This window comes from Chenopodium quinoa, unplaced genomic scaffold (assembly GCF_001683475.1).
Source record: "Chenopodium quinoa cultivar QQ74 unplaced genomic scaffold, ASM168347v1, whole genome shotgun sequence".
Classification (NCBI taxonomy): Eukaryota; Viridiplantae; Streptophyta; class Magnoliopsida; order Caryophyllales; family Amaranthaceae; genus Chenopodium; species Chenopodium quinoa.
The window spans coordinates 1,945,494-2,017,582 of NW_018743262.1; the positions used below are offsets into that span (position 1 = coordinate 1,945,494).

Below are 72,089 nucleotides of genomic sequence, written 5' to 3' on the forward strand. Positions count from 1 at the left end.
TTGATGGCCACCGTGGTTGGCTAGCCGAGGCTAGCCACGGTGGCTGGCTGCTTTGCAGCAGCAACTGCCGCAAGGCAGCACCAGAGGCAGCCACGGCAGCAGCGTGCAACGCTTGCACAGCTGCTGCATTAGCCACCATGACCACCGCCCACCCCTTCTCCTCACTCTTGGACCACCATCTGGTCGGCAGCCGTCGTGGCTGCGCCACCCAACCGCGGTTGCCGATCTTAAAATTGTTTTTTATTGTGGTTTAATTTAATTAAAATAAAGTTTATTAAAATTAAATTAGTCTAAAAATTAAAATTAAATCAACATTCAATCTTTAAATTAGGGTTCATCATAAAAAATATTTACGCATAACTAAATTCGATTAAAATTTGTGAATTATAAAATAAATCGAGTTAAATCAAAATGAAGCATAAAAATCATATATTAGGGCCATAAATTTCAAAAAATTCGAAAAAATTAGAGTTAAGGGGTTCAAAAATTTCAAACATATTAGGGCTAAATTCGGTCATCTTCATGCCTATTTGAGCATAATTAAATCACATTTAATCTATTCTAAAAGTTTAATCACATTAAAATAATAATTTAACCATAATTAAATTAATTTCTCCCTCTTAATTTATTATAAAATGAACATGGACATCAAATAATCGTATTATTATGATCTAGCGCGTTCATGGAAGAGGCTAACTGATACCTTTGAAAGAGTTTATAGGTACTACGCAAAGGAAATAATATGAATCATATTCATTAAGCACCTGAACCAAGAATCGCATGCACACCACACAAGACACAGAATCATACCTTTGACACGTGAATTCAACGAAACTATTCTAGAGGAAAATCAGGGAGAGAATAGAGCCCCAAACATTGCTCCTCTACTTAGTCCACGAGATTCAAACGAGCCGTCCACCCATACTAGATTGGTCGAGTGATTGAGGAAAATTGTGATCACCACCTTTTCGGACAAGTACGTGCTGGGATCAACCCATAATGAGCCCCTAGGAATCGCGATGATATAATTTACGCTTTCTAAGAGCCTCCTGGATGACATGTTTTTGTGAAGAAACATGTAGACTTATTTATTTGAAGCAACATCAATGAAGAAACAAATTATTATGGCTAACTTATGTATACTTGTAGTTATCGATATGTTTGACGCCCTTTGGGACGGCCAAGCCCCTTAGGGGGGGGGGGGCGATATGTGTTTTGTACCCATTCGGGCTAAAAAGCTCCTTGGATTGTCGATGATGTGCCTAACGTCCATTAGGGGTAATGAGCCCCTTTGATGGGCGATGATTTGTCTCACGCCCCTTAGAGCTAATGAGCCCCTTGGATGGGCAATGATTTGTCTGACACCCATTTAGGGCTAAAGAGCCCCTTGGATGGGAGATGATGTGCCTGACGCCCCATAGGGCTAATGAGCCCCTTGGATGGGCGATGATGTGTCTCACGCCCTTAAGGGCTAATGAGCCCTTGGATGGGCGATGATGTGTCTCACGCCCCTAAGGGATAATGAGCCCTTTGTATGGGCGATGATGTGTCTGACACCCCTTAGGGTTAATGACCCCTTTAATGGGCGATGATGTGTATGACACCCCTTAGAGCTAATGTGCCCCTTGGATGGGCGATGACGTGCCTAACACCCCTTAGGGTTAATGAATCCCTTCTAGATAGGCGATCATGGTAAACATTGACACACTCGGCCCACCAAATTGCAAAATAAGGCCTCTAGCATGGTGAAAATGCCATTTTTCTGATTACATTCTTATGTTTAAGCATGTCTTAGAACGGTACGTGCTTGGATCATCCGATATTGAGTTATAGGATGCACGATGATAAAATTTAAGCTTTCTAAGAGCCTCATAGGTGACAAGTGTCTGTGAAGAAACATGTAGACTTATGTACTTGAAGGAACATCAATGAAGAAACTAATTGTTATGGCTAACTTACGTATACTTGTATTAACCGTTGTGTTTGACGCCTTTTGGGGCGGCCGAGCCCCTTAGGGGGGGGGATATATGTTTGGTACCCATTCAGGCTAAAGAGCCCCTTAGATTGGCGATGATGTGTATGACACCCCATAGGGCTACTGAGCCCCTCACATGGGCAATGATTTTTCTGACAACCCTTAGGGTTAATAAGCCCCTTCTAGATAGGCGATCATGGATAACTTTGATGCATTCGGCCCACCAAAATTGCGAATACAGGACTCAAGCATGGTGAAAATGCCATTTTTCTTATTACAGTTTCATTTTTAAACATGTCTTGGAACAGTACGTGCTCGGATCACCCTATAATGAGCCACTAGGATGGGCAATGATATAATTAACGCTTTCTAAGAGCCTTCTAGGTAAAAAGGTTATATGAAGAAACATGTAGACTTATGTATTTAAAACAACATCAATGAAGAAAGAAATTGTTATGGCTAAGTTATGTGTACTTGTATTTATTATTATGTTTGACACCCTTCGGGGCGGCCATGCCCCATGGAGGGGGGTGATATATGTTTATTGCCCGTCCGGGCTAATGAGCCCCTTGGATGGGCGATTTTGTGCTTGGATCCACTTAGGGATAATAAGACCCTTGGATGGGCGATGTTGTGTCCCATGCACCTCAGGGCTAATGAGCCCTTTGGATGGGAAATGATGTGTATGACGCCCCTTAGGGCTAATGAGCCCCTTCGATGGGCGATGATGTGTCTGACACCCCTTAGTGCTAATGAGGCCCTTGGATGGGCGATGATGTGTTTGGCACCCCTTAGGGTTAATGAGCCCCTTCTAGACAGGCGATAATAGAAAACTTTGATGCATTCGACCCACCAAAAATTGTAAAAAACGGTAGCATTTTTAGGCATGTCTTGGAATGGTACGTGCTCGGATCACCCTATAATGAGCCTCTAGGATGGGCAATTATATAATTCACTCTTTCTAAGAGCCTCCTGTGTGACAAGTGTCTGTGAAGAAACATGTAGACTTTTGTATTTGAAGCAACATTAGTGAAGAAACTAATTGTTATGGCTAACTTATGTATACTTGTGATTATTGTTATGTTTGACGCCCTTTGGGACGGCCTAGCCCCATGGGGGGGGGGGGGGGAAGGCGATATATGTTTGGTGAGCCTTCGTGAAAATGAGCCCATGGGATGGTCTATGATGTGGCTGACGCCCCTTAAGGCTAATGAGCCCATTTGATTGGCGATTATGTGTCTCACTCCCCTTAGGGCTAATGAGCCCCTTGGATGGGCGATGGTGTGTTTGACACCCCTTAGGGCTAATGAGCCCCTTGGATGGGCGATCATGTGTCTAACACCCCTTAGGGTTAATGAGCCCCTTCTAGATAGGTGATCATGGAAAACTTTGATGCATTCAGCCAACCGAAATTGCGAAAAAGGCCTCTAGCATGGTGAAAATGCCATTTATTTACGGTCTTGTTTTTAGGCATGTCTTTGAACGGTATGTGATCGGATCACCCCATAATGAGCCCTATGATGGGCGATGATATAATTGACGCTTTCTAAGAGCCTCCTGGATGAAAAGTGTTTGTGATGAAAACTGTAGACTTATGTATTTGAAGCAACACCAATGAAGAAACAAATTGTTTTGGCTCACTTATGTATACTTGTATTTATTGTTATATTTGACGCCGTTTCGCCGATGATATGACTCTGTCTCATGGCGACACTCCTGTCGCCAGGCGACGACCTTTATTCGCTTGTGCCAAGTTCTTCCAACACCGAGCCAAAAATATGAGTTCTAATTTTGACCTATTTTTAGCACTGTTTGCTCGATTCTACTTCCTGATTGAGTTTTTCTCAATTTTTGAAACCCATATGTGTTCTACATATGGACATAACCCTATGGGAATTCATGCTCCATCTACCGGATTGAACGCTCTGTGCAACTAAGGGTACATCGAAGAATGTTGAATTCACCAAACCATGGAAGCGAGTTTTTTAACTCGCGTTGTCCCATCCACTCGCGCCAACCCTTTAAAAGGTAAGGCTTCCGCACGGTGCATGCGGACAAGTAACCATGGACCCTCTTTGACTAACACATATCCCGAACTTTAGAGAACTAGAACCATGGTTAGGTTGCAAACTCATTGCATCATATTGTGCCTACTTGACTAATTGCGCATTAATTGTTGTGCATACTCTATGTGTTTTTCCTAACCATTTATTTGACTTTTGTTTTAGTCTAAATAAACCGACTAATGACTAAAAGAACTTTTCCTAATTAATTAATTAATTTATTTGAGTAATTAAAGTCTAATAATTTAATAAGAATTGACTTAGTACGACTTTAGGCATGTCCCGTAGAGTTAAAATACTGAAAGCAGTCCCAGATTAACACTCTAGTAATGACGCCACGATTTGGGCTACAGCGCCACACGCTGCTCACATCTCTGTCGTATAGCGCTGCACTGTAGTGTGCGGTGACAACCACTTTGTTTTTACGACAATTCAGCATTTTACTCGAGTCATCACGACGAGTCTAATTCCACAGTTCGCTAATTAGTTCGATTATTTTGTTAATAACATTACCTTTTTTATGTCCTTCATTCAGTCTAGTCACATATTCTAGCCACGTGTTCTTACACAAGAGTCTTAACATATCACCTACACTCACTAGTCTTAGCACGCATTTTGTATATCTCACCCTAACCTTGTCTTAGGTTCATGCACGAGTCGGTTTTTTTTCCGTCATTTGAGTTGGGGGTACATTCTATTTCTAATTTTTGTCATATCTCTCCATCTACATCATCTTTCCATTTTCTACATGCTTTCCCCATATCACAATACTCATTCTTCCAACCTCTTTGCATCTATTGCATGTTGAATAGAGTTTGAGTCAAATAAATAATAGTGAATGTCCCTAATTTCCCTTTCCACAGTACTTGGTCAAGGTTAGAAGGGCGATTAATCAAGGACAACACCTTTATTCAAGTTCAAGTTTTTGATAAACCAATCGCTCGAAAAAGGAAAGCCAAGAAAATAATGGCAAGTCAAGAAGAAATCAATGAACTTAAGAAGCAAATGGCTGACGTGACTGGACTGTTAAATATTTTAACCCTCCAAATTAATGATCATGTGAAGCAACAACAAATGGATCTTATGCAAGAAAGCTTGAGCAAACTATCTAGTGATTACAAGTTTCATGGTATTATTTCACAAGGGGTCTCGGTGGACAAGGAGCTTCTTCCGCAGAAGTTCAATGCCAACGACATCCCAAAATTCAAGGCAATTGATAACCCTTATTTTCATTTAAGAGCTTTTGAAACTATAATGAACATTAAGGGGACTGATAGGGAAGTCTTTCATTCCTTGTTTTCTGTATCTCTTGAAACCGTTTGTCAAAAATGGTTCTTTTCTCCTGCTAAAGAGAAAACTTCTACTTGGGATGCTATTGTAAACGCTTTCATTCATAGATATAAGTGTAATATTCAAGTCGAAACCAATTATAGACAACTTGAGATGCTGAGAAAATAAGAGAATGAAGGCTTTACTTCTTTATTTAATAAGTGGAGTGAAACTTCCGCTATGATCATTGAGGTGCCCTCTGAAAAATAATCTGTAAGGATGTTTATGAAGAATCTCCAAGAGAAGTATTTGAAGCATTTAAAATATCAGCATAATTTAAAATACTTTCAATAGTAACCACAGTAGTTGGAAAGGAACGAAGAACTACAATCCTTCTTCTTCTGAAAACGCCAACTTTAGTAACAATGTTAGTACCTTTAACCATAACGATGTCTTAGCAATGGATAATCAAGGATATAAAAAGAAACCCATGAGAGACTTCACACCCATTAGAATGACCTACGATGTTTCTTTCGATCGTCTCTATAATCGAGGATTAATCAAACGTATTGGCCCTACCGAGGATCCAACGCCAGAAAAGCGATTTTCAAGATGGGATCCCAATTCCTATTATAAGTACAAATAAGGAAATGGTCATACTACAGATGAATGGTACAGGTTTCAAAATCTCATTCAAGATCTCATAGAAGCAAATAAGATCCCATTGCCTCTAGTTAGCGAGAAGACTGGGTGATGATGAAGAAAACGACACACAAGAGGCGAGCTTCAACGACAAGAAGGCAACATCAATGAAGCAAACAAATTGTTATGGCTAACTTATGTATAATTGTATTTATTGTTATGTTTAACGCCCTTTGGGGCGGCCGAGCCCCTTGGGGAGGGTAGGCGATATATGTTTGGTCCCCTGATGAGTGGCATTTATGCCACTCTTTTATCCTCTTTCTGTAAGGATTCTCCCCTCATTTGCACTTGTTTGGCCCTTTTTCTAAGAATTTTTACTTATTTTTGCTTCCTCTTTTCTTTCTCCTTTATCTTCCCTTTTCTTAGTCTTCTCGCTTTGTTTTTTTTTGTGATTTTCATGCTCATGCTTTGTAGGAACCATCGGGATTTTCAAGAGGAGGAAGCTAAGCTCAAGGGGAGCTGGAGGAAGTATGATTCAGAAGAGGTTTGGCCGAACCTCCTGAAGGTGTGGCCGAACCAAGGTGTGGCCGAACCTGCTCAGTGGTTCGGCCGAACGTCGAGGCAGGGACAAGATGCAATTTGGCGATTTTGCAGGAGTGGCCGAACCACATAAGTTCGACCAGACTAGGATCAGGGAGGTTCGACTGAACCTACCCATGGTTCGGCCGAACCTACCCTGTAGTCCGGCCGAACCTACCCTGTAGTTCGGCCGAACCTTCCCATTGTTCGGTCGGACCTATCCTTTTCTCAGCTGGCTCTGTACGGACTATATAAGTCCCATCTTAGAACGTTTTGAGGGATTAGATTAACTTAGTTTTAATTTTCTACATTTTAGCTTAATCTAGAGAGAAAAACACTATTAGTCTTCATTGGTAGAGAGAGAAAGTGTGGTTTTCTTCATTGATCAACTTGGATTTTGAAGATGGAGTTTGTTCAATCCTTTGTAGACCTTCATCTTCAATTAATGAGAAATCTCTTACTCTTTCTCTTTACCTTTTTTTTTATTTTGCTTATTTGCTTTGATTTTTCTACTTTGCTTATTAATCATGTTGATGCTTCTTGATTTGATGATTGATATTGTTTTCAATATGATTTGTGAGTAGTCACCTAGCGAAGGGTGTGGGGATGGTGTAGTTGCTAATTGATCATGCTTTTAATGTTGGGGTTATGTTAATGGTGATTAAAGTCTTTGCATGCTTGATATTCTTTGATCTTCTTGCAAGTGCACATTGTTAGTTGATCAAAGATGAGTCTTTGCTAACAAGTAACGGAAGTTGACTTAGTTGAGATTCATTACTATCGATAATTCTTTGTTTGCACCTTCTAATATAAGGTTCTAGTGTGAAAACATAGAGGCTATATTAGGAGAAACCGATTAACCCCAGAAGGTGGATAGATTGGGCCTTACTTCGGTACTCAAGCATGTTTAGTTTACCATTGATTTGCTACTTTGTTATTGCATGATCATGCGTCATCTTCACCTACCCATTCCCCTAGGTGCCTAGTTATATTAATTTTAATCCATTTCGTTCTTAGTTTAATCTCTTAGTTATTCACACTTCTTGTTCCGAAATAGATTATACCCTAGGTAATGAATACGGTGCTTAAGCAATTCTCCCTGTGGTTCGACCCCTATGCTTGCCTCATACTCGTATTAGGTTTGTTTAGGTTATACATTGTATTTGATCTAGGGATAGACAATTGACGACGCGTTTATTCCCTTGTCAAATTGGCGCCGTTGCCGGGGAGACGGCTTCCATTTGCTATTTCATTTCTTGTTTGAGACTACCTCATCTTCTTAGCTTTGTTGTATGAATAGAGGACGAACCCGCCCAAGATCTTTGGTTCCTATCGATCTAGAACTAGAGAGATCTTTGTCCCTACTTCGAAGAGAAGCAAGAGCAAGGAGTAGAAATTCCCACACTCCAACGAGACAAGTAAGAGAATTAGAAGATACTCCACCCTCAAGTGAAGAATTAGATAGCCCTAACTCATCTTCGATTTCGGATATCAACCCTTTCTCAACCTATAAGTTCGAGAGTGAAGAAGGTTCTAAAATGGGAGAGAATACGCCTTTGAGTCGTCTTGGGGCCCCGAAGCTTTTAGAGCGCAAAGTGGGATCCTAACTCCTACTACTCAAGCCAACAATTTCGAGATCAAGCCTAATTTGATTGCTTTGATTGAGAGGAAACAATTCTCGGGTGGAAAGTTTGAGAGTCCTCATGAGCACCTAAAAGAGTTCGAGAAATATTGTGACACAATAAAGGCCAATGGAGTGACTCAAGAATATATTCGCCTCAAAATGTTTCCATTTTCGCTAATTGGGAGAGGTCTAGAATGGCTAGAGAAGGAGGTGCCCCCTAATTCTCTCACAACATGGGACCGAATGACTACGACTTTCTTGAGGAGGTTTTATAACCATAGGAAGACCGCCGAGGCTCGGTCTTTGATTCAAGGTTTTCGCCAAAAGAGTGGTGAGTCTCTAAGAGCGGCATGGGGACGATACAAAGAGCTTCAACGTCAATGCCCACACCATGGGATACCCAAGTATCAACTCATTCACACTTTCTATGGAGGTCTCACACCTCAAGGAAGAACAAGCCTAGACGCCGCGGCCGGCGGTCCAATCATGAACAAAGGAGAGCATGAAGTGGAGTGTATTATAGAGGAGGCCGCAAAGCACTATGATTATTGGTACGAAGGAGAAAGGGATGCTACTTCTAGTAAGGTTGTTTATGCATTGGAGCAAGCCAACGCAATCAACAACCTTTCTACCCAAATCTCCAAAATGACCAAGCAAATGGATGAATTGATGAAAGAAAGGTCCAACCCTCATGGTAATACCTCCCCTTTAACCAAGGGAGGCAATGGTACATATACTTCCTCCTCCTCTTCTTACAATACAATGCTCCAAGGATGCATTTTTTGCTCTAATTGTGAAACCTATGATCATGATACCTCTCATTGTGTATATGCATGTGAAGTTCAACCCTCTTCCCATGAACATTATGATAATATGGAAAATGTCAATGCTATGAATTTTTCTCCTAGAATGGGAAATGTAGGAAACTTGAGGCCAAACTCCAATCAAATGGAGAATTGGAATCAAGGTGGAAACCGTGGTTGGAACCAAAGTGGTGGTGGTTATGATAACCAATACCATGGTGGGGGAGGCCCTTCCAATTTTAATGGAAGAGGCTACTCTAACCAAAGGGGGTATGGTAATCAAAACCAACAACCTTATTCCCGATACCATGACCATCAAAATCAAAATTTTGGTGACCAAGGTAACATGGGAAATAATCAACAAAGGAATGTTCCTAACCAAAGCACCGGAGGCAGTAGGGGCCAATTTGTTTCTAACTATGCCCAAATTAATAGGCCTCCGGGTTTCCATCAACCCCAACTTCCTCCACCTCAACAACCTCTTCAACTTGAAGCCCCTCCAATTGATCCCATGATGGCTAAATTAGATGCTCTTTTGAAAATGCGTGAGGAGGATCAAAAGAAACATGAAGAGGCCCAAAAATGAACCGATGCTCATATGAAAATGCTTGAGACCCAAATTGCTCAACTTGCATCTAATTCATCCCCTTCTTCTTCTTCTTCTTCTCACATCCCAAGTCAAGGATTCAACCCAAAACCTTTGTATGCCGTGATAACTAGGAGTGGGAAGGTAGTAGGGAGTGACCCTTTTAATTGAGGAAGAACCCCAAGAAGAGGTGGAGTTAGAGAATGAGGGTGAAAAACCCAATGATCCATTGAGTGTTGAAAAGAAAAAAAATGTTGAGGTGCCAAAGGAAAAAGAAGCCACCCCCTTGCCCCTAAATCGCCAACCTAGAGAGGAGAAGCTACCCTTTCCACAACGATTTGTGAGAGCTTAACTTGATGCTCAATTTGGGAAGTTTTTGGAAGTCATTAAGAATTTGCATATTTCCGTCCCTTTTGTTGATGCTATGAAGAAAATGCCCCACTATTCCAAATTTTTTAAAGACCTTTTGAGTGGGAGAAGGGAGTGTGAGACGGTGAGTTTGACCGCCAATTGTAGTGCAATTCTTTCCAACAAACTTCCTACCAAATTGAAAGATACGAGTAACTTTTCCATCCCTTGTTCTATCAATGGCATTGAATTTGATAAAGCATTGTGTGATTTAGGAGCAAGTGTGAGTCTCATGCCCTACTCTGTCTACCAAAAGCTTAGTGTAGGAACCCTCTCCCCCACTAACATTACTCTCCAACTAGCGGACAATTCCGTTAAGTTCCCCATGGGAAAAGTTGAGGACATTCCCCTTGGGGTAGGAAAGTTCACATTCCCTGTGGATTTCTATGTGCTAGAGATGGATGAGGATGAGAGGATTCCTATAATTTTGGGTAGGCCATTTCTAGCTACTTCTAGAGCTATCATCGATGTGAAGGAGGGGAAGATATCCTTGAAGATTGACAATGATTCTATTGAGTTTGATTTGAATAATGTCACGCAATAACCCTCCTCAAGTGGTGAATGCTTTAGGGTAGATGTTCTTGATACCGTTCTTAATGAATTTTCTCCCTCCCACTTTTATGCTACTAATGATCTTCTTGAAAGTGTGTTGTTGAATGAATCAAAGATAGGTACTCACAAAGAAGACATACAATTCTATGAGGATTTGCTTGAGGAAAGCAAGAAGGAGTGCAAGGGCGCACGCATGGAAGAAGAGGCTCCTTACATTCATGACCTTTTTCAAGTTGAAGAAAGAGAAGAGAGCCCCAATGGTAAGGGAGCACCAAAGGTAGACTTGAAACCTCTACCTTTGGGCTTGAGGTATGCATTTCTTGGTCCCGATGAGTCTTTCCCCGTGATTGTAAATTCTAACCTAACGGAGGAGCAAACCTCCCTCTTGATCAATGTTTTGAGAAAACACAAGAAAGCTTTGGATTATACCATTGATGATATCAAAGGTATTAGTCCATCTTTATTTATGCAAAAAATTGATCTAGAGGGAGATGCCAAATCCGTCAGGCAAAGGCAAAGAAAGCTTAACCCTTCCATGCAAGAGGTTGTGCGGAAGGAAGTGGCTAAGCTTCTTGATGCGGGAATTATTTACCCAATTGCTCATAGTGATTGGGTATCTGCCGTGCAAGTTGTGCCTAAGAAAGGGGACATGACGGTAGTGAAAAATGATCATGATCAACTAGTTCCCACTAGACTTGTTACCTGTTGGCGCATGTGTATTGACTATCGCCAACTTAACACAAGTACATGGAAAGATCATTTTCCACTACCATTCATTGACCAAATGTTGGAAAGGCTTACAAAGCATTCCTTCTATTTTTTCCTTGATGGTTACTCGGGTTTTTTCCAAATCCCGATTGACCCAAAGGATCATGAGAAGACAACTTTCACATGCCCCTACGGTACTTATGCGTATCGTAGGATGCCTTTCGGGCTTTATAATGCCCTGCAACATTCCAACGTTGCATGATGTCCATTTTTAGTGATATGATTGAGGATGAGATAGAAATCTTCATGGATGACTACTCCGTTGGAGGAGCCACCTATGAAGATTGTCTATCTAATTTATCTCGTTGCTTAGAAAGGTGTGAGAGGGCTAACCTCTTGTTGAATTGGGAACCACTTTATGGTGGAAAGTGGAATTGTTCTAGGGCACAAAATTTCCCATGCCGGCATTGAGGTTGATAGAGCCAAGGTTGAGGTCATCGAAAACTTCCTCCCCCACCAACGTCAGGGAAGTGAGGTCTTTTCTTGGCTATGCCGGGTTCTATCGGCGCTTTATAAAAGATTTTTCAATGATCTCTAAGCCTCTCACATCCCTATTACAACATGATAAGGAGTTTGTGTTTGATGATGCTTGTCATAAGTCCTTTTGTAGGTTGAAAGAAGCCCTTTGCACCGCTCCTATTGTCCAAGGTCCGGATTGGTCTCTTCCATTTGAGTTCATGTGCGATGCAAGCGACGAGGCCATTGGATCTGTTCTTGGACAACAAAAGGATGGGAAACTTCATGTCATACATTATTTGTCTAAAACTCTCAATGATGCCCAACGAAACTACACAACTACCGAGAAGGAGTTCCTAGCGGTTATCCATTCATTCGAGAAGTTTAGAACCTACCTCATTGGTTCTAAGACAATTGTGTATACCAACCACTCGGCTCTCAAATATTTGATCGGGAAGAAGGAAGCTAAACCTAGGTTGTTGAGATGGGTTTTAGTCCTCCAAGACTTCGATTATGAGATGAGAGACAAGAGGGGAGCCGAGAATGTGGTGGCGGTGCAAGGTTTGAAGATGATGGCTTGCCAATAGAGGACGCTCTACGAGATGATGTTCTATATGTCCTTGAAGTGAAATCAGAGCCGTGATATGTGGATATTGTGAATTACTTAGCTTGTAATGCATACCGCCGGATTTCACATCGCAACAACGTCAAAAACTCAAGCACAAGGCCAAGAGATACATTTGGGATGATCCCATTTTATTCAAGAGAGGGGTCGATGATTTGTTGAGGAGATGCGTCCCAACGACAAGGTTCAAAGTGTTCTCCATATGTGCCACTCTTCTCCTTGTGGTAGGCATATGAGTGCTCAAAAGACCGCCTCAAAGGTCCTTCAATCTATGCTCTTTTGGCCTTCTGTATTCAAGGATGCTTGTGATAGATGTCAACGGATGGGGAATATTTCTAGAAGAGAAGAAATGCCCTCTTCCTCCTTTAAAGTCGTTTGGTCACGATCTCGGGAGCTAAATACCAACACAAAGATTAAGACATGCATAGTTAAGAATCCAAAACGCTGCTCACAAGAATGATGAAGGAAATAACAAATGACGGTCACACGGGATAAAAATAAGCAAATACTAACCAAGGGAATCCTATTCACTACGGAGAGTAACACCATCTTACCACTTTCCCATGAACTAGTTGGTTTAAACGTCCTCAAAAGTCCTAAACAAGGGCTACCTTAGCTTATAATATGTCTAATTCAACCCTTAAGCATTCTTAAACCGTGGAAACCCTCATCAACTAGGAAGGTAAGCATTTAAAGTCATGTCATCAAAAAGGCACACAAATTCTCGAATCCAAATGAATGAGAAAATCCACATCAAAAATATTTCAACTTGCCATAGTCATGCTTGTTACAGAAAAGAGAAAAAGAAAAACACACAAAAAGAGGAAGAAATTAAAAAGGTTCATAATCGAGGAATGTAAATCAAATAAATCCCAATCGACATACAAGTGATCGTTGATATCAACATCAACGATCCCAGGTTCCTTGGAACCAAAATCAATCAACCTCAAACCATTCAACTCTTCCTAAACTAGACCTAAACTAAGCACTCAAAGAAAAAGAAAAAGAAAGAGAGGAAAGGTCTCACCGAATGCCGCTTGAAATATAAGACAAGGTAATATATCCAATCTCACCAAGGTAGCTATTGTTGCTCTTTAACGTCCTTCATCTCTGCTTCAAGCTTCAATAAAGGTGAGCCAAACAAAAGAAACTACAACAAAACAAGAAAAGGTTAGAAAACAAAGATAAAGACTAAAGAAATAAACAAAAAGAAGAAAAAATAAATAAAAAGCTATCTACAAAGTTTGGATTAAAAGGATTTTGATTTTTGGGAATTGTGGATTTTTCTCTTGGGAGCATCTCCACCTACAAAAACTCAGGAATCATCAAAGAAAATCATCAAAAATCAACAAAAATAATCATAAAACATCATCATCATCACCATCACATCACCACATCAATATCATCACAACATCACCGTCTCATCATATCACCATCACAACATCACCACCATCACAACACCACATCAATACCACAAGGCCACTATCCTCACTATCCTAACTATCCTCCTTATGTGCAAGCAACTACCCTACCACTCTAGCTTTCTATGTACACTTCAACCAACCAAAAGGACACGAGCAAAAGAATAGTGTGGGGGAGGATGTCCTTTTTGTTGGTTGAAGTGTACATAGGAAGGTAGAGTGGTACGGTAGTTGCTTGCACATAAGGAGGATAGTGAGGATAGTGGCCTTGTGGTATTGATGTGGCGTTGTGATGGTGGTGATGAAGTTGGTTATGTTGTGATGGTGATGTGATGATATTGATGTGGTGATGTGATGGTGATGATGATTAAACTAAGTTATTGCATGATCAAGCGTCATCTTCACCTACCCATTCCCCTTGGTGCCTAGTTAAATTAATTTTAATCCATTTCGTTCTTAGTTTGATCTCTTAGTTATACACACTTCTTGTTTCGAGATAGCTTAGACCCTAGGTAATGAATACGGTGCTAAAGCAATTCTCCCTGTGGTTCGACCCCTATGCTTGCTGTTGGGGTTTGGTGAGTCCGACTCACCACGGAAACAAACCCATAAACAAGACCGCACTCGCAATAAATAAAACCATAAATATAATTAAATTAATTACAAGATTAAGATAAGCTAATTACCTTTGACGCGTGCTTCGCTCCAAAATGAGCTCTTACTTGAAAGCTTCAAGTCCTGCTCACACGGAGACCTCCAACGAAGTCCACCCGCACCAACAAAACCGACTAGGTCAAATGTCTTGGGGTTAGCAAGACCCGACCAATAAAATCCGAGTAATTATATTGTGTTCAAAGGTTTTCACTAATTGTGATGCCTTTTTCAACTCTTACTCAAGCATTATTCCCAATGCCCATACTTGGGTATTTATAGGAAATGATGGGAGTATCATTTACTCTCCCATGAATGTGGGATAGTATGATTTTTCCATTTTATTTTAAAGCTAAAATAAAATCAATAATCAAGCTAGTAATAAATTAAAAAGTGGCAAGCTCATATGAGTGGTTAGGTCAGGACCACTTGGAGAAGGGGGGGACCAAACTTGCTCCCCACTCCCTCTCCCATAACCGGCCACCTCACTCCACACACACTCACGCCACAGCTACAAGCCACATGGCACCCACCCTTGGGCACCAAGGCAGCCAAGGTGGGATGACATGTGTTGCTGTCCGTGGCAGCCACGCCCAGCAAGCCCAGCAGGCCCAGCACTCGCATGCTGGCTGCCAGGCGCTGCTGGCCAGCAAGCCCAGCATGCTTGTGCGGGCTGCTGCTGGCCTTGTGCCTTGGCCAGCGTTGCTAGGCAGCAAGCAATGGCCTAGCCATGCTGCTTCTAGCTGGGGCGAGCTGGCGCGCCTAGCGTGCTAGCTGCTGCAGCTTTTTGCGGCATGGCTTGCAAGCCATTGCCCGCACTAGGCAGCGCCTAGCCTTGCGATGCTAGCATGGGTGCGCTAGCACGCACCAGCCAGCCTAGGCTTGACTTGGTGCGCATGCTAGCCACCATGCTAGGCCATACGCCCTTAGCACTCGGTTTGCTTGGGCATTCCGATACTAGGGGTATTTTGGTCTTTTGTTGATTTATTACTATTTCTCGTCTCGTCTTTCACTATTTTTCACCTCCACTTTCGACGCTCGGTTTCGACGCTCTAAGCTCGAATTCTCGACGTCTAAGTAAATATTACTCGGTCGACTCATTAATTCCTTCCGAATTAATTCGTCGTTTCGGTTTGTTGAATGCTTGGGTGTGATCCGAAGGGGTTAGTCAAGATTAAGCTGTAATATTAATTATTCATTAATATTATTGATCGGAAACGGCCTCCACCCAGGCATTCCGATCACTTGACCTCATTGAATATATTAGCTTTCTAATAATTCTGAACCCACTAACGGAATAGTACACTTGTTCGAAGGACACCATTCCTTTCAATCTCCCACTTGTCCTTCCGGACAAGTACGCATTTTGTGTACAACCTTTTTCCTATGTCGCTTAATGTCTCTTCATGAACTATAAGGTAAGATTTGTTTTGTCATCCTTATTACGTCCAGAAGTGTTTCTCGATTCCGAGTCCGACTGTCAATAAACAGATGATTTCTAAAATCCATCCGAGCACGGCCATGCATTTTACAGTCTCGCTCTACGAGAGGCCTTGTATACAACAAAGACATCTTCCCTATTTTAGTAGGGGGACATTCCCAGTCTTGTAATGTAGCTCCTCTTACTGAGAGGACCTAGTCGCCCGAGTGTTGCCGTTATAATCCCCTATTACGGCAGACGTTTGACAACATCAAAGCGAACTAGTACTCAAACAAGAGAACTCACAATACTCATGGTCGAGGAAATAGGTTCCGATAGCCATAATGAGAAGTATACTTATGACAAATTTTTTTAATTTCTAGAAGTATTCTCATAGGTCGATCCAGTATGGTTCTAACCCAATACCTGTGCAAATGGTTTATGACAATAATGTCCTTGTAGCACATGAAACGGTGTTATAAATCAAACTACACACTAATCTCAATCGGTCATTAATCGTCCATCGTTTAGATGACCTTGATTAGGGATAATTTTCGATTATAATATTCAATGTTCACTAAATAGGTGTTTCCTTACCAAGACTGGTCTTGATACCCTATTTTGAATATTCTCAGAATCGAATGGACTCATTATTTAATCCTAAACCACAATTAAATAGCATAACAGAGTAATAAAATATTGCATGAAATTTTATATTACCATAATTAATTAGCATCTTACATTAATTTTTCTCAAAATTAACTAAAACACTAAACAAGGAAATCAAAGCCAGTCTCCTACATGCTTGATTCTCATTGCCTCAACGTGGTTGTTGTGCTTCACTTGAGGCAAAGGTTTAGTAAGTGGATCAGCTACATTGTCATCAGTTCCAACTTTGCAAACTCTGATTTCACGCTCTGATTTCCATTCTCGAATCCTCTGCACCACCATACACCGGGAATTTATCCTTGTTCCTTTTCAGGTACTTTAGGATATTTTTGGCCGCAGTCCAATGCGCATTTCCTGGGTCTGATTGGTAACGGCTCGTAGCACACAAGGCATACGATACATCTGGCCTAGTACATATCATGGCATACATGATCGATCCAATAAGCGAAGCATATGGAATCTGATTCATTCTTACCCGCTCATCAAGTGTCTGTGGACACTGCTTCTTGCTTAGGGTTATGCCATGTGACATTGGGAGGTGACCTCTCTTGGCCTCCTCCATGCCAAATCGAGCAAGTACCTTATCAATATAAGTACTCTGACTCAATCCAATCATCCTTTTCGATCTATCCCTATAAATCTTGATGCCTAGTATGTACTGAGCCTCTCCCAAGTCTTTCATTGAGAAGCACTTTCCAAGCGAGGCCTTCATAGACTCTAACAATGGAATGGTGTTTCCAATGAGCAATATGTCATCGACATGTAAGACTAGGAAGGCGATGTCACTCCCACTAACCTTCTTGTAAACACAAGATTCTTCTGGATTCTTGATAAAACCAAACTTACTGATGGCTTCATCGAATCGCAGATTCCAACTTCTGCTTGCTTGCTTTAGTCCATAAATGGAATTCTTAAGCTTTCAAACTTTCTAGCATTGTTTTGGTCGACAAAACCTTCAAGCTGTGTCATATACACAGTTTCTTCCAAATAACCATTAAGGAAAGCGGTTTTGACGTCCATCTGCCATATTTTATATTTGTAATATGCAGCAATCGCTAGGAGGATCCGAACGGATTTAAGCATTGCGACTGGTGAAAAGGTTTCATCGTAATCAATACCATGAACTTGTTTGTAACCTTTTGCCACCAATCTAGCTTTGTAAATGAATACATTTCCATCTTTGTCGGTTTTCAACTTGAAAATCCACTTACATCCGATAGGTGTATAACCTTCGGGTAAGTCAACCAAGTCCCAGACTTGATTTTCAAACATGGAATCCATTTCAGATCTCATGGCCTCTTGCCATTTAGTAGAGTCGGTGCTTGTCATCGCTTTCTTGTAGGTTGTCGGTTCATCTCCATCCATAATTAGGATGTCCTGATTCTCGGTTAATACTAAACCAAGATATCTATCAGGTTGAGATCTCGGCCTCTGAGACCTACGTAGGGTAATGGATTGAGCATTTGCATTGTCGGTTCGACTTTGCACATTTTGATCATTTTGACCTGCGTGAACAGATGTTGTTTGAGCACTTTGACTGTAATTATGATTTTGTTGCTCATCCTCACGAACTTCGTCGAGTTCGATTTTCCTCCCACTTGTCATTTTGGAAAGGTGGTCCTTCTCCAAAGAGACACCATCGCGAGCAACAAACACTTTGTTCTCCGATTTGTTGTAGAAGTAATACCCTTTGGTTTCTTTTGGGTAGCCCACAAAATAAACGTTGTCAGATTTGGGATGAAGTTTGTCATAAATAAATTTCTTGACATATGCTTTGCATCCCCATATCTTTAGAAAACATAACCTAGGAGGTTTCTTCGTCCATAATTCATATCGAGTATTTTCTAGAGCTTTTGATGGAGCACGGTTCAGTGTTAGTGCCGCAGTTAGAAGTGCGTGTCCCCAGAAAGAGATAGGAAGATCACTAAGACCCATTTTTTATCGTACCATGTATAACAAGGTTCGATTTCTCCTTTCGGATACTCCGTTCCATTGCGGAGTTCCTGGAGGTGTCAATTCTTAAAGTATACCCTTTTCTTTCTGATGGTAATCGAATTCTTGGCTCAAGTATTCACCACCTCGATCTGATTGAAGGGCTATGATTTTCTTACCAAGCTGATTTTCAACTTCACTCTGAAATTCTTTGAACTTTTCAAATGATTCAGATTTATGCGACATGAGGTAGACATATCCATATCTACTATAGTCGTCAGTGAAAGTGATGAAATATCGATGTCCATTTCTTGTGGTTGACCTCATTGGTCCACATACATCGGTATGTATAAGACCCAATAAGTCACTTGCCCTTTCTCCCAACTTGGAGAATGGTTATTTAATCATCTTGCCTAATAGACATCCCTCGCAATTCTCAAACGATTCTAAATAGAAAGAGTAAAGAACACCTTCTTGTAGAAGTTTCTTAATGCATTTGATGTTGATGTGGCCAAGACGACAATGCCACAAGTAAGTCTGATTTGATTCTATGGTCTTAGATCTTTTTGTATCATTATTCACATTATAAACTTGTTTGTCTAAAGAAAGCACATAAAGGCCATTTTCAGAATGTGCAATACCATATAAAACATTATCCAGATATAACGAACATTCTTTGTCCTTTACTTGAAATTCAAAACCTTTGGCGTCCAACGCCGAAATTGAAATAATGTTTTTGGTAATGTTAGGAACATAATAAACATTATCGAGTTCCAAAACTAGCCCGGTGGGAAAAGACAAACTGAGAGTTCCTACGGATACGACACCAATTCTGGCTCCATTGCCGACCCGGAGTTCAATCTCTCCCTTCTCTAGCCTTCTAGCGTTCCTTAGTCCCTGAGAATTGGAAAAAAGGTGTGATTCCACATCCGGTATCTAATACCCATGATGTTAAGCTAGTGAAGTTAAAGTGTATAACGAATATACCTAATTCAGAAGCAATGGTTCCGTTCTTCTTATCTTCCTTGAACTTGAGGCAATCTCTCTTCCAATGTCCCTTCTTCTTACAGTAGAAACATTCGGAATAAGTTTTAGAAGACGCTACCTTCTTATCCTTGGTAGCTTTAGACTTAGGCGGAAAAGTTTTCTTCTTACCTTTCCCCTTAAAGCCTTTCTTCTTCTTGCCCGAAAATTTGAACGGCTTGCCCTTTTTAATCATGAACATATCATGCTTTCCCTCATCCTTGAGCGTTTGCTCAGCTTCCTTCAACATACCATGAAGCTCGGTGAGGGTTTTCTCCATGATGTGCATATTATAGTTCATCTTGAACTGATCATAGCCTTTGTGCAGCGAGTGGAGAATGATGTCAATTCCCACCTCGGTTGAATACCCCACATCAAGCCTTCCCATGTTTTCAAACAATCTAATCATTTTGAGTACATGTGGGCTGACTGGCTTTCCTTTCTTGAGCTTGATCTCAAGGATCTGCCTGTGGGTTTTAAACCTTTCAGTTTGGGCCTGCTCTTGGAACATATTCTGCAATTCAGAAATGATCTCAAAAGCCGTCTCTTTTTCAAAGAAAGTCTTTTGAAGCTCAGGAGACATTGTGGCCAATATGATGCATTTGACATCTCGATTGACACTTTGCCATCGATTTAGGGCAGCTTGAGTCACCTCCTCATTGGGAGCCTCGGGCCACTAGTAGAAAAATGTACATTTGCGTCGCCATATTTGTGTCATTCATTCTAAGGAGCGAAGCAAATGTTTATTTTTACCATCCTTTTAAGTTATTTGCGTCGCATGTTATTCAAGAAGCGACGCAAAACTCAAGTGCATTTCAGCTTTCTCTCATTTGCGTCGCTCTTATTTATTAAAGCGACGCAATTAATAAACTTATTTGTGTCACTCATTTGTTAACAAGCGACGCAAATAAGTGATTAAGTAAATTGCGTCACGCTTTTACTACATGAGTGACGCATATGAGCTGTGTACAATAAACAAGGTTATTTGCGTCGCTTTTTTATAATAAAGTGACGCAAATAACTCTTTTGACTTTAGGTTTTCTGCGTTTTTTTACCTTCGCCTACATTCACTAATCAAAAAGAAAAAAAACAAGAGTTCTTCAATTCCAGTGAATTTCTACAGCAAAACACCCACAAATTCGTCTCTGAAACCCAACAAATTAGGCCAAAAAACTGCGATTCCCCAGCAAATTTAACATCTAAATTAAAATTGCAGTCAAGTTGAAGCAAATCCGAGCAATTTCGAGCAAAAATTTAGACCAAAAACCCCAAGAAATTCGAACCCTTAAACCTAGAAAAATGATTGTTTCCGACCAAAAATCCCCCATTTCGAGCAAAAAATCAACTCAAACGCGTTTTGGAATGATAGGTTTGATCCTCAGTCTTATGTTCAGTCCAAATTCTCTCTTAATGAGAAGGTAATTTGATTTTGTGCTTAATTTGTGTTTAAGTTCTTTAATTTTGTTCTTAATTTGTGTTCATTTTTGTTGAAATTAAAATTTCGAGTTTGTCAGAAATTGTGATTTTCTTATTTTTATTTATTGTTGATTATTTGAAATTAGAAGAAAGAGAGGAATTTTAATTTATTTTTAGTTGATAATGAAGAATGAACAAATGATAGAATGATGATTAATTATCCATTTCAGTGCTCGAAAACAGACGAAATGGTTAGTACTCTAGTTTTAAGGCAATTGGGTCAGATTAATTATCTATTTTATCATACTGATCCGTTCTTTCATTGTATGGTTAAAGGTGGTATGCAAAACGATTTCTACATCCTGACATTGTGGCACCATATGATTACATATTTATCTGGGACGAAGATTTGGGAGTGGATAAATTTGATTCTGAAAAGTTAGCACTCTTTCTCCATCATATCCTCTAATGTCTTGAGATATTCAGTACAAAACTTTTGTCATTTTTTTTATTGAATTTCCAGATACGTTGATTTGGTTAAGAAACATGGTTTGGAAATTTCACAGCCTGGTGTGGATCCTAATAGTCCGTTTACATGGCAGATGACAAGGAAAAGACATGACAGTGAAGTTCACAAGTAATAACTACTAATGATGTATAATTTATGTCCAGTTATCTTCCTTTGCAACAGAAGCAGGATTTCGATATTAATTACCAAAATATTGATCTGAGTTGTTTCTTGGGTGCACTTTGCAGGAGCACAGAGGAGAAACCAGGATGTTAAATTTCAGTTAAATTGTTCAATTTTTGCTACAAAAATGGAGAATGATTCTTCCAAGAAAATTGAAGTTTCTTCCCTAAACCCCAATTTACAATCAAGAGGTGCTTTAGTTGTATTAGAAGGGTTAGATCGAAGTCGAAAGAGCTCTCAGTGTATTCAGCTTCTCTCTCACTTGCAAAGTATTGGGTGTTCTACTAAGTTATGGCGGTTTCCGGATCGAAATACTGCTGTTGGGCAGATGATCTCTACTTATCTTTCCAATCAATCTAATTTGGATGATCATACTATTCATCTTTTGTTCGGTGCTAATCGTTGGGAGAAAATGTTGTTTCTTTTTTCATTTTATGATTGTTTTTTTTATACATAATTTGTGAGTTGCATACCATGTGTTTGATGTTATGTTTAGCTGAATCTAATTCCTTTCTACGTTGTTATTTATTGGTTAATTTGGGTAATTCGTTCTCGGTTATATTACATTCTGAAGATTGTAGTTGGAATTATGATAGATTACTTTTAAAAAACTGTCTTTATTCCCCTGAGATTTTGAAATATATACAAGTATATTGGGACAGAGTTCAGAATGTGATTTAATGTTGTAAACTTTACTTCTTCATGAATCTGTTTTTTTGGTGATATGCTTGTTTAGTTGTTGACTTTGTCATCTACAATTACAGATCAATGATGGAAGAAAAGTTGAAAACCCATCTTCGAGTGAGTGTGATGTATGTTGACAACTTGCTTTGAAGATTCCAACTCTTAGTAATCAACCAGTTCACTCAGGCATATCTCTATTTAGTCGCAATATGATCACAATTCTCTTTGTGCAGGCACCAGAGATAGGATTGTTGGCTCCATACATGGTCTTATACCTAGATATATCACCAGAGGTATACTTTCATTCAAATAGGCATGATAGGAATTTTGCCTTTAGTTTCACTGATAAGAATTTATGGGGCGTACCATTTATTTGGTAAGATCTGAGACATGGCTGTTAAACCAAATCTTAGTTTTTCATAGCGTGCATCAGACTGTACAATTTTAATGCACTAAATTGAATAAGTATGCCAATTGCTTTACTGTTGTATGACTTTCCATCTTTATCATGGTCCTTAGTTGAAAGAAGGTTATACAATTTACAAATAATTAATAATATATTCGAAAAAAAATTCAAGGCGCATCTTATTGTAATATCTGTAAAGGCAAGTCATATTCCACCAAATCTTAAAAATTCAGATCAAAGCATATCCTAATATCTTTTTTTTTATAAATGCCGAAAGAGGTGGTTATGGTGATGAAAGATACGAGCGTCTTGATTTTCAAGGGAAGGTCAGAGAAAAATACCAGGCTCCTCATGATGCCTCATGGAAGGTAATTTCTATTCATGATTCCTTAAAAACTTATAGCTTGCAATGTTTATTTTGCGATTTTGGTAAGGCTGTAAGGTTAATAGGTTTGACAGTGGTGACTTTATCTTGCATAGTGTCATTAGAGTGATGCTTGCAATATTATGTAGTGCAGGTTATAGTATTTTTCTTTTACTTAAACATGTTCCAGTTTCTTGCAATGTTCTTTTTATTTTTGTAAATTATGTAAACGAATCATCATAATAAAAAATAGTATCGCGCGCAATTTTCCGTCTTGCTCTAAGGTGGAAAGTGCAACTTCAAGAGTAGCATCTGCCACATGCGTATTTTTTTTTCGAAAAATGCAAAAGAAACGGTTAAATTTTTTTTTTTGCAAAAACGCAAAAGGAACGATAAAAAAAATTTCAAATTTTTTTTTTAAAAAAAAACGAAAAAGACGATCAAAGTAAAGGTAAATACGTTAGACAACGTTGTTACCCGAAGAGATATTTTTAGCACATACTTAAAGATTAACCTTGAAGCGGTAATATCGTTTTCTCCGTATGATATTGCTTGTAACGAGTCAAAGTCAACGTTGAACAGTGGGCACGCGCATGAACAAAGTTGCGCAGAGGTGTCGCGCGCAACTTCAGAACTTGACAGTTGTGCGTGCCACTTGATAGGTTCGACAAAATTTTTTTTTTTTTTTGCGAAAACACAAAAAGAACGATAATTTTTTTTTTTTTGCGAAATTGCAAAAAGAACGATTTGTTTTTGTTTTTTTTGTTTTTGCGAAAATGCTAAAAAAACGATAATTTTTTTATTCTTTTTTTTTTTTGTCGAACCATAATGATTGCGAATTATTTTTATTATTTCTGTAGGTAACAAGTTGGAATTAGTTAGATTAGACACGAAGCACATATTCATGTAGTCACATAAGCACATAAAAGAAACCGTCAAAGCATATAATGCCATTCTAAGGTCAACGCTTGGGTATCCAAGGGTACCATATCTTAAGAAACGATGCACAAATCAATCACTCCACGTGTTGACTCATAACATCGCCCTCTCAACATTTTGTTGACGATATGGGTGGGATGATTGTTATTGATTTTGGGACAGAAGCCTAGTGTTGGCAACCCCTAGTCAATGAGCCAATCCCTAATGGTTAAAATGTGCTATGATTATGCATGATGCAATGTAGATTGTTTGATTTTTTTACTTTTGTGAAAAAGGAAGATATTATGCATTCGAGTCTCGCTCTTTAACTAGAGATAATCCAAGTTAGTTATCGTTACAATCCATAGGCAAGCTAGTGTTGGAAACCTTGAACCATAACTACGATCTAATCTTGTAACCTCTAAGTCCCCAGTTGAGTCGCCACTGTAAGAAGGGTGATCCCATCGTAAGGCGTACTCTCCTTAAATGCCCTTGGCCACTTAAAAGCCTAGGACTTTACACTTGTTAAGATGTAGTAGGATTTTAACAACCTGACTGTTAAGGGGACCTTGAATTAGAATTGATTCTATCATGACGCTTTTTTATAAGAAACAAGTAGGATTCGCCAATGAGTTTTAGGAAAAACTCATAAACCTCGTTCATGCCTTTATTCCATGTAGAGTTCATGGAATAATTAGCACAAATCATAAGTTTATTCCTTTAAGAAGGGAATCGTCATCCTAACCCTAGTACGGCTTCTGCTAGCTCCTCCTTTTTCACAATTTCATCACCAAACAATATATGCAACGCGATACCTATAACAATTTACAAAAAAAATTCGCAATTTCGGTGCGCCGAATACATCAAAGTTTTCAATGATCGCCTATCCAAATGGGGCTCATTAACCCTAAGGGATGTTAGAAACATCATTGCCCATCAAAGGTGCTTATTAGCCCTATGGGGCGTCAGGCAGATCATCGCCAATCCAAGGGGCTCATTAGCCCTTAGGAGTGTGAGACACATTATCGCCCATCCATGGGGCTCATCAGCCTTAAGGGGCGTCAGGCACATCATCGCCTATCATAGGGGCTCATTAAACCAAACATATATCCCCTTCCCAAAGGGGCTCCTGAGCACAAAAGGTTGTCAAACATAACAATAAATACAAGTATACATAAGCTAGCCATAACAATTTGTTTTTTCATTGATGCTGCTTTGAATACATAAGTCTACATGTTTCTTCACAGACACTTGTCACCCAGGAGGCTCGTAGAAAGAGTAAATTATATCATCTCCCATCGTAGGGGCTCTATATGAGGTGATCCGAAGACGTACCATTTTAAGACATGCCAAAAACTAAGACCGTAATCAGAAAATTGGCATTTTCACCATGCTAGAGGCCTTTTTTCTGCAATTTTGGTGGGCTGAATGCATCAAAGTTTTCCATGATCGCCTATCTAGAAGGGGCTCATTAACCCTAAGGGGTGTTAAACACATCATCGCCCATCCAAGGGGCTCAATTAGCCCCAAGGAGTGTTAGACATATCATCGCCCATCCAAGGGGCTCATTAGTGCTAAGGGGCGTTAGACACATCATCGCCCATCCAAGGGGCACTTCAGCTCTAAGGGGCGTGAGACACATCATCGCCCATCCAAGGGGCTAATTAGCCCTAAGGGGCGTCAGCCACATCATCGCCCTTACAAGGGGTTATTTGCGGGAAAGGTCACCAAACATATATCGTACCCCCCCAAGGGGCTCGACCCCCGCAAAGGGCGTCAAACATAAAATAAATACAAGTAAAAATAAGTTAGCCATAACAATATGTTTATTCAAAGACGCTTGTCACCGAGGAGGTTCTTAGAAAGCATCAATTATATTATAGCCAAATCTAAGGGCTCATTATAGGGTGATTTAATCATGTACCGTTCCAAGACATGCCTAAAAATGAGACCGTAATCAGAAAATGGCATTTTCACCATGCTAGAGGCCGTTTTTTTTTCGCAATATTGGTGGGCTGAATGCATCAAAGTTTTCTAGGATCGCCTATCAAAAAGGGGCTCATTAACCCTAAGGGGTGTTAAACACATTATCGCCCATCCAACGGGCTCATTAGCGCTAAGGGGCGTCAGACCCATCATCGCACATCAAAGGGGCCCTTTAGCTCTAAGGGGCGTGAGACACATCATCGCCATTCAAGGGGCTAATTAGCCCTAAGGGGCATCAGGCACATCATCGCCCATCCAAGGGGTCATTTGCCGAATGGGCATCAAACATATATCGTACCCCTCCAAGGGGCTCGACCGCCGCAAAGGACGTCAAATATAAAAATAAATACAAGTAAACATAAGTTAGCCATAACAATTTGTTTCTTCACAAACACTTGTCACGCTAGAGTTCTTACAAAGCATCAAATATATATTATCTCCCATCTTGAGGGCTCATTATGGGGTGATTTAAGCACGTACCGTTCCAAGACATGCCTAAAAATGACATTATAATCAGATAAATGGCATTTTAAACATGCTAGAGGCCTTTATTCGCAAATTCGGTGGGCATAATGCATCAAAGTTTTCCATGACCACCTATCTAGAAGGGGCTTATTAACCTTAGGGGTGTTAGAAACATCATCACCCATCCAAAGGGCTCATTAGCCCTAAGGAGTGTTAGAAATCATCGTCCATCAAAGCGGCTCATTAGCCCTAAGGGGCGTGAGACACATCATCGCCATTCCAAGGGGCTTATTAGCCTTAAGGGGCGTGAGACACATCATCGCCTATCCATGGGGTTCATTAGCCCTAAGGAGCGTCAGACACATCATCGCCCATCCAAGGGGATAATTACCCCGAAGGGGTACCAAACATATATCGCCCCCCCCCCAATGGCTCGGCCGCCCAAAGGGCGTCAAACATAAAAATAAATACAAGTAAACATAAGATAGCGATAACAATAAATTTCTTCATTGATGTTGCTTCAAATACATAAGTTTACATGTTTCTTAACAGACACTTGTCACCCGGGAGGCTCTTAGAAAGCGTCAATTATATTATCGGCCATCCTAGGGGCTCATCACGGGGTGATCCGAGCACGTACCGTACCAAGACACGCCTAAAAATGAGACCGTAATCAGAAAAATGGAATATTAACCATGCTAGATGCTTTTTTTCGCAATTTTGGTGGGCCGAATGCATCAAAGTTTTCCATGATCGCCTATCCAAATGGGGCTTATTAACCCGTAGGGGTGTTAGAAACATCATCGCCCATCAAAGGGTCTTATTAGACCTATGGGGCGTCAGACAAATCATCGCCCATCCAAGGGAATCATTAGCCATAAGGAGCGTGAGACACATTATCACCCATCCATAAGGCTCATCAGCCCTAAGGGGTGTCAGTCACATCATCGCCTATCATAGGGGCTCATTAGCCCGAAGCCGCACCAAACATATATCCCCCCCCCCAAAGGGGCTTTACATCACCAAAGGGCGTCAAACATAACAATAAATACAAGTATACATAAGTTAGCCTTAACAATTTGTTTCTTCATTGATGTTGCTTTAAATACATTAGTCTACATGTTTCTTCACAAACACTTGTCACCTAGGAGGCTCTTAGAAAGAGTAAATTATATCATCGCCCATCCTAGGGGCTCATTATGAGGTGATCCGAGCACGTACCATTTCAAGACATGCCTAAAAATAAGACCAAAATCAGAAAATTGGCATTTTCACCATGCTAGAGGCCCTTTTTCTGCAATTTTGGTGGGCTGAATGCATCAAAGGTTTCCATGATCGCCTATCTAGAAGGGGCTCATTAACCCTAAGGGGTGTTAAGCACATCATCGCCCATCCAAGGGGCTCAATTAGCCCTAAGGAGTGTAGGACATATCATCGCCCATCCAAGGGGCTCATTAGTGCTAAGGGGCGTCAGACACATCATCGCCCATCCAAGGGGCTCTTCAGCTCTAAGGGGCGTGAGACACATCATCGCCCATCCAAGGGGCTAATTAGCCCTAAGGGGCGTCAGGCACATCATCGCCCTTACAAAGGGTCATTTGCGCGAAAGGGAACCAAACATATATCGTACTCCCCCAAGGGGCTCGGCCCCCGCAAAGGGTGTCAAACATAAAATAAATACAAGTAAATATAAGTTAGCCATAACAATTTGTTTGTTCAAAGAAATTTGTTACCGAGGTGGTTCTTAGAAAGTGTCAATTATATTATAGCCCATCCTAAGGGCTCATTATTGGGTGATTTAAGCATGTACCGTTCCAAGACATGCCTAAAATGAGACTGTAGTAAAAAAAAATGGCATTTTCACCATGCTAGTGGGCTTTATTTTCAATTTCGGTGGGTAGAATGCATCAAAGTTTTCATGATCGCCTATCTAGAAGGGTCTTATTAAACTTAAGGGGTGTTAGATACATAATTACCCATCCAATGGGCTCATTAGCCGTAAGGGGTGTCAGACATCATCATCCATCTAAGGGGTTCTTTAGCCCTAAGGGGCGTCAGACACATCATCGCCACTCCAAGGGGCTTATTAGTCTTAAGAGGCGTGAGACACATCATTGCCCATCCAAGGAGCTCAATAGCCCTAAGGAGCATCAGGCACATCATCGCCCATAAAAGGGGCTCATTAGCCCGAAGGGGTACCAAACATATATCCCCCCCAGGGCTCATTCGTCCAAAGGGCGTCAAACATAAAAATAAATACACGTAAACATAAGTTAGTAGTAATAATATGTTTCTTCATTGATGGTGCTTCAAATACATAAGTCTACATGTTTCTTCACAGACACTTGTCACCCAAGAGGCTCTTAGAATGCGTCAATAATATTATCGTCCATCCTAGGGGCTCATTACAGGGTGATCCGAGCACAAACTGTTCCAAGACACGCCTAAAAATGTGACCGTAATAAGAAAAATGGCATTATAATGATAAGTGACTTTTATGTTACTTTTAGGGTGTTTATTGAGACGTTTTCCGGCTTATTTTTCCAATAATTTAACCCTTTTTATCCTTTATTTCTTTTATTTGCTTATTCTTGTCATTTATCTTTTTTTTTTTTTAGTATTTTAGTCGTTTTAATAATTTTTAGCTCATTTTCTTAAGTTATTTAAATTATCTTATTTTCTATGTTTATATTTTAAGTTTTTAGTTCTTGTTATTTAATAAGTTCCTAGTTTCTCTCATTTTCTTATTTTATTTTATTTTCATGTTTGTTTTCTTTATTTTATTTAATTTCTTTTGATTTTATTTTTAAGTTATTTTATTTTATCTTTATTTTATTTTATTTTATCTCGTGGTAACACCCTCGTATTTCTTGTTTTAGGTGTTCCGGGTTTCAAAGTTATAGTCGTTTTCGGGGTTCGAGGTTTAAGGCAAATGCACGATGCCAAGTTGCTGCCCTTTTGCTAGCATCTTATCAAGCACCACCCTCCCTCCTTATCCTTCACCACACCAGTCATGCACCACTAATTCCCCTGCTCCCCTCAACAATACCAACAGCAAACTGCAAACACACCTCCAATCACCACCACGCAAACCACCAGCCAACTCCCCTGCTCCCTCAATTCCACATCCGCAACAACAACAAAAACAACCACCTCCCAACGCAACCAACACAACAGCCCCTGCTTCCCTTAATCATCACTCACGTATTCCCACACCTCCAACCACCACGCATTCCAGCATCACCACCAACACTCCCCTGCTACCAGCCGCAACTCACACCTGAGCCACCAAAACCACCGCAACAACCAATTCCCCTACTCCCTCACTTCACACAACAACAATAACTACCCAAATCACCACCAACACCCTGCAACTCCAATCAACTACTACGCAGCCACCCAAGCCTCCTGAACCACCAATCACCCCCCGTAACAACCACCATCCTTCACCCACAATCGACCACCAAACTCCAACCCAATTACTCACCAATTAAGCCACGCAATTTTCCCAACACCCAAACTCACAGAGCCACCAATTTTTCGCTGCGCAGCCTTGTCAGAAAGCACACAAATTGGAGTCCAAAATCAGAGTTGAGGCAGTAGCTTTGCGCGACCTGTGCGCGACTTCTGTGTGGGCGTGAAAATGTGGGTCAATCACGAGCTTTTCAGGTGATTTTAATGAAAATCGGACGGCCACGATTTGATGCTAGATGATGATGTTGATTTACGGTGAAGATCATGGTTGGATGATGATGATCAGAGAGAGCACCCATGTACGAGAAAGGGGAATTGGGGGGTCTTATTGTTTTCGTGAGTTTGGTGGGAATTGTGGGTTTTTGGGGGTTTCTTTTTCCTTTTCATTTTCTTTTATTTTTTTTTATTGTAGTTTTTTTTTTGGTTTTTAGTTTAGTTATTTTAATTGTTTTATTTAGCTTATTTCTTTTTAATTTCTTTTGTTTTATTCTTATTTAACTTGTATTATTAATACCCCTTTGGAGTTATTTTCTCACAACTTTGAATCAACATTTTTATTTTAGATAGATTAGATTAGTTTAGCCTATATTTTCTCTCTCTTAAGATTAGATTAGGATTTTCTCTCTCTAGTTTAGGAGTAGTTATAAAGAGAGAAAGCTTGGATTTCCATGGAGTTTTTGAGAGGTTGAAGAAGCAACTTTGTGGAACTTCTTCTCATCTATTCAATGAGAATGTTCTAACTTTCTCTCATATTTATTTCTTTGCTTAATTCTTAGTTTTTGCTTTTTGTTTGTTGATCTGAGTAGATTAATTCGTTTGTTTATTTAATCTTGTTTTTATTCTTATTTTACCTTGCTTTCGATGTCTTTCTTCATTATGTTAGCTTAGGTCTTGTTCTAGGGAATTGGATGAAGGTTATATTAATGTATTAAATGATTGATTGTGATTAACATGAAATTGTTTCGATTATTGTGTATGGGTGATGCTTTTATGGATTAGAATCTTTCTAGCTAATCGATTCTATGCTCTTAATTGTGCTTTCAATCAATTGTGCGAGAGTGAGTTGATTGAGAGCCCTAAATTCTTCCATACCTTTGCTATAATAGTTGCACGAGAGTGAATTAGTTTAGAAGTATAATTAACATGCTTAATTGTGCGAGAATGAGTTAAATATGTTGATGTTCCTAATCGAGGTCATTTTCATCTATTTGTATGATGTTGTTTAATATATTGATGTGATTGGATTCCACTTTCCCTAGTTTTAGTTAATTGCTCTTAGTAGTGTTTGGTTTAACCTCTCTCTATCTGGCGACCTTTCCTAGTAGTCTAGGTTGCACAAATTAATACACTTAGTCCTTTTGGGTTCGACCCTTTACTTGGCACTAACTAGTTTAGTGTAAATTTAGGTATTATAAATGATTAATTTTGTTAGGGTGGTAGCTTAACGACTTATCTATCCGTGACCATATAACCATGCTATATGCCTTTTTTAGCAATTACGGTGGGCCGAATGCATAAAGTTTTCTATTTTAGCCTATCCAGAAGGGGCTCATTAACCCTAAGGGGTGTTAGACACATCATCGCCCATCAAAGGGGCTTATTAGCCCTAAGGGGCGTCAGACATATCATCGTCCATCCAAGGGGTTCTTTAGCCCTAAGGGGCGTGAGACACATCATCGCCCATAAAAGGGGCTTATTAGCCCTAAGGGGCGTCAGGCACATCATCGCCCATCCAAGGGGCTCATTAGCTCGAAAGGGCACCAAACATATATCGTACCCCCCCCCAAGGGGCTTAGCCGCAGAAAAAGGGCGTCTAACATAAAAATAAATACAAGTAAACATAAGTTAGCCATAACAATTAGTTTCTTCATAGACACTTGTAACCCAAGAGGTCTTACAATGCGTCAATTATATTTTTGCCCATCCTAGGGACTTATTATGGGGTGATTTAAGCATGTACCATTCCAAGATATGCCTAAAAATGAGACTGTAATCAAATAAATTGCATTATCAACATGATAAAGGCCTTTATTTGCAATTTCGGTGGGCAGAATGCATCAAAGTTTGCCATGACCACCTATCAAGACGGGGCTTATTAACCTTAAGGGGTGTTACACACATCGTCACCCGTCCATGGGGCTTATTAGCCCTAAGCGGCGTCAGACACATCATCGCCACTCCAAGGGGCTTATTTGCCTTAAGGGGCGTGAGACACATCATTGCCCATCCAAGGGGCGCATTAGCCCTTAGGGGCGTCAGGCATATCATTGCCCATCCAAGGGGCACATTAGCCTGAAGGGGTACCTATAGGCATCGCTCGAAGTGCGCGTACGTTAAAGCATTTGTGAATATGCTTGGCACTCATAGGAAGTGGGAATTGACATAATACAATTAGGGACAAATAAATTAGGGAGCCACCAACAACTTTGTAAGGAACTTGTAAACCGTTCACGGATCATTTAAGGCAACCACGAATAAGGGACAACAAAGGCAACAACAATTGTCCCGTGAAGGTTACACCCCATTCAGAATCCATGAGATTACTAACTCCATATGGTTCGGAAACACAAAAGGTGGATCAGGGATAATGGTACAAAGTAAGTCATGGAGTCACATTCGCTCGTATTGGACTTTACTCGATTCTTATAATGAAAAATGATTCCTGCGATCTCAAATTACAAAGATCCAATTTGTTCCAAACTATTTTTAGACTAAATTGGTTGAATATTAATGCAACACATAATTCTAAAATATCGTCACCAATTTAATTAAATAATAAGATTACACAGGAACCTAAACCGGTTGTCCAAATTATCTTATTAGGAGTGATTTTCAATTACATATTCCCTTTAAACATGCAATATGGTAATCATAATAATAATAGAATAAACATTAATATTGGAAGCAATTTAACAATATTATCATTAGTAAAATCAAATATAAAAAACCTAATCATGATGTTAGCAATATTAAAATAAAATAAGAGTAATTAAATTATTTAATTACTCACATTCCGCACGTTCCTTTAAATTGCTACATCATGAATAAACTGATTGTAACTTGAATAAAAATATAAAGCAAATGAAAATTAAATTAAATAAATATAGATTTGATTTGGTCCAAACCCTCAGTTATTTATACGTTTCACGCCTTGGTTTAAGGACGGAACCTCGGGTATTGTATAGACTCCTTGGAGTGCTTAAATGAAGAATGGTGTAATTTGGAATATTGGTTTAAGGCTTAGAATATTGGAGAGAGAGGAGAGATTGATTTTTGGTGTAAAAGAGAGAAAGAGAGAAGGATTTGATGATCAAGCTTGTTGATTATTGAAAAACTGGAGATATGACCTCTATTTATAGAGAAAAAGTAGGGTCGAAAAAACAAGATAAGATCCAAATTAAATCGGAATAAAACTCGATAGATAGCAGTTTTTGCGGTTTTTGTTTTTATCATATCTTTTGATCTAGAAATAGGAATAAGATAAAAAAATATGTCTTGGATAGCTATTGAAATCTTCTTTCTAACTCAAGTAGAATCAGATTAAAATATATTTTAGAAGAAAAGATACAGCCGAAATAGTGAGACGGTGTCTGTTTTTGATATGGTTTGACATTTTATTCATATCTTTTCCGTTATAGCTCAGAATTGATATTATAATATATCATTAAAAAAATAATTTCACGGGATATCTAGCAATAAAAAATTAGGATAAAAACTATGAGGCACGAAAAGAATATATGTCTATCTTTGAACGTCTTTCAATTCGAATAGAATTAGGACTTTTTAAAAAAGGAGTTTTATTCAATTTGAAACTTTTTAATCTTATCTTTTCAAAAATGATAATTAATATCTTTTAGAAACTTATAGAAGCTTCTAATTAATCCTAATTGGTTTATGAATGGGATTAAATAATTTGGACCCTCCACATGACCACTGTGTCGTAGGTAAGGTGGGCTTAGGTTCGGTTTGGGCTCAGTTTCATATTTTGGCCATAACTTATTCGTTATTACTCGGATTTGGGCTTATAATATATCGTTGGAAAGATATTTCAAAGCCCCATCCAACTATTTAATTATTGGACCCAGATTATGGACCAAAATAAACTGGATTAAACGTTTTTATAAAAAGGACACGAAATGAATGATTTTAAAAGACAATAAATGAAATATTTTGGGTTTAAAGGCGTGGAAAGAGTAAAAAAAGTGACGATTTTGGGAAATGGGCTAGGAATTGGGTTGGTTTATGAAATGTATTGGGATTGAATATGGATTTAAGCACTGCAAAGATTAAATACTCAACCCGACCAATAATGGTGGTGAAAGGTTATTCATCATCGGGTATTGGTTTGGGGAGACATTTTTAGGTGTCTACAGAAGCCCCCACTTTGACTGAGTTCCTAGAAACGTTAGTTCTGCAATCTTAAATCACTTTGTATACGCCGATACTTGCAGAAAAGTGTTAGTTCCAAACATAAAAGAGTAAAGGGATAGAATGTGTATCTGACACAAGTGTATCGGTGACAAATGGGTTTGGTAGCTTCCTATGCTTGAAGGAATCCACCGAATGACGTTTTATTGAACTACTTTCCATGCCTGAGGAAAGTCAACTGATGAGTTTGGTAGCTTTCTAAGCCTGAAGAAATCTACCGGGTGATACTTTCCATGCTTGAGAAAAGCAGACATATGAATTTAGTGGCTTTCTATGCTTGAAGAAATCCATCGGATAATACTTTCCATGCTTGAGGAAAGTCAACATATGAATATGACAGTTTTCTATGCTTCAAGAAATCCACCAGATGACACTTTCCATGCTTGAGGAAAGACTTGTCTGATTTTGGCAGGTTCGATTGTCCCCCAACGGGGGTTATAGTTGGTTCGCTTTTCCCCGAACGTGGGCTGTAGTTGGTTTGCTTGTCCCCGAACGTGGGCTGTAAATGGTTCTCTTGTCCCCGGACGTGGGCTGTAGATGGCCCGCTTGTCCCCGGACGTGGGCTGTTGATGGTCCACTGGTCCTCGGACGTGGGTTGTAGTTGGTTCGCTTCTCCCCGAACGTGGGCTGTAGACCTGCAAAAATAAATTTGCCAATGGACTCGTATATATTGTGATTGACTTGACCACTGACTTGACCAAGTTTGACATGATGTGACATTACATGTTTATGACTTGTGATTGTGTGCGTGTATATGTGTGTGTGAAGACACAAGCAAACAAAGATGCAAAAGCAAAAATTTTCCATCATTTTTTTGTCATGAGAGGAGGGTACCGACTTTCTCCCGAAAAATAAAGATGTGAAAACAGAACATTTATTTTTGAACTTCCCTCGATAAGAAAATTTTGAAAAAGATTTTTTAAACTTCCCCAAAAAGAAAAGACGCGAAAAAAGGAAAGAAGTTTTGAACTTCCTCGTTGAGCAAGACAAAATGAATCGCATGGATTGAATTGCTTTTCTTGAAAGTAATGTATGCATGATGCATGTCCTTAGGCCATGAGGATAAGGACAATTACATCATGTGACACGATGAATGAACTTATTTCATTGAGCTAAGCATCATATATGGTGTAGAGAAACTATCTTGAACGTCACTTAAGTTTGGAAGCTAAGCACGTATACAGATGAGGTGATTATTGAGTATTGCAAAATGAATGTTGCTTAGGTCAAGGAGCTAAGCACGATAAGCTTTGTATGATTAAAAATCATTAATATATAAATGTTGCTAAGCACTTATGAGATGCGTGAAACAATGAATATTGCTCAGGTTAGGAAGCTATGCAAGTATACAATGTTTCTTGTAATGAATGTTTTCCTGAAAGACGAAAAAACATGCACAGTGTTGAAGATTCCATGATAAAGGGTTCTTAAAGGGAAGGATGATTTATATGGATATGGATGTGTGAGTGAAGTGTGTGAATGTGATACTAAGGCTGGCTGCAAGGGTTATGGTGATAGAAATAGATGTGAAAAGAGTCAAAGATGATGACTCTTTAGGTAGGGTAGGCTTAATGATGTGGGTTCAAGCCCCCAAGTCTAGCTCTAAATGGTTAGGGGTAAGCATTGGATATTCTTTGCCTCAATCAGGCATGGGTATGAATATAAATGTTAATATGAATGTGAATGTGGCCGCACCTCGATGTGAGGTTGTCTACGTATCCGTTAGGAATCAGCAAACGTAGCTCTAGCCGAACTTTGCACAAGTTATGTACTCCTCAAAGAGGTCTTTCAAGGAATGTAATGTTGTTAATTTAATAGTATAAAGAAGAAAAGGGTAAAAGGTTCAAGACCCGAGAGAATCCTTAAGACGTGTAATTGTGAAATTGAAAATTTTGAACTTTGCAAGTTTTATTTTCATTTTTTTTTGTTTTGAATTTCATTTTTTTTTATTCTTTTGAATCAATGTAGGCAATATCAGATCATGCGGTCCATCACTCACTTAGCATTCATGTTTCTTAGGCACGGTACCAAGCACTCGATGAGAGACGCAATTTGAGAAGTGTTCATATCAATGACATTGGAACACTTGCCTTTAGACATTGTTTAATTGTTACTTTGCTGCTTCTTTTTTACTTGATTTTTGAATGTTATACCATTACACACCTTCCCATCATAGGATTAAGTGAATGTGGGTTGAATAAAAAATTTCAATCATTAGACGAGGCTCAAAGTGGTTGATGAAGAAATGGATCTGTGATTAAGTGGTTAATGGGGAATGAATGGGTTGCAAAGGTACCTCAAATCATTGGTATACCTAGTGTTCGGTATGACAATATTTTTATTTTTTTTGGTAATCACATGATCGAATGTAAGAAAGTGATGCTCGTTTATGAAAAAGGTAAGAAATGTGACACATAGACACATGGATAAGGAGAATCTATGCTAGACTTTTTAGGGGGAAGGGTTTGAAACAAATGAAGAAGAAAACATGAAATCTTGGTGAGAAGCTTGCGTCGTGCTTTGTCTTCATGGAAGTTTATGAGTTCGTTCTAGCTGCTTGCTGAGGAAAATAGTTTCTTGTTGTTGATGCTGTGATTGGAGGGAAAGAAGAAAGGAGTGACGTTCCCCTTATTCTTCCAACTATTGCCTAGTTATTTTAGACTCAAGTACTGTGTAAGGAAGAACTCACTTAATGCATTCACACAATACTCGGATTGAAAAGGAAGAGTGTATGAAACGATTTTGAAAACTGATGGGAAATACTCCACTAATTCCTATTACGACGGTAAACGATGCATGCATGGTCCTAGTATACGATCATAAACAATATAGTGCATTACTCGAAGACAAAGTATGTGCAATGACTCAACATGTGTATTAGGTGATTTTATTAATACTCATGGTATAATCGCATAGCTAGATATGAGGACGTTGTGAAAAACAAAGGACCCAATGACCAAATAGAACGGAAGACTAAAAGATAAACAAACTTCATCAATTTTGTCCAATTTTAATGTTTATGCTATTTACTAGGTGAAAACAGTCCATTGGAAATCGTTAGTCATAAACAAGATCAACCACAATCAAAGACAAAGAACACATGTTATGCTTAGCACAAAAATCGATTACAAGAAACTAGGAAGAGGACTAGAATTCTAGAAGAGTTAACAATCATGGGTATAAAAAAAAATTAACAAAAAAAAACTATAATCCTATATTATATGATTTGGCAAGGATTAAAGGACTTGGCTAAGACTAGCTTGACACGAAAAGATTTAAAAAAATTAAAAAAAAAGAAGAAAGTTGACGCTAAAAAGACACCTAAACTGGACAGGTTGTAGTATATCGGTTATACCTTTTGATCTATGACTCTGATTGGGATGAAACCAATTTTAAATGAAAGATAAAACTCGGGGCTACAGATCCATAGGTGGAACAACACGTAATTTTTTCTAGAAATCTAAATATGACCAAAACAATTTGACTCTTTTGCAGGTATCGACGTATACATAGTGATTTAGGATCGCAGAACGTCTTAAATCATTCTCCGTCCCTATCGGCTACTTTGACTATCGTTCTCGAAACTGACGTTTCTACAAACTCAGTCAAAGTAGGGGCTTCTGTAGACACCTAAAAATGTCTCCCCATAACCAAACCCGATGATGAACAACCTTTCACCGCCACTATTGGTCGGGTTTAGTATTTAATCCCGAGAGTGCTTAAAAAATCATATTTTATTAAATTCATATTTTTGAACAGTCCATGGATTAGTCTTGATGTTTGGTAAAAGCATAGTTTTAATTTCAGCCCAAACTTATTAATTAATTTTATGCCCAAACCTCTTTTATTTTATTGTTTTATTATTTATTTTTGGCCCAAACCCTTTATTTATTTTTATTTAATTATTTTCTTATTTTAGCCCGAAATTATCAATCAGCACTTAAAATGCCGAAGGAAATTAGGGTTAAAAATGTATTTAGACGGAAAAACGGGCTGGAATTTCCCGCGCCATGGCTGGTACCTACCGTGTCACGGGAATCTTTCCCGTCTGACGGTGGAATTTCCCGTGACACGGGAGGTCTGCTGTGACACGGGACATTCCGTATCTTTTTCGCGTAAACCCTTAACGCGTTTTTTTATCCTGTTTTCTGAAAATTTCTCGCGTCACTAAAAATTGTTCCGTGTCACGGGAAAGTGTACCGTCTGACGGAGGGACTTCCCGTGTCACGGTATACTTTGACCGTGTCACGGTTGCTTTTTTAGGGTTTTTATCATTTTAGGGTTCCGTGTGCTCCCTCAGCACATTTTCCCTATAAATACCCCCTCATTTCTAATGAACGGGGCACCGAATAATTCTCTAATTTTATTTTCTCTCTTCTATGCTTTAGCCTAAACACTAGCCTACCCTTTTCACTTCAAAATTCCTTGAGCCAAAGCGTGAAAGGTAGAATTGTTTGAGGGTTTGGCCTCAAAATCAACTATACTTTATTTAATTTAATTTAATTATTGTTTATTTGTTTCCTTGAAGTCACTAACTCGTTTATTATTTTGTAGTTGCAAACAAACAGAATCAAAGTAAGGATCATGCTCCTTTTATTTTTATTATTTTTCTAACGATTTTATGTTGTTGGAATTGTGATTAAATTGGTATTAATATTAATGTTGTTCTGTTATTATTTATTGATCACCATATTGCATGTTTAAAGGGAATGTGTAATTGAAAATCACGCCTAATAAGATAATTTGGACAACCGGTTTAGGATCCCATTAATCTTATTATTAATTGAAGTGATCACCAATATTTTAAAATTATGTGTGCATTAATCTTAAACAAATTTAGTTAAATAATAGTTTGGAGTGAATTGAATTATTGTTTGTATGCCTTTGAGATCACAGGAGTGCTTTTCAATATAAGAATCGAGTAGAGGCCAATAAGGGCGAATGTGACTCCATGACTCACTTCGTACCATCATCCATGATCCTTCTTTCGTGGTTCCGAACCATATGGAGTTAGTAATCTCATGGATTATGAATGGGGTGTAACCTTCACGGGTCAATCGTTGTTGCCTATCGTTGTCCCTTATTCGTGGTTGCCTTTCATGATCCGTGAACGGTTTACAAGTTCCTTAAAAACTTGTTGGCGGCTCCCTACTTTCCTTGTCCCTAATCGTATTATGTCAATTCCCACTTCCTATAAGTTCCAAGCATATTCACCACATGCTTTTAACGTAGGCGCACTTCGAGCGACACCTACAGTTAGGCTTACAATTTGTTTCTTCATTGATGTTGCTTCAAATACATAAATCTACATATTTCTTCACAAACACTTATCACCCAAGAGGCTCTTAGAAAGCGTCAATTATATCATCGTCCATCCTAGGGTCTCTTTACGGGGTGATCAGAGGACATACCGTTCAAAGACATGCCTAAAAATGAGACCATAACCAGAAAAATGGCATCTTCACCGTGCTAGAAAACTTTTTTCGCAATTTCGGTGCGCCAAAGCATCAAAGTTTTCCATGATTGCATATCTAGAAGGGGATCATTAACCCTAAGGGGTGTCAGACACATCATCGCTGACAAGGGAATAAACGCGTCGTCAATTGTCTATCCTTATATTAAATACAATTTATACAACCTAAACAAACGTAATACGAGTATATGGCAAGCATAGGGGTCGAACCACAGGGAACGGTGAAACACCACAAAATGTTATCGACAATTAAACTAGTCCGGAATAGGAGATAAATAAACTAAAGTCTAAAGATGCTAAAATAAGAAATAAAACACTAAGAGAAATGGTTTAGGTATATTATTCACTTGAACATAAATAAAGGCATATAAATTGAATTAATTATGAACTAAACATGCTCGATTATCGAAATAAAGGATCCAATCTAGCCACCTTCCGGGCCAATTGGCTTCTCCTAACATAGCCTCTATGCTTCCACATTAGAACCATATACTAGGAGGTGGTATCAAATAACGATCGATACAAATGAACTTAGCTAAGTAAACTTCCGTTTCATATTAGCAAAGATTCACTCCCAATCAACTAGCAACATGCATTTTGCAAGTAAAATGAAGAATAGCAAACATATAGAGACTTTAGTCACAAATAAATCAATTCCAAACCCTAGAACATGCTCAAGGTCCAACTACACCATAACCATCCCCTTAATGGGGAAATTACTCTCTAATCATGATAATAACAAGATTAATTAACAAATAATCAAAAATAAAAATGATTAATAAGCAATAATAACAAGTAAAACAATAATCAAAAGAAAACAAATAAAATATAAGAGAGAGTGTTAGAGATTCTCATTGATTGAAGATGAAAGTCTACAAACTAGATGACCAATCTTCTTCTTAAAAATCCAAGCTCAACAATGGTGAAACCCTCACTTTCTCTCTCTAAACTACTCTAATCCTAACCTAAACCTAGAGAGAGAATCTCTTCTAAAACTAATTAAGAAAAATAAAATAATTGGTATTTTTTAATTACCCCAAAAATGGGTATTTATACTAAGCTAAGAAAATAGAAAAATAAAGGAAGGAAATTAATAAAGAAAAGGAATAAAAGAATTAAGAAAAGGAAAATAAAATAAATAAAATAAAACAAAAGAAATTAAATTAAAAAGAAAAAGAAATTAAATAATAAAACCCACAAACCCCCCGAAAAACCATCAGACTCTCTTTGTTTTTCTTCTTCGATTTCTAGCTGCACTTGAGATAGGAAATAATCCCATGCTTTGCATCCCATTAAACACCATCATCAAATCGTCACCGCTCATCCGCTACATTTATCATCAAGTATCAAATCAAAACTGTTTAATGTTCATTAAGAATCACGAGCAGAGCTCGTGAAGTGGTTTGGTCGAACCATGGGTTGGTGTGGCCGAACTACGGGTGTGTTTGATCGAACCATGGGTGTGTTCGACCACACCTCTTCAATTTAGAAAACTTCAAATGTTTCTGACTCTATTAGCACTTCGACCGAACTCCTCAATGGTTTGCCCGAACCCAATAAATTTGCGATATGCTCTGATTATGGTCGTTGCTTGCGCAAATTTGTGGTTAGATGTGGCGCAATTGCTGCTGGTGGTGATCGTTGTGAAGGTTGAAAGTCTTTGCTGTAATTTAGGGGCAACGAGAAGAGAGATGGGGTGGATTGGGTTTGCGCTACTTATGCCTGGAGACGGTTCGAATTATGGTGGCTGCAGCTGTGGTTGGAGTCGTGGTTTGGTGAGGTGCGGCAGGTTGGATATGCTGCTAATGTGGCTGAAGTGAGAGTAGGGGAGTTTGGTGAGGGAGTGGCTGCAAGGTGTAGCGGCTTTGTTCGGTTTGAATGGCTGAATTGATGCGCCAAGGTGATTACAGGTGTTGTTGATGCGTGAGTGAAGGATGAGAAGTGGTTGTGAGATGTGGGGGTCTAGTTGTGGTCGTGTGAGGTGGTGAAAGCAGTTGGTAATGTTGATTGGTGTATTGGAGGTGAGTGGTGTTGTGAGGGGGCGCAACAGCTTGGTGAATTGGAGCAGGGGATAATTGGGGTGTTGTGGTGATGATTAAGGGATAGTGTGGTGGTGGATAATAGTGGCATCAAGGTGGGAGTTCGAAGAAGGTTAGCTGAGAAGATAGGGGAGAAGGGGAGTTTGGTGAGGCTTATGTAGCAATTGAAAAGGCTCAGTTTGGACCTTGAACTTGAACCTACACATAAACAAAACCCAGAGAGTGAAACCGTGCTAAATAAAATAAAATAAAATAGAAATAAATAAAGTAAAATAGAAATAAGAGAAATAAAACTAAAACTAATAAAAATATAAAACTATACAAGTAAATAAAATAAAATAAAAAACAAAATAAACATAAAACTAAAAATCATGAAAATAACTAAAACGTGCCAAATAACGAAATAAACTAGAAAATTTATTAAGTAGAAAACAAGAGAATAAAAGGGGAAAATAAGAGAAACCGAGCACAAAAATGACTCCAAAACTACTCCTTAAGAATGACATAAATGTCACTCATCAATTGCCCATTAGCCCTAAGGGTCGTGAAACACATCATCGCCCATCTAAAGGGCTCATTAGCCTGAAGGGGCACCAAACATATATTGCCCTCCCGCCCAAAGGGACTTGGCCGCACCAAAGGGCGTCAAACAGAACAAGAAAAACAAGTATACAATAGTTAGCCTTACAATTTGTTTCTTCATTGATGTTGCTTCAAATACATAAATCCACATGTTTCTTCTCAGAAACTTGTCACCCAGGAGGCTCTTAGAAAGCGTCAATTATATCATAACACATCCTACAGGCTCATTATGGCCTGGGGTGATCCGAGGACGTATCGTTCAAACACATGCCTAAAAATGATACCATAATAAAAAAAAAATTGGCATTTTCACCATGCTAGAGGACTTTTTTTGCAATTTAAGTGGGCCAAAGCATCAAAGTTTTCCATGATCGCCTATCTAGAAGGGGATCATTATCCCTAAGGGGTGTCAGACACATCATCGCCCATCCAAGGGGCTCATTAGCCATAAGGGACGTGAGACACATTATCGCCCATCCAAGGGGCTCATTAGCCCTAAGGGGCGTTGTAGGCGTCGTTCGAAGTGCGCCTACGTTAAAAGCATGTTGTGAATATGCTTGGCATTCATCGGATGTGGGAATTGACATTACGATTAGGGACAAATAAAGTAGGGAGCCGCCAACAAGTTTTTAAGGAACTTGTAAACCGTTCACGGATCATAAAAAGGCAACCACGATAAGGGACAACGATAGGATACAACGATTGACCCCTGAAGGTTACACCCCATTCATAATCCATGAGATTACTAACTCCATATGGTTCGGAACCACGAAAGGAGGATCAGGAATGATGGTACGAAGTGAGTCATGGAGTCACATTCGCCCGTATTGGCCTCTACTCGATTCTTATATTGAAAAGCATTCCTGTGATCTCAAAGGCATACAAACAATAATTCAATTCGCTCCAAACTATTATTTAACTAAATTGGTTTAAAATTAATGCACACATAATTCTAAAAATTTGGTGATCACCTCAATAAATAATAAGATTAAAAGGATCCTAAACCGGTTGTCCAAATTATCTTATTAGGCGTGATTTTCAATTACATATTCCCTTTAAACATGCAATATGGTGATCAATAAAAGTAATAAAATGAATATTAATATAAAAACCAATTTAATCATAATTCCAACAATATAAAAATCGTTAGAAAAATAATAATAATAAAAAGAGCATGATCCTTACTTTGAATCTGTTTGCTTGCAACTTTCACGCCTTGGCTTAAGGACAGAACCTCGAGTAAAATATGGACTCCTTTGAGTGCTTGAAGAAGGAATTTTTGAAGTGAAAAGGGTAGGCTAGTGTTTAGGTTAAGAGCATAGAAGAGAGAAAAATAAGAATAATCGAATTCCGGTTGCCCCGTACATCAGAAATGAGGGGGTATTTATAGGGAAATGTGCTGAGGGAGCACACGGAACCCTAAAATGATAAAAACCCTAAAAACATATCACGTGACACGGTCAGACTGTACCGTGACACGGTCAGTTTTGGAGTGACGCGGGAAATTTTTAGAAAACGGAACGGAAAACGCGTTAAGGGTTTACGCGGAAAGGACACGGAACTCTCCGAGTCACGGCAGACCTCCCGTGTCACGGGATGTCCCACCGTCAGACGGGAACAGTTCCCGTGACACGGTCAAGCTGTACCGTGACACGGTCAATTCCAGTCCATTTTTCCGTCTAAATTCATTTTTAACCCTAATTTCTTTCGGCTTTTTAATTGCCAATTGATAATTTTGGGCTTTTTTTCTGACTCTATTATTCGGGCTAAAATAAAATAATAAAAATAAAAATAAATAAAATATTTGGGCCAAAAAAAAAATAAAATAATAAAATAAAAAGGTTTGGGTTTAACATTAATTAAAACTATGCTTTTACCAAACACCAAGACTGATCATAGACCTTTCAAAAATATGAATTTAATAAAATAAGACTTTTTAAGCACTCTCGGGATTAGATTCTAAACCCGACCAATTGTGGCGGTGAAAGGTTATTTATCATCGGGTTTGGTTTTGGGGAGACATTTTTAGGTGTCTACAGGCGTCAGGCACATGATCGCCCATCCAAGGGGCTCATTAGCACGAATGGACACCATACATATATGACCCCCCCCCCCCTCAACGGGGTCTGCCGCCCTTAAGGGCGTCAAACATGACAATAAATACTAGTATACAATAGTTAGCCATAAATATTTGTTTCTTCATTGATGTTGCTTCAAATACATAAGTATACATGTTTCTTCATGGTCACTTGTCACCCATAAGGCTCTTAGAAAGCGTTAGTTTTATCATCACCCATCATAGGGGCTCATTACCGTTCCAAGACATTCATAAAAATGTGACCGTAATAAGAGAAATGGCATTTTCACCATGCTAGAGGCCTTTTTATGCAATTTCGGTGGGCCGAATGCATCAGAGTTTTCCATGATCGCCTATCTAGAAGGTGCTCGTTAACCCTATGGGGTGTTAGACACATCATCGCCATCCAAGGAGCTCATTAGCCCTAAGGGGTGTCAAACACATCATCTCTCATTTAAGGTGCTAAGTATGCCATTCGGATTATGGAATGCTCCCTCTACTTTTCAAAGATGCATGACTTCCATTTTCTCTGAGATGCTTGAAAAAGAAATTGAGGTTTTCATGGATGATTTTAGTGTTGGTGGCTCGTGTTTTGACACTTGTCTTTTTAACCTTGAAAAAGTTTTGAAAAGGTGTCAAGAGACGAGTTTGGTTTTAAATTGGAAAAAGTGACATTTTATGGTCGAGGAGGGCATTGTCCTCGGCCATAAGGTTTCAAAAAATGGCATTGAGGTTGATCCGGCCAAGGTTTTGGTCATTGAAAAGTTGCCCCCTCCTACTTCCATCACGGGGGTACGGGCTTTTCTTGGGCATGCTGGTTTTTACCGGAGGTTTATCAAAGATGTTTCTTCAATCGCCAAACCTTTGACCAAATTACTCAAAAAAGAGGTTTTTTTTTAATTCAATGAGGCTTGCCTTGAGGCGTTTCGTAAGCTCAAGGAAGCTCTCATTTCTTCTCCCGTCGTGCAAGCTCCGGATTGGAGCTTGCCTTTTGAGCTAATGTGCGATGCTAGTGACTTTACAGTAGGTGCTATTCTTGTTCAAAAGAAACAAGGAAAATCATGTGTCATCTACTACGCAAGTAGGACTCTAGCTGAGGCTCAAAATAATTACACAACAACGGAGAAAGAGATGTTAGCGGTAGTATTTGCATTCGATAAGTTTTGGTTCCATCTTATATGCTGAAAAGTTATCGTGTACACGGATCACATCGCGGTGCGATATCTCATGACCAAGAAAGAAGCAAAGCCTCTCTTGATCCGTTGGGTTCTCTCCCTCAAAGAATTTCACATGTAAATGAGGGACGAAAAGGGAGCGGAGAACTATGTAGTAGATCATTTGTCTAGGCTACAATTTGAGAACAAGGAGGATGTACCGATTAATGATGAGATAGGATTCGAGGCTCTCATGGCTTTGGTGTCAATTTCTACCCCTTGGGTTTGTGGATATAGCCAACTATCTTGCGTGTGGAGTCGTTCCCCCAGAATACTCTTCTCAAAAAAAGAAGAAGTTTTTCAAGGAAGTGAGAAGATACTTTTTGAATGACCCATACCTATTCAAGCAATGTGGAGATGGCCTTTATCGGAAGTGTATCCCAGATCATGAAATTCAAGGTGTTCTTGAGCATTGCCACTCACTACCATGTGGAGGGCATGGTGGTGTTGACAAAACAGTGGCAAAAATCTCTCAATATTTATTGTGGTGGCCGAAGATGCATAGGGACGTGCACCAATTTGTTGCGCAATGTGATAGATGTCAAAGGAGCAGAGGCATTACCAAGAGGGACGAAATGCCCCAACAAAGTATTTTAGAAGTTGAACCCTTCGATGTTTGGGGGTGGATTTTATGGGGCCTTTCGTTTCTTCTTGTGGGAATCTATATATCTTGGTAGCGGTCAATTATGTGACGAAATGGATTGAAGCCATACCCTCACCTACCAATGATCACAAGGTTGTGCTTAAGCTTCTAAAGAAGATCATTTTTCCTAGGTTTGGAATTCTGAGGGTGCTAATTAGTGATGGAGGCTCCCATTTCGCCAAAAAGCAATTTGAATCTCTTCTTAAGAGCTATGGCGTTCATCACAAGGTTGGATTATCTAACCACCCTAAAACTCAAGGACAAGTGGAGGTCTCGAATCGTGAAATCAAAAATAATCTTCTTGAAAGGATGGTGAACAAATCAAGGAAAGATTGGTCTCTCAAACTTGATGACACACTATGGGCTCTTAGGACGGCGTACAAGACTCCAATCGGCATCCCCTATAGGTTGGTCTATGGAAAGGCTTGTCACTTCCCGGTTGAGTTTTAATACAAGGCTTGGTGGGCCATCAAATAGCTCAATATGGATTTATCGTTGGCCGGTTGCTCAAGCTCAATGAACATGAAGAGCTTAGAGATGATGATTATGAGAGCTCAATGTTATATAAGGAGAAGACCAAAAAGTGACATGACCAACATATTCGAAACAAGAACTTTAAGGTTGGAGATAAGGTTTTGCTTTTCAACTCAAGGCATTGTTTGTTTCCGAGCAAACTCAAATCAAAGTGGTCGGGTCCGATATCAAAGACTACTCCTTATGGCTCCTTTGAGTTAGATGCGGATGGTAATAAGTTTATGGTTAATGGTCATCGTTTAAAGCATTACTTTTGCAAGGAAGAAGTTGGTATCATTGAATGTGTAATGCTTAATCCTTTGGATCCCAAGCCTCCCACTTGAAGAATTTTTCTCATGGTCATTCTAGTGACCTTATAAAGAAGCGGTTATTGGGAGGCAAACCGAGTCTCTAACCCTTTTCTTTTTCCTCCTTTCTTTATGCTTTGTTATTTTCCTGTCTACAATGTTGGATTGTTGAATTTTTGAATTTTGATTGTGTTGGAATTTTTGGTATGCTTTGCCTTAGCATGATGGCATAGTGTTTAGTGTGTTTTGAAGAGGGGTGTTTGTGCATATTGTGTTGCAAAATGGCATTTTTTGAAAAAGCCAGGTGGTTCGACCGAACTCCCTAAAGGTTTGGTCGAACCTTTTGAAAGGTTTGCCCAAACCTTCTTGAATTCGGTCGCACCTCCTCTAGAACATCAAGTTGAAAACTTTATGCTAGAACTACAGAAATTCATATTCTAGAGTAGGTTCGACCGAACCTTGGAGAGGTTCGACCGAACCTAGGTTCGCCCAAACATAGCAGTGTTCAGTCGCACCTGCTCTGGAATCAAAACTTGAAAACTTTCTGCCATTTTTGAAAATTTCAAGTTAGAGAGAAGGTTTGACTGAACCTTGAGCAAGTTTGGCCGAACTTACCCATGGTTCGGCTGAACCTTTGTCGATTTTTTTTTAAAAAAATGGAGCCTGCTCTTCTTTTTCATTTTATTTCATTTGACCCCCTCTCTCTTTATTCTCCTCCTTCTCACTCAAACCTCCATTGCAACCCCCTCATACAACCTCAAATCTCCATCAAAATCACTCCAATCTCCTCTTTTTCTCACTTATTTTCCATCCTCTACTCCATTTTTACAATATCCACCAAAAATCCTCACAAAAATCCCATCGTTTCATTTCCCCCAATTTCTAGGGTTAAGTGTTTTGGTGTTTTTGGGTTTCTACTTACTAACAATCAATTGTGGTATGATTTTCTTAACTTTTGAAAGTTTATTTCTTCAATTTCTCATAGTTATACCATGTTTTGCATGTTTAAATATGAATTGTGGCATTCTTGAAATTGTTAGTAATAACTTGCTTGATTCTTGTGTTCTTTATATTTACATGTTGCAATTGATTGGGAATTGATAGTAGAACATGTTGTTATCATGATTATGCATGTATACCTTGGTTTATTTTATCTCAATGTCTTTGCTTAAAAATTTTCATTCTAGGGTGTTCATGCTACTACTTGGTGATTGAGGAATTCATGAATTAGATATTGTTGGAGAATGATTCTTGTTATTTTTTGTTTGATTTTATTGTTTGGTGAATAATTATCACATAATAGGAGACTTCATGCCAAAATTCACCTAGACATTGTTAGGACTTTTATATGAATGTCATAGGATTTCTTTCCCATGCCTTGGTTTAAATGTGTCCATTTATGCCTTGAATTGTATTGTTGTCATCCTTTATATCTATTTCACAATTCAAGGCAACTACTTTCACGCATACAATTTTACCGTGGCTAGCTTCTTATGACATCTCTTATCAAATTTTCCTAATAATAGCTCTTGGTAATTTTGTAGAATCATGGTTTTCGACAAGAGCAAGTCAAAGAGGAAGAGGGTGGGTGAATCTTCTTCAAGAGTTTCTCGCCTCCTCCCGGCATAAATGATCATAGCATAATTGCTCCGAATGAGCATTTTTGGGACGTCTACAAAGCCCTCATCAATCGTCCTATCCATTTAACACGGTTCTTTTGTCCTACCAATTTGCAAAAGCTCGGTATTTAGGATGAGGTAGTCCGGATAGCCCAAAACTTTGGATGGGGCGACTTCATCTATCTTCACGCTTAAAATTATGAGCAAGTGACTTTGGAATTTCTTGCATCTCTCCGCAAGGAAGTCATTAAGCCGGAATTCAATGATGAGGAGCCCCAACTTGTGATACATTTTCGCATGTTCAATAAGGATCACTTCCTCACCGAGAGTGATCTTAACGAGATTTTCCATTGGCATGCAACCGGGCTAGATCATCCATGCGAGATGACTTCACTCATCGCATCCCCTACAACGGGCAAGAATGGTGGTGGAGCATATCCACCACGGATAGTTTTCGGACCAACACATCCAAGGTCAACAACATCATCCACAAAGCCTTGAGATATTTTGTTGGCTCCTCCAATATGTCGTATTCTTCAAAGCAAACCTCGGCTCAATGGTTAAGGATGAGGTTTCTTGTCTATTCTTGGCCGACAACCCTCAGCGCCTCAAGTTCCAATGCTCTTCCACCTTCATCCAAAGGCTTTTGGATACTAGGGACAACTGTCTTGGTGACGACATTTTTATGGGGGGCATGATCACTATCATTGCCCTCTCCTTGAAAGATGGAGCTTACAAGGAGCAAATAGAAATGCTCCCCTTTGTGCACCAAACCCGAGAGGAAGTCACCGACGAGTTCCCTCCCTATTCTCTCTCCCTTAGTGCTCTCCATTACAACCGCTTCATCAACTACTCAACAAGTAAGCGTAAATTCACCCTCTTAGTGGACAAAGAGGTTGAATGGTGTGTCCTTCCGGACCCATCCCTCACTACAGTGGACCACTCCTCTCCCCTCAAATGGAAAATCCCCCGGCAGCACAACCCCGATGAATTAAGAAGAACAAGAGCCCGGGGTGCAATTCCTCATCCTCCACCGGTCCACCACCAGGAGCAAACCGTTTCCCCCCTTAGCGGGGGAGGTGAGGCATCTTTCTCTTCCTCCTTTCATTCTTTTGATATGAATGCCCTCCGTAGTACCCCCGAGGATATCCGTCGGGATAACCAAGATTCCATTGAACAATGGGGGTACTACGGGAGGATGAATTATGATAACCTTGTACAAGCGGGCATCCAAGCGCCCTATGTTAACTACCCCTACCACCCCCCTCAAGAGGGTCCGGTTCCACAATGGGACCCCTATGACCCCAACAACCCTACCCCCAACGTCTACCCCTATTGGGAATGTCCCATCAACCCTTCTCAACGCATTGGCACCCAACCTTATGATCCTTATCGCCCGGGTGGGTGTGATCCGACCTATGATCCGGCTCGCACAACCACCCCAAACCCTTTTGATGGTGGATGAGGTGACCAGGGGTGGCAATATGAGCACTTTAACGAACCCATACACCCACTTATGGACACTCCCGGGTTCGATTTTGAGAGCCCCCCTCAACCTAGAGGGCAAGGAGACAGGACCCCATGATGAGGGTTCCCTTCCTTCACCCCGGAACTTCTAACTTTTAACTTTTGCTCAGGAAGTGCAAAATACTAGTGTGGGGGAGGATGTTCCTTTTGGGTTGGTTGAAGTGTACATAGGAAGGGAGGGTAGTGGCTTGTACATTAGGAGGACTATTGAAGATTGTGGCCTTGTTGTAGTTGATGATGTTGTGATGATGTTGTGATGGTGATGTGATGATGTGATGATGATGATGATGTGATGGTGATGATGGCGATGTTCTTATGATGATTTTTGCTGATTTTTGACGATTTCTGATGATTCTTGAGCTTTGTGTAGGCGAAGGTTCTCCCAAGAAAAAAATCCAAAATTCCTGACAATCCAAATTCCCTTAATCCAAACTTTGTAGGTAACTTTTTATTTATTTTTCTTTACTTTTTATTTATTTTTCTTTTTATCTATAACTTTAGTCTTTTTCTTTGGTTTCAACTTTTTTTTTTAATTTTTCTTATTTTGTCATAGTTTCTTTTGTTTTGGCTCACCTTTCTTGAAGCTTGAAAGCGGAAACGAAGGAAGTTAAGGAGAAACACAAGCTCCCTTAGTAAGATTGTATGAATTATCTTGTCTTCCATTTCAAGAGGCATTTGGTGAGACCTTTCCTTTCTTTTATTTGCTCTTTCTTTGAGTGTTTAGTCTAGGTTAGCTTTTGGTTCGAGGATGTTTGCTTTTGGTTCTATGGAACCTTGGATCGTTGATGTTGTTATCGAGCTTAGCAAGAAAATCAAAGCCCTTCAATCGGATCGAGGTGGTAAATACTTGAGCCAAGGGTTCGATGACCATCTGAAAGAAAAAGGTATACTTTCAGAATTAACACCTCCGGGAACTCCTCATTGGAACGGAGTATCCGAAAGAAGAAATCGAAACTTGTTGGACATGGTAAGATCAACAATGGGTCTTAGTGATCTTCCTATCTCTTTCTTGGGACACGCACTTGTAACTGCAGCACTAACACTGAACCGTGCATCATCAAAAGTTGTAGAAAAGACTCCATATGAATTATGGTCAAAGAAACCTCCAAGGTTCTCTTTTCTATAGATATGAGGATGTGAAGCATATGTCAAGAAATTGATTTCTGACAAACTTCATCCCAAATCAGACAAGGTTTACTTTGTGGGCTACCCAAAAGAAACGAAAGGGTATTACTTCTACAACAAATCAAAGAACAAAGTGTTTATGCTTGCGATGATGTCTTTTTGGAGAAGGCACACCTTTCTAAAATGACAAGTGGGAGGAAAATCAAACTCGATGAAGTTCGTGAGGATGAGCAACAAAATCAGAATGACAGTCAAGGTGCTCAAACAACATCTGTTAAAGCAGTACAAAATGATCAAAATGTGCAAAGTTAAAACCACAATGCAAATGCTCAATCTATCACCCTACGTAGGTCTTAGAGGCGGCCGAGATCTCAATATGATAGATATATTGGTTTAGTATAAACCGAGATATCAGAGGACATCCTGATTATGGATGGAGATGAACCGGCAACCTAAAAGCAAGCGATGGAAAGCACCGACTCTGCTAAATGGCATGAGGCCATGAGATTTGAAATGGATTCCATGTTTGAAAATAAATTCTAGGACTTGGTTGACTTACCCAAAGGTTATACACCTATCGAATGTAAGTGGATTTTCTAGATGAAAACAGAAAAAGATGGAAATGTATTCATTTACAAAGCTAGATTTTTGGCAAAAGGTTATAGACAAGTTCATGGTATTGATTACGGTGAAACCTTTTCATAGGCCGCAACGCTTAAATCCGTTCGGAACCTCCTAGCGATTGCTGCATATTATAACTATGAAATATGGCAGATGGACGTCAAAACCGCCTTCTTAAATGGTATTTTGAAAGAAGTTGTACATGACACAGCCAGAAGGTTTTGTCGACATAAACAATGGTGGGAAGGTTTGTAAGATTAAGAAGTCCATTTATGGACTAAAGCAAGCTAGCAGAAGTTGGAATTTGCGATTCGACGAAGCCATCGGTAAGTTTTTTTTTAATTAAGAATCTAGATGAATCTTTTCTTTACAAGAAGGTTAATGGGAGCTGAGTGACATCGCCTTTTTAGTCTTATATGTCGATGACATATTTCTCATTTGAAACAGCATTTTGTTGTTAGAGTCTGTAAAGTCTTGTATTGGAAAACGATTTTCAATGTAAGACTTAGAAGAGGCTCAGTACATACTAGGCATCAAGATCTATAGAGATAGATCAAAAAGGATGATTGGATTGAGTCAAAGTACTTATATTGATAAAGTACTTGCTCGATTTGGCATGGAAGGGGCCAAAAGAGGTCACCTGCAAATGTCACATGGCATAACCCTAAGCAAGAAGCAGTGTCCACATACACTTGATAAGCGAGAAAGAATGAATCTGATTTCATATGCTTCGCTTATTGGATCAATCATGTGTGGCATGATATTTACTAGGCCAGATTTATCGTATGCCTTGAGTGCTACGAGCCATTACTAATCGGATCCAAAAGAGGGCAATTTAACTGCGGCCAAGAATATCCTAAAGTACCTGAAAAGGAACAAGGATAAATTCCTGTCATTTGGTGATTCATAAGAATTAGTTGTTGAAGGTTATACCGACGCAAGCTTCCAGACATACAGAGACGATTTCAAATCCCAATCTGGATATGTATTCTGTTTAAATGTAGGAGCTTTTAGTTGGAAGAGTACCAAGCAGAGTACAAATGCAGATTTTACAACTGAAGCCGAGTACTTAGCAGCTGCTGAAGCGACTAAGGAGGCTGCTTGGATTCGTAAGTTCATTGATGAACTTGATGTTGTACCCTCCATAAAGGGTCCAATAGGCCTCTATTGTGACAACAATGGAGCTATTGCTCAGGCCAGAGAGCCAAGGGAACATCAGAAAGTCAAACATGTCAAATGGCGGTTTCACATCATTTGAGAATGGAAATAAGAAGGTGAAATCAGAATTTGCAAAGTTGGAACGGATGATAACGTAGCCGATCTACTTACTAAACCTTTGCCTCAAGTGAAGCACAACAAGCATGATGAGGCAATGGGAACCAGGCATGAAGGAGATTGGCTTTGATTTCCCTGTTTAGTGTTTTAGTTAAATTTTTCAACATTTAATGTAAGACACTAAAAAAAAATATTCATTCAAGTTTTGTAGTAATATAAATTTCATGCAATATTTTATTACTCCGTTTTCTATTTAATTGTGGTTTAGGAATAAATAATGAGTCCATTAGATTCTTGGAATATTTAAAATAGGGTATCAAGACTAGTCTTGATAATGAAACACCTATTAAGTTACCATTGAATATTATAATCAAAAATTGTCCCTATTCGTGGTCATTTAAACGATGGACGGTTAATGACTAATTGAGATTAGTGTGTAGTTTTATTTATAGCACTGTTTCTTGTGCTTTGAGGACATGATTTTCATAAATAATTTGCACAGTTATTGGTTTACAATCGTATTGGATCGACCTATGAGAATACTTTAGAATATTAAAAATCGTCATAAGTATATTTCTCATTATGGCTATCGGAACCGATTTCCTTGACCATGAGTATTGTGAGTTCTCTTGTTTGAGTACTAGAGCATTTTGATGTTGTCAAATGTCTGTCGTAATAGGGGATAATAACGGCAACAATCGGGCGGCTAGGTACTCTCAGTATGAAAAGCTAAATTACAAGAATGGCAATGTCCCCCTACTAAAATAGGGAAAATGTCTTTGTTGCATACAAGGCCTCTCGTATCAAAGGGGATAAACTAAATACACACTTGTCCGGAAGGACAAGTGGGAGATTGAAAGGAATGGTGTCCTTATAACAAGTGTATTTTTTTGATAGTGGGTTCAGAATTATTTGAAAATTAATATTAAACAGGGTAAAGTGATCGGAATGCCTGAGTGGAGGCCGCTTTCGATCAGTAATATTAATGTATAATTAATATTCCAGCTTAATCTTGACTTAACCCTTCGGGTCACACCCTAGAAAATATACGAACCGACTCGATGAATTAATTCGGAAGAAATTAATTCGTCGCCCGAGAATTAAATTTTTAGACATCGGAAATTCGAGCTTAGAGTGTCGAAACCGAGCGTCAGAAGTCGAGTCAAAATAATAAAAGACGAGACACAACAATAATAAATCAACAAGATCAAAATACCCCTAGCATCGAAATGCCCCTAGAAAATAGAGTGCTAAGGGCATTTGGTATAGCATAGTGGCTAGCATGCGCACCAAGCCAAGCCTACGTTGGCTGGTGCGTGCTAGCGCACCAATGCTAGCACAGCATGTTAGCTGTGTTGGGCCAACGCACGCAAGGTGCAAGGCACTCAGCTAGCAGCCCGCATCATTGATGCGCGGCTTGCTGGCCGATTGCGCAAGCAGCCCGCACAAGCTTTGCAGGGCGTGCTGGCAAGGAGAGCCAAGCAGCCCGCACGCTTCCGTTGGGCGTGCTGGCAGCCGCACATGGAAGCCCACCTTGGGTTGCCTTAGTGCCCATGTGTGGTGCCATGTTCACCATTGTGACGGGAAGCTTGAGGCATGAGGAGGCCGGTTTTTTGAGTGGGAGTGGGAGTAAGTTTGGTCCCCCCTACTCCAAATGGTCCTTACCTAACCTCTCTCATGAGCTTGCCACTTGTTGATTTATTACTAGTTTGAATATTTATTTTATTTTAGCTTTAAAATAAAATGGAAAAATCAAATTCTCTCATATTGATGGGAGAGCTTTTTCACTCTCAAGTTTTCCCTATAAATACCCAAGTTGGGGTATTGGGAAAATCACTTGAGTGAGAGTTGATAAAGGCATCACCATTGTGAAAACCTTTGAACTCATTTAATCCCTCGGGTTTTGGTTCGGACCTTGCTAACTCCAAGGTAGCGGACCTAAAAAGTCGGTGTTCGTCCTTTTGGGTGGATACCGTTGGAGGCTCTCGTGTGAGCGGGGCTAAGGCTTTCCAGTAAGAGCCCGACTTTGAGGGCAAAGCACGCGTCAAAGATAAATTCCGATTTTACCCTTTTTTGTTTATTTATTATGCTTTATGGTTGTATTAATTGCGACTGGTTCTTCGGGTCAGGGTCCTTTCCGCGGTAAGTTAGACTTACCAAACCCCAACATTGGTATCGGAGCCACGCTCGTTTATTTTTAAAATCATAATATTTTTTTTCAAGGTGATTTTTATGGCTTATTTTTAAGTTTTAAGTTGCTAATTAGATTAGTAGATCATATTACCTATTTTAACCTCGCATTTAAGCTACCTTCAGCCCCGAACCCAAATTTCGAATGAAAAATAGTGAATTTTGGGTGGAAAATGTGTTCTGGAAATGGTTTTATTCTTTTAGGGTGCGGTTTTTAGCTAAAAACGAATAAATGCTATTTTCGAGGGTTTTTTCGTTTTTACAAAAAAAAAATTAAGTCTTTCTAACCTTTAAAATTAATTGCATATTTATGGTGGTTATGTAATTGGTTGAATAACTATTTTATCTGCATTTTTAAACCTCTTTAGGCATGGTTAATTTGTAGTAATTTGTGCTTGAATGCTTGGTTTTTTTTTTCACATAATTGCAAACTAATTGCATTAAGTGTGAAATTATTGTTGTTTGAGACTTCCAAGTATTAAAGATTCAATCTTTAACTATGTTAAGGGATTGAAACTTTATATTACTAAATTCCATGAATTTTCTTAAACTTTATTGATTTAATCATTTTTTAGTTTATTGGAATCATAAAGTTTAAACTTTGTGATAGAAAAAGTGTTTATCTTCATATTAGAAGATATAATTTTTCAAGGATTCACAAGTATTAAAGTTGGAATCTTTATTGAGTTAATGTTAATTTTTCCAACTATCTCTTATTTTGTCAAAACTCAAAGTAAATTTAAAATAATTAAATTAATAGTGATCTGAGTATTTGCCCTATTATTTTTATTGCACCAAGTTAAACCAATTTTATTAAAGAATGGTTGTTGGGAATTATTTTAGTTTCATGCACTTTAAAAATTTTATTTTCGTTAGACTTATTTAAATTTTAATTATGCTCATGAAATTAGTTCTAAAATTAATTTAGAATTAATTTCGAAAGTCACGCAAAAAAAATTTTTGGGGATCAAATCCCGAGGAAAATGGCACACAAAACAAGGCATGAACGCCCTTGGCTAGCCAGGCTGCATAGCAGCCCGCATGTGGCTGCCATGCCCTGTGCGTGCAGCCATTGCGTGGCTGGTGCGCACGGCCGCAAGCTGCAGCAGCACAACACAACAACATGCTACCAAGTGTGTGCGTGCATGTGTGCAGTGTTGCGTGCAGTTGAGGTTGTTGTGGCGCGCTGATGCTGGGCACGAGTACATGGTGCATCGTTTGAACTTGGTGCATGTATTATGTAATTAGGGGTATACGTCGACGATGCTCGCGAAGCAATGTAGTGCAATGAATTTATTCAACATGGCCATCAAGGGCCATGTTTTTTATGTGTGAAAGTTCGCTGATGTGGGCGGTGTAACGCTTAGCGACATTGGTCCCACTCCCAAGTTTATTGAGCGTCTAATAGTTGTGCGAAATGTGAGCACTCCGTGTCTTAATGATAGGCACTTTGATACTTTGGACTACGTAATTTTGCTTAAAAATGTGGCTTTAATAATTTTATTAATCTAATTTGTTTCAATTATTTTTATAAATTTTTTGGAGGCTAGGCCTCGGTTTTGAGTGGCATTGGCAAAATTTTGGGAATTACCAGCTTAATTAATTGGATTAATTAAGTTGGATGCAGAATTCAGTGGGAGCTTCAAATATTAAATTTCGCTTATTTACATAACCGGTTAAAATAATTTTGACTATTTTTAATTAGGCATGTTAATTGGATTAACCACCTAGATTAGTTATTAGTTCACGCATGGTTTTTTATTTTTTTTTTGCATTGTTACATATTTACCGTTGTAAAATGCATGGGCCATTTACAAATAGTGAATGGATGAATGGAATGTATATTCTCTCACAGGTTTGATGAAATGGCAATTGGTGGGGCCTGATTATGATAGAAAATACGGACTGCAATCGGTGATGTATTTTTGTAAATCTAAATATGGTCTATGTACCGTTAAGTATTTTCGTACCATAATATTTAGATTAGTCCTAATATTAGATACTAGTAATTGCATTTGATTATGGTTAAGTCTTGAAGATTGAGGTTCTTGGAAGACGTAGCTATGAAGTTGCAAATGAAGAACTTTTGTAGATTTGAAGATCTCAAGGGGTCATGCTAGTTGACAAATGCATCTATATTCATTTTTTTCTATATATATGTTTATGTACATGAGTTATATGTTAGATGCATGTTTAGGTCCACAAACATTGAGTAAAAACTTGCCACTCCAAAACAACACTTACCGGCCGAACGACGGTAGTGGTGTGCTACGCCAAAGCGAGGCATCACTACCTCTCCTAGGAAGTAAGGCATACCGGGTATGCAAGTTGGTTTTGGTTATACTCAACGATATGAGTAATGGAGTCCTAACATGTCGTGGCAAAGTGAATAAATTGTTGAGAGAGCATTAGATGCGGCGATTTATTCAACCAAGAGTCGCTTGGAGCCATTAGAAAAGCGTTGCTTACCTTAGGAGATTGAGTGTTAAGACAAGCCAAAGCATGCTTAACCACTCTTTATTTGTTCGGATTTTGGAATCGACTTATTCTCACCAAATTGGGGACAACTTTAAGTGTGTGAATAAGACGTTTTAAGTAAGTTTAATTAAAATGTATGAATTCAATCTTATTTATATTTCATGAATGGTTTTTATTATTGTAGAATCATGTCTTCAAATAACACAAACAACCAATTCTTGTTACGCTCAATTCTCGACAAGGAGAAGCTGAGTGGGCCAAATTTTCTTGATTGGCAAAGGAACTTGCGAATTGTTGACATGCTAGAGCAAAAGAAATATGTCCTTGATGAGGAAATGCCCAAGGCTCCCAATGAGGAGGTGACTTAGGCTGCCCTAAATCGATGGCAAAGTGCTAATCGAGATGTCAAATGCATCATGTTGGCCACAATGTCTCCAGAGATTCAAAAGACTTTCTTTGAGAAGGAGAAAGCTTTTGAGATCATTTCTGAATTGCAGAATATGTTTCAAGAGCAGGCCCGAACTGAAAGGTTTGAAACCCACAGGCAGATACTTGAGAGCAAGCTCAAGAAAGGAGAGTCAGTAGCCCACATGTACTCAAAATGATAGGATTGTTTGAGAACATGGGAAGGCTTGATGCAGGGTATTCAACCGAGATGGCAATTGACATCATTCTCCACTTGCTGCACAAAGGCTATGATCAGTTCAACATGAACAATAACATGCACAGTATTACATGGAGAAAACCCTCACCGAGTTTCATGGTATGTTGAAGCAAGCAGAGCAAACGCTCAAGGATGGGGGAAGCATGATATGCTCATGATCAAAAGGAGCAAGTCGTTCCAATTCTCAAGCAAAAAAAGAAAGGCTTTAAGGGGAAGGGCAAGAGGAAACCTTTCCGCCTAAGCCTAAAGCTACAAAGAATAACAAAGAGAAGAAGGTAGCATTTTCTAAATCTGATTCCGAATGCTTCTACTGTAAGAAGAAGGTACATTGGAAGAGAGATTGCCTCTAGTTCAAGGAAGATAAGAAGAACGGAACCATTGCTTCTGAATCAGGTATATTCCTTATAGACTTTAACTTCACTAGCGTAGCATCATGGGTATAGATAGAGGATGTGGCTCACACCTTTGTTCCAATTCTCAGGGACTAAGGAACGCTAGAAGGCTAAAGAAGGGAGAGGTTGAACTCCGGGTCGACAATGGAGCCACAATTAGTGTTGTATCCTTAGGAACTCTCAGTTTGTCTTTGCCCACCGGGCTTGTTTTGGAACTAGATAACTTTTATTACGTTCCTAACATTTCCAAAAACATCATTTCTATTTCGGAGTTGGACGCCAAGGATTTTTAATTTCGAGTAAAAGACAATGAATGTTCGTTTTATCTCGATAATGTTTTATATGCACATTCTGATAATGGTACTTAATTACCTTATATTTTTGTTTTTATAAATTGAAATCAATAACAATTGACCATTATCTTACTCTTGGGAGTGTATAGAGCTAAAAAGGCTTTAAAATTTGCAAAAAAAACAACAAACCTCCTCTTAGACACCTTTGCACTCCAAGTGAGAAGTAACAATCTCATACATGTATCTCATAATGTAGTAGCCACATTCAACACCTCCTTGTTGTTGAGCACACTAGTATATATAAAAAATAGTTAAAAATTTTGTTTTCAAAGTGAAAAATGTATAATAATATGGGGTGAGTAGTGTATTTACCTCCATTTGTAAGAATTTCAATTTTTTCCTTTGTGATTTCAATTCACTACCTGTGAGATTCGCCCAATATACTTTATAAGCCCTACAAAAATAATATATAATCTAACACTTAGAACAAAATAATCTACATCACCACATAAAAAAATGATATAGAAACTAGGGCATAATTTCAAGGTTGTGGCTCACGTCATCATAATCTCGACAATTTTCAATTTTCGTGGATTTTCTTTAGGTAGCTTCATAGAGTCAAACTCATAAGCTAAACCTAACTGTAGATCGACCACCACAAGAACCCAATGACCACTACATCATTTAAGAGGAAAACACAAGTTAGAGTATTGGAAAATTGGTGAAAAACATATCATTTATATGATTAAGTTTAGTGGCAATATAAAAAACATATTTTGAACCATGCGACATATGGAGCCACGATGAATTTGCAACGTTTACCTGTCTTTCTCACTTCATGCAAAAATGTATTCTTCACGTATGTATAAGTTTCAAGGTAATCATTCTCAATTGAAGATTCGGAAATGAGTTGAGGACAAAAGAATGTGATCTCAGTCCTGTTGAAAAGGTCGATGAAGTTGTCTACTAAATACCTACATGATAAAGACATGGAAAACAAAAAAAATCAGCATTATAGCAATAAAAATATTATTATAGTGAATATAAGAACCAAAGTAAAGGAAGATTAAGTAACCTACATGATATAAACATGAATCAATGAAAACATTAGCCCACAATCCTCTTAGTAATTCACGTACATCGGTAGTGGTTACCCAAATCTGTTTGTCGCTACAAAATTAAACATTGAGGCCTTTAAAAGTATCGATGTTGTATCATACTTTGCATCATTAGAATTCATTAACCAATACAACAACTCACACCCCTCGCCAAAAGTATCGACAATTTTATCTTCAAGTGGTAGGAATTTTGTGGGTTTGATGGTAGATTGCCTTGATTTCACACCACAACTATCGTCCCCTTCTTTGCTTTGGCGAGATCTATGCTTCTTTTTGGGCGATTATGAAACCTTTACAAATAGGTGAATATTAGTCTAGATAAAGTATACAAAAATGATGGGATTTAATGTTAATAGTAGGAGAATATACCTCTTCTTCAAAAAAAAACCATGACAATAGGCCATAGTACAAAGGAAGACTTGGCTTTTCCCTACTTAGTCACCCCATCGGGAGACGGTATCGGCATATCGAGGAGGGCACAGTCGGGATAAGGGTTGTCTACACTAACCCTGTAATGATCAGGTAACATCTTCAGGCTGTGAGTAACTTCATCGGTAACAGGATATACCGTTCCATCTGCCACAAACACTAAATTTTGGTTGTACTCATCTTTCAATGATAGGCGACATTTAGTGGCTACCTACATATTACAAAAAACTCGATCAATATTATACATGTTAACCATGTAAAGTCACATCTTTAGTATTAGTTAAAGACATATACCTCTATTACACGAGGGCTTTGTGTTGCCTCCATGTTCGTCATCACTTGCATTCTTTGAAATGCCTCCACGTCAGCGGTCATCTGTGGTAGTAAATTGGCGAGATAAGCTTTCACCTCCATTGCCACCTGTTGTTCCAACCTCTCTTCGATCCTCTCTTCAATCCTCTCTTGAAGCTTCTCTTCAACCTTTTCTTCTAGCCTCGCCTTAAATTCTTGAGTTAGGGTAACTTTCATGGATTCTAACTCTTCTAATGAGCATCCACCTTGGCTGGATGATTTACCCTTTTTGTATCCCTTCCCAAATACTTGTGTGTGACTAACTCCAACCCCACACCTTCCTAGTGCTTTTACATGCCCACGGTGATCCCTTTTTCCTAAAGCCTTGTCGAGAGCATCCATACCAATACCATCACTTGAATTGTTTCCTTCGTCATTCTTTTGCAAGTTTTCCAACTATTAAAAAAAAGACATATATAAGATATGGTAGAACAAGAACCTGAATTGAAAAAAAAATGATATGCATAAATAGACTTGTAGCCTACAACATATATAGTATAGAAGTAAACAGAACTGATCGAAACTGAAATTTCAGAACTGATCGGAACTGAAATTTCAGTGATCGATCGGAACTGATCAGAACTGAAATTTCAGAACTGATCGGAACTGAAATTTCAAAACTAATCGAAAGTGATCGGAACTGAAATTTCATAACTGATCGGAAGTGATCAGAACTGAAATTTCAGAACTGATCGAAACTGAAATTTCAGAACTGATCGGAACTGAAATTTCAGAACTAATCGGAACTGAAATTTCAGAACTTATCGGAACTGTTCAGAACTGAAATTTCAGAACTGATCGGAACTGAAATTTTACAACTGATCAGAACTGAAATTTCAGAACTGATCGGAACTGAAATTTCAGAAGAGCTTATGACATGATTGCTAGACTTGATTATTTGCACAAAGACAGATACTTACCACTACTACGACATGGTGAGCCACATTCAGATTAGGGACAAAGGGGAACATAGGGAAAATAGAGAATATAGTAGAAGTAAGTAAACAAATAAGGAGAAACAAAGATGAAGAGTGCAAACAGGAGCTAGGACAGAAAGTAGGGGATATAAATTATTATATAATAATCTCAATGTACAACACCAATATGAGTGTATAATACAGTCAAGTACAAGCGCAATCTGTATAATATGAAAACATAAACAAAATTGTGCACATGGAAATGGAAATCAATTACACTGTGGGCCTGTTTAAAAATGCAATAGCTTGTACAGTAAAGTGCTTATAAAGGACCTTCTTACAACTTTTAGTTTGTAGCCTATTTCTGTTTATCATTAAGGCAACTTTGCGCTCAATCTTCTACTGCCAATAGTCAGAAGTTCACCATCACCCATTTAAAGCAGAGGTAAGCATCTAAATAACATAACTAGCTCGCTCATTACCCTTACAGTCAGAAGTTCACCATCACCCATTCACCCTTCCATCTAAATGACATACTAAGTATTAACACCATCACAAATCCACAGGTCCTTGCCTTTTTCTATATGCATGGTTAACAACAACTAAGCAAGCAACAACTAACCAGAACTAAAATTTCAGGACTGATCGGAACTGTTGAGAACTGATCATAACTGAAATTTCAAAACTGATCAGAACAAAAATTTCAGAACTGATCGGAACTGATCAGAACTAAAATTTCAGAAATGATCGGAACTGAAATTTCAAAACTGATCGGAATTGATCAGAACTGAAATTTTAGAACTTATTGGAACGGATCAGAACTAATCGGAACTGATCAGTACTGTAATTTCAGAACAGATCGAAACTGATCAGAACTGTAATTTCAGAACTGATCGGAACGGATCAGAACAAATCGGAACTGATTAGAACTGATCGGAAAACGCCTCAATTTTAGCAAATCCCATTAAACAACGCAGGAAGTAGGAAATGAACGATAAACAGAAAAGGCCTCCCATTAAACAATGCAGGAAATGAGCAATAAAAAAAAAGGCTTGATCACTTATCAGCTCAAAAGTATAAATAAGTAACTGAAAAAAAACTATACTTGCTTACTTAGAACAACACTTATAATAGCATTGGATATTTGCTGGGTTTTGGCATTCTTCGGGTCTATATCCCACGATCCATCTGCATTACGAGTTTGACGGGCCAAAATCCATTAAAGAGACCGATTTTTAAGCTTTTCACTCATTACACAGCTTTTCGTGGACTCTGTGGTGCTTGAGGTTGAAGATTCTGCTGGAATTCTATTGGTCTTACTCAACTCGAGCCCTCTCATAACTCTTGGAGCCTAGATGGTTGCGATGCTTATTATTCTTTGCATTTTCCTTGCCTTTTTCACTCAAAGCCTATTACAAAATTGAAAGCTATTGTAAGTAGTATTGTAGTTGAAATAAAGTATGTATGTGAAAAATACTTTCATAATATCTTACACACCTTAAATTCATCTATATTGCAACATGTCTCAAACTCTTTCCATTGCTCTTCTGTGATGTAACCTTCATAAAGCTCCCAAGGCTTAATGTTTGCATGGTGAGTCAGGCGGAGGTGCAGTTTCCTTAGTAATAAATCGTGAAACTAACCAAGACTTGTGCTTCCTAAATCTAGCACCAACAGCTTCGTGGAACTTCTTCTATTTACTACCCTTGGAATCATCAAGGTGGAACTTCCGCTACAAAATTAGAGAATGTTAATATTCATATTTAATTATAAGTATCGTCAAATTTAGAGCAATAAACCATATTTATATCGTAATTACCTTACTCTCCTCCCACAAGTTTTGCTTTTGAACTTTATCATACTTCGGATATCCCTTCACATTAATGTTAACTCTTTGAGCACAATTACCAATTTGCATTGCTTCCCATAACCAGATTCCCACTTTCAAATAGGCATGTCAAACTCATCAAATTCGAGGAACATGGGTCAAGTTGTTTGGACTGCTCTGGACAGGCCTCGTCCCTTTTTTGTAGAAGATTTTACTTGGGAAGTGGAGGCATCCATGTCATTAGATTGTTCCTGTCCATCATGATCATCTATGTTTTCCTCCATTGTAGTATGCCTACACCTACACAAAGAATGAAATTAACAAGAATAGAATCAAAACCATAACAATAAAATCATATTAATGTAAATACTATACAATAAAGAAATTAATGATTTGGATATATACCAATTTAATAAATTCAATATTAATTGCAAAAAAAATACTATTGTTAAAGGAATACAATAACACAAACTTGGTTGTAGTTATAGGAACCACTAACCCTTCCCCACGATCATACTCTACATCATCAACAATATCTTCCCCTTCTTGTAGAGGTTGCACTCCCATTGTTATAGGCGGGATGTCATCAAATGGGTCATACTCTTCTTCATCCACAACATCTTCCCCACCCACAATTTTTCTCTTGCCTTCAACTAAAACACGTCATTGCGGATCTATATTATCCTTGATGGGTCGATAGTGAGGCTAATACAAAAGGCTCATCACCATCAGTATAACAACTAGAGTCAACCAAGGTGAATCCAAATAACTCATCGGTGTTTGTACCACGACAATTATAAGCCCATGTGCAACGAAATAAAGGAATTGTGAAATCAACATAATCCAACTCCTAGATTTCTTAAATGACACCGTAATATGCCTGTGTAGCTTCAACTGGCCTTGTATCCCTCGAACTTGAGTATTCATTAGAAGATGCAACCACGACAACACCACTATTTTGTTGCATACTTTTTTCATCTTGACGACAAGTGGCAAAAGTAATTCCATTGATATCGTAACCCTCATAAGTATTCACAAGTGGTTGTGGACCTCGTGAAAGCCACTTAATCGTTTCAGAAACAGTCTCATCTTTACTTAATTCAAGCTTCACTTGGCCTTCAAACCACTCAACAAAGTGGCGATTATTCTCCTGCATCAACGCATAGGAGCTGATCTTGGGATTGTGAATTTTCAACACATGAAGATGTTTTTCAATATATGGATGAAATGCAGATAGGTTTTGTAGCACAAATCGGTGGGCTTTCTTATATTGATCAAGTGGAGGTTTAACCAATATCCTACCTACTGTACCCTTTCCTTGAAGTCTTCCCTCGTGACGAGAAGTCGGAATCCAAATTTCTTTAGCCTTAGTTAAAAACACTTAACAATAGTTCCCTGCTTCCTCTGCTATGAACCCTTTCACGATGCTCCCTTCAGGATTTGCTCTGTTCTTTGCCTTATCTGCCAAAGTACCCATTTGCCTCTCATAAGGGTACATCCAACGCATAAATACAGGACTACACTCCTTTATCTCACGAGGCAAGTGCATAACAAGGTGAGTCATTATGTCAAAAAAGGAAGGAGGAAAATACATCTCGAATTTGCATAATGTTTCAACAATATCATATTCCATATCGTCAAGTGTTTTTGGATCTATCACCTTACTGCAAATTGCATTGAAAAACAAACAAAGCTTCACCATAACATGCCTAACATGTTTTGGCAAAAGGCCTCGGAGTGCAATTGGCATGAACACTTGCATCATCACATGACAATCATGGGACTTCATGCCAACAACTTTCTTATAAGTAGTAGAAAAAAAACGCCTTATGTTCGACGAATACCCTGTCAACACCTTGATTCCTTTTAAACACTCACAAAAGATCCTTTTTTCTTCTCTAGACAATGTATAACACGCATGGGGCAAAAATGCTTTTTTCGTTGCTTCATTATCCTCAGCCCATAACTTAGGTCGAATTTTGGCTTCCTTCATGTCTCTACGCACATTACCACCATCCTTTGTCTTCCCTTTGATATTCAAAAAAGTCCAAATTAGTGCCTCACAAACATTTTTTTCAATGTGCATAACATTAAGACAATGTCGAACCGACAAGTTCTTCAAATAAGGCAGATCCCACAACATAGACACTTTTTTCCACAACACACCCTTCTTCGGTATCTCTCTGTGCATCTTGCCGAAGATTGTCTTAACATTTTTAATTTTCTCATACACTTCAATTCCTATTAATGGCTCACGACTCACTCCCAACATGCACGTAAAATTGTTGTCTCATCCTCCTGTATGGGTGATTTCGACGAAGTGATCGTCTGGTATGCATGTACACATTCTTTCCCCAATGCTTCAAGCGTGTAATTTGCATGTCATCCTCACAAATAGGGCATGGTTTTTGTCCTCTGACTTTGTTCCCTGACAAATTTCCATATGCAGGAAAGTCATTTATAGTACAAAACTCCATGGCTCTTAATCTTAAATTTGTACCCGAAAGAGCATCAAATGTCACAACAACTTCATTCCACAACAGTTTCAAATCATCAATAAGGGGCTCCAAATAAACATCTATCTCATGGCCAGGTTGTTTAGGACCTAGGATTAGAAGTGATAACATGATGTACTTGCGCTTCATGCACAACCAAGGAGGTAGGTTGTATATTGACAGAAGAACAGGTCATGTACTATGTTGACTACTAAGAGTACTAAATGGATTCATCCCATCCGTACTTAATGCCAGTCTTATGTTCCTCGGCTCCCCGAATTATGGAAATGTCTTGTCAATGTGTTTCCATTGCAACGAATCAGCTGGGTGTCTGATCAACCCATCCTTCTTCCTCTCATTTTCATGCCAAACCAACTTCCTTGCTTCATCCTTAATTGAGAACATGCGCTTCAACCTTGGTATTATAGGAAGATACCATACTACCTTAGCTTGTGGCTACTTAAAGGGATCCTTATTTAAGCCCTGTCGGTTGTATCGTGACACACCACACTTTGGGCAAGTATCCATTTTGCATTCTCCTTTCAATATAGCACACAATCATTAGGACATGCATGGATCTTGGTGTACTCTAAACCTAATGGACACATAAACTTCTTCGCATAGTAAGTCGACTTAGGAATGTCATTTCCTTCTGGAAACATGTCAGAGAGGGTTTCCAACAACAAAGTGAAACTAGTGTTGGTCCACCTGCTCTTCGCTTTCAAGTTATATAAAGTTAAATCCCATAAAGCTTGGAATACTTAGAACAACCATGATACAACGGTGTCTCATCTGCTTTCAACACATTCTCATATATATGAGAATCTTCATTAACATGATCGCCTAACCCGTCCATCATCTCTTCTATCCTGTCTTTCTCCATGTCATCACTAAAACCCACTTCATTATCATCAAAACCATTCGGCTCTCTCTCATCAGCTTCATTGTCGTTAATAGAAGAATTATCCGCGGGAGGAAATTCTTCACCATACCAATACCAAATACTGTAGTCTGGCATAAACCCACAAATAAGCAAATGGTCCTCTATTTTCTTAATGTCTTCCCACCTCTTCACATTGTTACAATCACAACAAGGGCAGAAAATAGGTCTTGCTTTGGTTAGCCTTTGTTCAACGAGTGTACTCCATTGGTTTTGCACTGCGATTCTACAGAACTCGTTGACTCCGGCTAAGTATTCTGGTGTGGTTCGAGAACCATTATACATCCAACGACGGTCCATTTATAAAAATGTATGATTAAAACCCAAGAAACAAATAATATTCAACATCACATATCAACACATTCCAAATGCATGATTCCAAAGGTCCTTATCGCTCCAACCTAACCCATCCTTGGAAGTGTATTCTCACTAGAAAATGGTTGACCATTTTTCGTCCCTAAGGAAATTTTGGCAGCATTTCCCTATGGTTCTCAAAGTACACGATATAATTAATTTCTTAATTACATATGTACCCCGAGAACACATTAGGGAATGCTAACACAAAATTACCTTTACTTCCGAAAAACAAGCAACCATTTACATCCTAAGTGAGAATACAATTCCAAGAACAGTCCCAAACAGGGACTATTCAAGATTTACTCCTAATGAGTAAATCTTGAACGGGTATCTAGGCATATGAAGATATTATGCATAATAAATATTAACACATTCAAGATCAATCATGTCAAATAAAAGTAACCAAACACATAAACATGAGTTATTTACCTAACAAAGAAAATTTGATATTTGATGCAAATAAATTAAGCACATACAATAAAATAGACTAACCATGAAATTATACACTAAAAGTATCTATATAAAGTAAAACATACTTCAAAATTTCCAAATGCGAAAAAAATATTCACCTCTACCTCTAATTCTTAGGAATTCGTCACATAAATATCAAGCAGTTATAGCTCTCATCTTTGGTACATCAATCCAACAGCAAAAAAAAAAAGGAGAAAAATTGCCCGAAGCCTCAAAATTATTTGTAAGAAAAGAATCCCAAGCCGTTCGCAGGCTTTCATTTACCATACAATGAGAAATTTATTTTCTACAAAGAAAACATTTTTTTTTATAATTCAACTAGAATGAAAAAAAGGAGACAACTAACCTAAATCCCTTTCATTAAACTATGGCTACCTACAAAATCATTATATCCTCAAATCTTTACAACGATATATTCATATAGCAGATGCTAAAATCCCAACAGATTTTACTCCGTAAGAAACAATAATTCTGTTCCTAAGCATTGCCCAACTAGCCATAAATAGCATCGATTCGATGCCGACATTCCAAGATCACAATAAAACCCAATTGAACCTCAAATACGAGAATCCAAAGACAGATATAATCATTGCAACGTCACAATAAAACCTAGGTGATCCTCAAATACAGCTCACAACAATCATCACCAGCTATATTATATAATAAACAAAAAATTTCATCAACTTGATAATTTAAATAATCAACAACCTTAAACAAATTAACCCTTTATTTATTCATTATTATATAATAATTCACAAACAAATATATAAAATTAAGAATTCCAACTTTCCCACTTCACATTATCAACTCGGTTCCCCACTTCTGAAATCAACATCAATTATCTAAAAATCCACTCAAATTCATAACAAACAAAATCAAAAACTCAAGCTCAAATTCAAATTCATAACAAACAAAATCAAAAACTCAAGCTCAAATTCAAATTAAAATTCAAATTCAAAAAAGGAAACAGAAAAAAAAATACCTGGATTCTTGAGTTTCGAGAAGAGAGCTTGCAAAGGAGACCAGAGAAAACCACCTGAGAAAACGAACGGAGAAAACCACTGGGAGCAAACGGCGGAAAATGCGAGGAACAAACGACCGGAGCTCGCAAGGGAGGAAGGGATGGAGAAGGGACGAAGAAAAAGAGGCGACCACCGGAGCTTGCAAGGGGAAAGGGAGAAGAGACGAGGCCCGGCGACGGAGAAATAGAGGACCGGCGACGGAGAAACAAAGGACCGGCGAAGGAGCTTCAAAAAGATGAGATTGCGTTTCAATAATGGGGAACAACAGATCGAGTATGAGGGAGGGAAAATGAAAAAAGGCGATTAAAAAGTTTTTGAGGTTTGAAAAGTTTTGAGGGTTATTAATTTTGATCATATAATCGTAACGGACAATTTAAGTCAGTTACAAATAAGTTGGTCAATCTTGCGTTGACTTTACTTTTTTTAACGGACAGAAAATGTCTGTTAAGAATAACTTAGTATTTGTAACTGTCAGTAATTGTCCGCTACAAATAAAAATTTATTCGTAACGGGCAAAAAGGTGCCCATTACGAATAAGTATTTATTTGTAACGAACACCTTACCGCACGTTACAAATACTTATTTTTTACGCGGATTGAAATTTTTTTGTAACAGACCTTAATATTGCCCGTTACGAATGATGTTATTGTAACGGGCAACAACATGCCCGTTACGATTATGCCGTTACAAATAGACTTTTTTTCGCCAGTGATGGTATTGCACATTCTGAAAATGGTCTTTATGTACTTGATCTATACAAACAAGTTTATAATGTGAATAATACTACCAAAAGAGCTAAGACCATGGAGTTAAACCAAACTTACTTGTGCCATTGTCGTCTTGGCCACATTAACATTAATCGCATCAAGAGACTTCTACAAGAAGGTCTTCTTGAATCATTCGATTTAGAATCGTTTGAGAACTGCGAGTGATGTTTATTAGGCAAGATGATTAAACAACCATTCTCCAACCTTAGAGAAAGGGCAGGAGCCTTATTAGCTCTAATACACACTGATGTATGTGGAACAATGAGCTCAACTACAAGAAATGGACACCGATATTTTATCACCTTCATAGATGACTATAGTAGATATGGTTATGTTTCCCTAATGTCACATAAATCTGAATCATTTGAAAAGTTCAAAGAATTTCAGAGTGAAGTTGAAAATCACCTTGGCAAGAAAATCAAACCCTTCGATCGGATCGATGTGGTGAATAATTGAGCCAAGAATTCGATGACCATCTTAAAGAAAAAGGTATAACTTAAGAATTGACACCTCTTGGAACTCCTCAATGGAATAGAGTATGTGAAAGGAGAAATCGAACCTTGTTGGACATGGTAAGATCAACAATGGGTCTTAATGATATTCCTATCTCTTTCTCGGGACACGAACTTCTAAATATGGCACTAACACTGAACCGTGCACCATCAAAAGCTGTAAAAAAGACTTCATATGAATTATGGACAAAGAAACCTCCTAGGTTGTGTTTTCTAAAGATATGGGGATGCAAAGCATATATCAAAAAATTGATTTCTAACAAAATTCATCCCAAATCTGACAAGGTTTACTTTGTGGGCTACCCAAAAGAAACCAAAGGGTATTACTTCCACAACAAATCGGAGAACAAAGTGTTTGTTGCTCGAGATAGTGTCTTGTTGGAAAAGGAACACCTTTCTAAAATGACAAGTGGGAGGAAAATCGAACTCAATGATGTTCGTGAGGATGAGCAACAAAATCAGAATGACAGTCAAGGTGCTTAAAAAACATCTGTTGACGCAGGTCAAAATGATTAAAATGTGCAAAGTCAAACTGGCAATGCAAATGCTCAATCCCTCACCCTACGTAGGTCTTAGAGGCCGAGATCTCAACCTGATAGATATCTTGGTTTAGTATTAATCGATATATCGTAGGACATCCTGATTATGGATGGAGATGAACCGGCAACCTACAAGCAAGCGATGGCAAGCAGCGACTCTGCTAAATGGCATGAGGCCATGAGATCTGAAATGGATACCATGTTTAAAAATCAAGCCTGGGACTTGGTTGACTTACCCGAAGGTTATACACCTATCGGATGTAAGTGTATTTTCAAGATGAAAACCGACAAAGATGGAAATGTATTCATTTACAAAGCTAGATTTGTGGAAAAAGGTTATAGATCAGACAAGTTCATGGTATTGATTACGATGAAACCTTTTCACCAGTTGCAATGATTAAATCTTTTCGGATCCACCTAGCGATTGCTACATATTATAACTACGAAATATGGCCGATAGAAGTCAAAACCGCCTTCTTAAATGGTATTTTGGAAGAAACTTTGTACATGACACATCCAGAAGGTTTTCTCAACCAAAATAATGCTGGGAAGGTTTGTAAGCTTAAGAAGTCCATTTATGGACTAAACCAAGCTAGCAGAAGTTGGAATCTGCGATTCGATGAAGCCATCGGTAAGTTTGGTTTTATCAAGAATCCAGATGAATCTTGTGTTTATAAGAAGGTCAGTGGGAGTGACATCGCCTTCTTAGTTTTATAGGTCGATGACATATTGCTCATTGGAAACAACATTTTGTTGTTAGATTCTGTAAAGTCCTGGCTTGGAAAATGTTTTTCAATGAAAGACCTTAGAGAGGCTCAGTACATACTAGGCATCAAGATCTATAGGGATAAATCAAAAAGGATGATTAGATTGAGTCAAAGTACTTATATTGATAAGGTACTTGCTCGATTTGGCATGGAAGGGGCCAAAAGTGGTCACCTGCTAATGTAACATGGCATAACCCTAAGCAAGAAGCATTGTGCACAGACACCTGATGAGCGGTGAAAGAATG

At 38.8% G+C, this 72,089-nt stretch overlaps 2 protein-coding genes and 1 long non-coding RNA gene across 3 annotated transcripts; 2 read left to right on the plus strand and 1 right to left on the minus strand.

Moving 5' to 3' along the window:
* Positions 1-9,559: 9,559 nt before the first annotated feature.
* Positions 9,560-10,493, plus strand: LOC110735332. Its single transcript, XM_021915506.1, has 2 exons — positions 9,560-9,685; positions 9,915-10,493. Exons 1-2 carry the CDS (start codon positions 9,560-9,562, stop codon positions 10,491-10,493), a joined length of 705 nt encoding a protein of 234 aa, XP_021771198.1.
* Positions 10,494-21,306: 10,813 nt separating this feature from the next.
* On the plus strand, positions 21,307-23,200 carry LOC110735267 (thymidylate kinase-like). Its single transcript, XM_021915450.1, has 6 exons — positions 21,307-21,320; positions 21,406-21,519; positions 21,639-21,987; positions 22,338-22,385; positions 22,424-22,550; positions 22,897-23,200. Exons 2-6 carry the CDS (start codon positions 21,501-21,503, stop codon positions 23,155-23,157), a joined length of 804 nt encoding a protein of 267 aa, XP_021771142.1. The 5' UTR covers positions 21,307-21,320; positions 21,406-21,500; the 3' UTR covers positions 23,158-23,200.
* A 17,744-nt stretch (positions 23,201-40,944) lies between these two features.
* LOC110735301 lies at positions 40,945-60,099 on the minus strand. The gene is made up of 4 exons (XR_002514063.1): positions 59,890-60,099; positions 59,704-59,785; positions 59,521-59,622; positions 40,945-42,008 (listed from the first exon to the last, which is right to left on the minus strand). It is a non-coding gene; the product is annotated as an uncharacterized LOC110735301 (long non-coding RNA).
* Positions 60,100-72,089: the final 11,990 nt, after the last annotated feature.

Coding starts and splice junctions, on each gene's coding strand:
- LOC110735332 (XM_021915506.1), top strand. CDS start 9,560: ATGCTTGAGACCCAAATTGCTCAACTTGCATCTAATTCATCCCCTTCT. Junction 9,686..9,914: donor TGATAACTAGGAGTGGGAAG/GTAGTAGGGAGT, acceptor CAATTTGGGAAG/TTTTTGGAAGTCATTAAGAA.
- LOC110735267 (XM_021915450.1), top strand. Junction 21,988..22,337: donor GCTAATCGTTGGGAGAAAAT/GTTGTTTCTTTT, acceptor CTACAATTACAG/ATCAATGATGGAAGAAAAGT. Junction 22,551..22,896: donor ACCTAGATATATCACCAGAG/GTATACTTTCAT, acceptor TTAAAAATTCAG/ATCAAAGCATATCCTAATAT.